The sequence below is a fragment of the Hevea brasiliensis genome, chromosome 14, assembly GCF_030052815.1.
Source record: "Hevea brasiliensis isolate MT/VB/25A 57/8 chromosome 14, ASM3005281v1, whole genome shotgun sequence".
NCBI lineage: Eukaryota > Viridiplantae > Streptophyta > Magnoliopsida > Malpighiales > Euphorbiaceae > Hevea > Hevea brasiliensis.
The window spans coordinates 33,152,231-33,224,319 of NC_079506.1; the positions used below are offsets into that span (position 1 = coordinate 33,152,231).

The 72,089-nt window shown below is 32.8% G+C and overlaps 1 protein-coding gene across 2 annotated transcripts; it reads right to left on the reverse strand.

Annotated features, from left to right (window-relative positions):
- Nucleotides 1-10,134: 10,134 nt before the first annotated feature.
- On the reverse strand, nt 10,135-44,148 carry LOC110635297 (UPF0481 protein At3g47200-like). Of its 2 annotated transcripts, none has more exons than XM_021784580.2 (2): nt 44,028-44,148; nt 10,135-11,643 (listed from the first exon to the last, which is right to left on the reverse strand). In XM_021784580.2, the coding sequence occupies exon 2, from the start codon at nt 11,621-11,623 to the stop codon at nt 10,355-10,357; it is 1,269 nt and encodes a 422-aa protein (XP_021640272.1). In that variant the 5' UTR covers nt 11,624-11,643; nt 44,028-44,148; the 3' UTR covers nt 10,135-10,354. The 2 variants fall into 2 exon arrangements, 1 of the variants encoding a protein (XP_021640272.1); XR_009143392.1 differs by lacking the exon at nt 10,135-11,643 and adding an exon at nt 43,549-43,867.
- Between the last annotated feature and the right edge of the window lie 27,941 nt (nt 44,149-72,089).

Sequence of the window (72,089 nt, forward strand, 5' to 3'; positions counted from 1 at the left end):
TAGGGTATGGTCAGCCGAATTCAAGCAGTTTTTAGGTCAATTTGGAGACAGTTTTTTGGCATAGTTTTTTCATTAAAAATGGGGCATTTTGATCCTAGTTTCACCTCCAATTGGCCTCATACCAATTGGAGCAACACAAATCTAGATATGGCTCAAAGACAACACTGGAATCAAGAGTCCCACAACCTGCATGAAAATGTACACTCCCAATTTCATTTCCTCCAATCTTCCAAACTTCATTTGACATACATGGCACTTCTAAAGGTCAACAAGTCATCTCAATAATGCTAATTTCAAGCATACACAAGGTTCTCAAAGTTAGGTCAAAACTCAAAATTTCAATATCAAACATATCACTTGCAAATCAATGTACAACTCCTCTTTACTTGTTAATCAACATCACAAATCACATTTACATTCAAGAATTCATCAAGACCTTATGGTTCCCAAGGTTGCCGAAATTTCCCTCCCTCATATACTTGTCAATTTCTTTTAGTTTCATGAAATTTCAACTCATTTTAATTTCACTTCAAGAATTAAAGGAGGAAGGAAAGAAGATTAAGCACTAACCTTGTTGGATCACTTCTTCACTTTGCTAAAACCTCACTAATCTCTTCTTTCTTGGCTGCCTATATCTTCTCCAAGATGTGGGGTGAGTTTTTAATGAAGGGAGGTATGAATTTTATGGTGAGAAAGGGAAGGAATTTGAGCTCAAGCAAGCAAAAATGGAGGGAGAGAGCTTAGAGAGAGAATTCGACCATGGGAGGATTCAAGAAGAAGAAGATAGCTTTTAAATGTTATTTTGTCATTTTATGCTTATATATATCCTATGGTAATTTACATAAAATTTTAATGATATAATATTGGCATCATGCTTAGGTTATGCTTAGATTAGCATGAGGTCACGCTTATGTAGTAATTTCTATTTTTATTTCATTTTCTTTTCTTTTCCCAATTTCCATTGCATTTTTCATGATTTTTAATTCATTTTATATATTTTAATCTCTCTCATTTTAATTGATATTTATATCAAAATTCAACACTAAGGGTATAATGACCAAAATGCCCTTCGTTATGTCTATCGGGTTATAATTATCTGTATCGATTGACAAAATTTCTTAAATTTTTTTTGACATTTTTAATGTCATTTGTTCCTCATAAAACTTTCAATTAATCCAAAATATTTATTCCACAGGGTTCTTCATGGGTCTGGGGTCGACAACTGTCTTCACAGTCGCTTTCCGGTACAGTCACCCATCGCTGGAGTCCCGGCTCCTTTAACCTAGTTACATTTCATTTATTTTATTTTCCCTTAATTTTTCTCGGTCTTTATTTCATCAATTTATGTCTCCTCACACTAGTTTAATTGTAGTTTCAGATATTCTGGCTGTCCGAACAGACGTTAGTCATTGAAATAGTAGAATGTACAGACTACCTAAAGTGAGGGCATTACACTAAGTTCAATGAAAAGTAGAAGAAAAAGATAGATTAGAAAATAAAGAAACCTAATGTCTCTCTAATTTCTAATGGATACCCTTATAACTAATAAAGATCCCATGAGTTCTTTGTACAATTCATGTTTCAACTCACGGTTGACTTTTAGTAGCATTATCTTAGCCATGGATTGTCTTTTTATATCTTGTATATATAGATCAAGTGAAAGACATGTTGTTTTCATAGCAATCCAATTTGAGAATTCCTTGATGAATCCCATCACAAGATGCCTATAACACCCAATAGTGTATTTTTATCTACCTATTTCCAAATGGAATCTAATATTCCTTTTAGGTTAGGATTAGGTAATGCTGCCCTTAGTACCCTATATCTTTCACTCTCCTATAAGAGACCTCCCGCCAAAATTATTGATTGCATCTTCAAATTCACCTTAATAATGTGATTAAGAAGATACTCCAAACCATTAGTAATATCATTAGGATCTATCTCTAAATTGATTAGCTCTCTAGTTATACCATATACTTTAGCCCTTTACAGAGCAATAAAGATCATGAGGGATTCTAACAAGATGAACCATATTTCTGTACACATATAGAAAGAATTTAAAGTTCAAATAAAATATTTATTTTCTCAAAAATAAATAATATTAATAAAAATAATGATAAAAATATTTCAGGTGAGTGAAAAATAATTTAGAACAATATCTAAATAATTTTGGACATTTTAAAATGATTTTTAGATAGTTAAAATAAAATTTAATAAATAAAAAAAATACTGTCAAAAAAAATCAAAAAAATGTCCCAAAAATTAAATTTTTCATCACCCATAGTTTTCAAATATTTTTAGGACCTTGTAGAAATTCTTTTCATTGAAAAAACACTTGGAAAACTATTTTCCCAAAAAAAAATTATTTACTATTTTTCTAATTTTTAACAACAAAAATTTCAAAATGCTTCCGATTTGTTTGAGTTGGGCATTTTTCAAAAAATAAGGGCTCTATCATAGGAATTTTGCTAGAAAATGTCTTTTTTAACCTTTCCTAATATTGAATTTTGGGTGACTTTCAAGTAAATTTGAAAAAACATAACTTTTTCTTCTTTTATCCAAACAATACAAATAATATACCTATGAAAAGCTTATCATGTCTACTTTACAATGTATAAAATTTATGGATAAAGAATAAATACACAAAGAGATATAATAGCTCAAAGTAGGGAAAAGAATCAAGCAAGATACACACAAATTCAATCAAACACTAAAACAGTCCAAGAGACAAAACGAAAGATGTGGAGAATTTTTAGCCAAACTAAACTAAAATGGCGTCAACACATGCACTAACCAAACCAAACCTAAACAAGGTACAAATAAATTAAATTAAGTTTTGTCTCTTTGAGGGTCCAATACTAAGGAGTAGCAAAAGAATCACCACTTAAATCCATAAAAATAATCACCACTAAAGATGCATTAACCAAACCAAAGATTAGCATAATTGATAGGTAGATTTAAGAAGAAAACAACTTACCCAGGAAGAAAATATATAACTCTTTGAAGAAGAAATGGTCAGAGGAATGATAAGAGGTGTGAAACACGTTCGGATTGTTTAGATAGGAGATGTGTTAGGAACTGTTGAGATAGGAGACGCATTCGGATCTGCTACATCGAAGTAAAAATGCTATACCCAAAGAAGTGAGTGTATGGGGGCTAGGACTAATGGGTCACAAGAAATAAAAGAGTAGAGGAGGCATCAGGCAAGCAGCTGTATCTTCTAATCTATCAACAAACGACCACAATGTTAAATTTTGTATTTTAATTCAAAACTACGTACTTTTGAGTTGAATTCAAAACTATGTAGTTTTAAAAATGCAACAATAGTTTCCTTTAATTATTAATTATATTAAATTCAATTTAAATATAATTACAATATTAATTTATTCATAAACATATATTATAATTTTAATTTTTTAAGAAAAAAATTTAATTAAAATAATTACTATGTGATACAAATATAAATATTATAGGATACAATTATACAATGAAACTATGAAAGCTTAGAGTTAAAGTTGAATTTTATATAGCTCATTATGTTATCACACTTTATTATTATATCACAAACAAATTCAAAATAGAGAGAGAAAGAAAGAGAGCAATTTAAAGGTTAAATAAAGACAGAGAGAGATTCCTAAAAGTTTAAAAGAGAACGAATGTGTACTGCTTAAAGAAAATGCTTAGGGAGAAGGATACTAGGTGAAGATAGTCAGATAGACTAATAACAATTAATTGCTTGGAAGATTGGGAGAGATCTGAGAGGAAGAGAGATTAATAATTATACAGTTAATATATTAATTTATTAATTACAACTCAATTACACACACACATGTACACACTTAATATCTAATTTTAGCACTATTTACTCAATAGTATTATGATCCATTGTTAAATTCATGAACAATACAATTGTTTTTATAGAATAAGTGGGAAATATTTAGGATAGCCTAGTGGAAACTCCAACCTTAACCTTTTAAAAGCTTCAATGTTATATATATATTAGGTTCCATATTAAATTAGAATTAGGAAATTAGATAAAATAGGAAGTTTAGTAGAATTTAAATTATAAAGTTTAATAATTAGAGTCCCAAAAGGACTAGATTTTTTAGTGGCCTATGTATATGAGTAGTTGGTTGACCTTTATATGTATGGTAGAGAACTCACAAAAGTGAAGAGGTGTGTCAAATTCCATGAGTTTTGTTTCAGTGACTTGTAAGGGCAAGAAAAATAATTAGTGGCTGTAATTATTTTTCCTTTGTAGTGGATTTGTTGGTGGAGTAGGCTTACGTCGAACCGCGTTAAATTTTGTATTCTTTATTTTGAGTGGGTTTGCTTTTCACAAAAAGTGGTATCAAAGTTGTGGTTCAAGATGTCAAAGATGGCGAGCACAAAATTTGAGGTGGAGCTGTTCAATGGGAAAATTAATTTTAGTATGTGGCAAGGCATCGTGAAGGATGTTCTTGCACAACAAGGGTTAATCAAATTATTAAACGAAAAGCAACCGGCGACCGTAAAAGGTGATAATTTGGAAGAGCTTCAACAAAGGGCAATAAGTGTGATTCAATTAACGTTAGCCCCTGATGTGAAGTACAATATTTTGAAGGAGACTTTGCTAGTTATTTTGTGAAAGAAATTAGAGAGTTTGGACATGTTAAAGTCACTCACAAATCACTTGTACTTGAAGAAGGAGTTGTACTAACTCAAAATGGATGAAGGTACTAATGTGAGGGATCACCTTAGTGTTTTTAATAAATTAATTACCTAACTGGCTAGTGATGGCATGAAGGTGGATAAAGAAGATAAAGCCCTCTTGCTTTTAACCTCTCTCCCACAATGTTATAAAAGCTTAATGATAACCCTAATAGTTGGGAAGGAGACTTTGAAGGTGGAGGAGGTTACCGCAGTTATATTGGATGATGAGAAGTTCAAGAAGACAGGTAATAACAATGAAGATAGAGCTTTTATTGCTAGTTCTAATCGTGGTAGAAGCAATCCACATGAAAATAATTGGAGAAAGAATAGTAGATTAAGCTCGAGACCATAAGTAAACCTTAAAGATAGAGAATGCTACTACTATCATGAGAAGGGCTACATTCAATACCATTGTATGAAGATGAAGGAAGATATTGTAGAGTTTAAAAATTATAAAAAGAGTAATGGAAAAGAAAAAAAAAAGGAACTGTTGCAATTGTAAATAATGATGGTATTGGCAGTGAATGTTTGAATGCGGATGATGATAAGGAAAAGGCAAAAGACCCATTACCAGATGAGTGGTTAATGAAATTTGCTTGCCCATTCCATATTTGCTCAAAGAGGGAGTAGTTTGATGTGATTGAAGAGAAGAAAGGATGAAAAGTAAAACTAGCCAATAGGAACAAAATAGTGGTCAAAGGTGTTAGCAGAGTAAAGATCAAGTTACATGGTGATTGTGTAGAATTATTAGATGAAGTGAGGTATGTTTCTAAATTCGAAAGAAACTTAATTTCCTTAGGTAAGTTGGATTCTTTGTGTTATGGGTTTTCAATTCAAGTGGAGTCATAAGAGTTAATCGAGATGCTCTTGTGATCATAAAGGGTGAACAGATTGGTGCAAAGAATCTTTATAAATTGTAAGGAAGCACATTGTTTGGAAGAATGCAAGTTGAGGCAAGAGAAAGCATCAACAATCAAGAGTACAAAGAAGTACCCTGGAGAAAAATTGACTTTTGCAGAAGTTGTGAAAACTAATTTTCTTTGACTTGGAGGTGGATACTAATTATTGTGCATCGTAAAAGTGTGTAAACTGTAAAGAAATAAAGCAAACATATAAAATACTAATATTTGCATGGTTTACCCTCTCAACATAGGGCTACATCCATGGCATGCTATCTTCCACTATAATCAATAATAAATCATTGTTACAAGCTTAAAACTATACTACCCATCAATCCAATTACACTCAAAAGAACCCATACTATATAATTGCTTACAGTAAATGCATTAGTTAGTCCTCTTAGTCTTATTTAGACATAACCCAATATATTTACTACTTTAACTACTACACCACAAAGAGTATTTTCAACTACATTTAGAAGAGCCCTCTCATCAATGGACAATAATTCCTTCCTCTTGAATTCTATGTCCTTTCTCCATGTTAGGCCGAAGCCTCTCTCCCTCAATGGGACGACAATGGGAAAGAGCCCCTTATCCATGGGCATAGCCACTCTCCATGGGCAAAGCCACTCTCTTCAATGGCCAAAAACATTCTTTATGGCAAAAAGCCACTCACTATGAGCAAAGACAAATTAATCTTTCCACAATACTTCTATTTATAGTGTTAGTCACTTAGTCCTAATTTAATTAAGAATCTCACTCAATTTAGGAATAACATTAAAGTATGAGTTCTACTATATATATTAAATATATTCCTCTATCCTATTGAGGAATATTTCTCCCACTCAAATTAGAAAAAAGTCTTCTAAATCAACTAGGATTGTGACTCATAAATCTAATAATATATATATATATATATATATATATATATATATATATATATATATATATATATATATATATATATATATATATATGTATATATATGTAGAGAGAGAGAGATTTCTAAAGGTTCAAGAGAAAGTGCCTGTTTAGAGATAAAGATTGAAAAGGGACAGAAAATAATAATAATGGATGAACAATTTACATAGTGTTAAATAAAAATATAATATTATTATGTACTGCGGAAGCCTGTAAACTACAAAGAATCAAAGCAAACACATAAAACAATAATATTTACGTGGTTCACCCTCTTAACATAGGTTTACATCCACGGATATGCCATCTTTTACTATCATCATATAATAATCATCATTACAAGCTCCAAGCTATGCTATCCATCAACCCAATTACACCCAAGAGAACCCATATTACATAAATGCTCATAGTAAATACATTAGTATTCCTTTTAATCTCCTCTAGACATAATACAATATATTTACTACTTTGACTACTATATCATGAAGGGTATCTTCAACTGCATGGGCAAGAGTTTTCACACCAATTTACAAGAATTCCTTCATCTTGAATTCTATGTTCTTTTTCCACCTTTGGCTGAAGCCTCTCTCCACTGCAATAGGTAAAAGCCCCTCTTCAATGGGCAAAGCCAAATCCTTAGCAATTGGCAAAGCCCCTCTTTGCAATGGGTGATAGTCTCATTCCATGATCTAAAGGCCACTCTCTTCAATAGGCGAAGCCACTCTCCATGGGCAATGCAACTCTTCAATAGACGAAGCCATTCTCCATGGGCAAAGCCACTCTCCATGGGTGAAGCCACTTTCCATGAGCTAAGCCCCTCTCAGTGGGCAAAGCCAAATAACCATTTCACTATTATCCTATTTATAGTATTAATGTCTCAATCTTAATCTGATTAGGTGTTTCACTCAATTTAGAAATAACGCTAAAATAAAAATTCTACTATATATAGGAAATATTCTTCCATCCTATTGAGAAATATTTCTTCCACTCAAATTGGAAAAGTTCTTCCAAATTAACTAGGATTTTGCTTGAATATTGAAGTCACCAACTATTGCTCATATGTGATCCATTCATGGTGTCGTCCTCATCTTTTGTATCAAATTGAGCTTCTATGAGGTGTAAGCAACCAAATCCACCACTGCATGGCTTCAAGTGTGGCACAATGGCAGTTAAGTTATGCTTGTTATTCTTGAATCTCTACAGAACAATGAGGAAAGCGAGTCATGTTCGTGAAATAAGGGAAAAACTAGGAAATTACGTAAAGTATAATTTTAAATGTGGTATGATATTATTAAATTCTCATAGGAATCATAAATTAGCAAGAAGCTGGGGTGCCCCTCCTTTCTTCATGTTAAGAAAATTCCTTTATAATTTGATTTAAATCGAATTAATCATTCAAGTTGAATTGATTTAAAAATTTTGATTCAATTTTCTATACAAGTTAGTTTATTTTGATTTAATTTTAAAAGTTTTAAAGAATAATTTCATTAATCTTTTCAAATGTTAAATATAATTTAAGAAAATGGAACTGAATCTAGGGGTGGCCACGGTCCGGTTTCGAATCAAAACCGAACCGAAACCGGTTCAGTTAAAACCAGACCGAAACTGGTGAAAACTGGAACCAGCTTCAAACCGGACCAAAACCGTTCTTCTATGGTTTGGTTCAGGTTCATAATTTTTAGAAACCGTGAACCGGCGGTTCCGAACCGGATTGAACTGACGACTCCGAACCGGACCAAACCGGTGATTTAAATACAAAAAAATTTAGTAAATACTTCACTCTACTCCTAATTCATATATATATATATATCATTAATTCTCTACACAATTATTCTCTACACTCTCTTTAATTCTTAATACTCTTTCAATTTCTTTCAAATTTTCTAAATAATTATTTTCTACACTCCTTTTAATTATCAGTACTTTCACAATTTCTCTACTTTATTATTTTTATGCTCACTGAAATTTTTAATACGATCTCAATTACTCTGTTATTATTTTATATCTTCAATAAAATTTTCAATACCCTCTATTTTGATTTTTTTTTCTTTTATATTTTTTTAATTATCAATTATCATATAATTTTTTAAAAAAGGGTAAGTAATATTCAATTCAACTCAATTCAATTAAACTTTTATCCAAAAAATTTATTGGGGTCGGTTATATGTATTCTCTTTCTCCACTCTAAACGATTTTGGGTTAAATCCTCGAAAATGTGTAATGCTTCTAGGTCATGTTGTACTATTCTCCTCCAAGTCTGTTTAGGCCTACCTATTATTTTCTTTCTATCCTCAATCCAATATGCTCTACTTGTTTAATTGGAGCTTTCCTATGTCTATGCTTCACATGACCAAACAACCTCAATCTCCTTTCTCTCAATTTATAACTGAAAATTTTGATTCCTCTAAGTCCTAAACGGATATATAGGCAAAATTAAGTTCATGCTTTTTCTAATTTTTTTTAAATTAATTTTATCTCTTGTTTTTTAATATGTTCAAGTTTTTGCTTATTAAATTTTTCTTAAAAATAAGTTATTTTTATTCTTATTTTTCTTATTTTATTTTGATTAAAAGATTTCTAAGAAAAATTAAAATATTTTTACAAATATAACTTAAATTCTAAATCAATAAAATTTTTCTCTAATTTTTTCCTTTAAGTTGCTCTTAAATCGCCCATAAACCGCTTTCAAACCGTCTTGAACTGTCATTTTTCGAACTGTCCTTTAAACCGTTTTAAACCGGGGCTCGAACCGGAACCGGCGGTTCAAAAATCGTCTTCCAAACCGTCCCATGACGGTTTGATTTAGGTTCATGATTTCATTGAACTTGAACCGATGGTTGAGGAACCATAACCGGCGGTTCCTGAACCGTGGCCACCCCTAACTGAATCAAAATATTAAAAAAGCGGTCTTAGTTTGTCAAATAGGGACTATTTATAGCCCAATGCTGGAGCCCTGCAGCCTAGGCTCACCCTTTACTTTCTTTAGTTTGTTTCCCATCATAAAAATGAGCCAAAGCAAGATTGAGAGAAGATTAAAGAGCACCTTAGCCCTCGCCATTTACTACCTCTTGTTCCTCCATCTCTCGTAGTCTTCTTGTTGAAATCGTTGTATCAAAGTAATAAATCAGAGAAAAAAGAATCTCCCAAATCCATATTATTTTTTTCATTTCCTACTTTTCCCTTTAGCCAAATACCCTCACAAAAAGGAAAAATATCCAAAATTGTTCCTTGTCTGTGGTCGACGAAGACATTACAGAGGCCCATACAGTAGAAGCAGTGCATGTCGATTCCCAGATGTCAGTGCATGCCGAGTCAAGTTAAGTCAGTGATTTTATTTGTTTTTTTTTTTTTTTTTTTAGTTTTTAATTTTTTAAGTTTGAAACTGAACTAATTATTTGCTCATCCCAAAAATCTCCACCCGCTATAAACCTAGAATCCTAATTTGAATTATAATAAAAAAAATCATACTAAATATATTTAAGTCTTGAATGCATCAATCCCAACAAGAGATCATACTGTAATTCTCCTCTAAAATGCTATATATTCTACTTAGGAATAATTTGGTTAATAAACATATAAAGTAATAAATGTGGAATGCGATTATACAAAAATTTTATCCAAATATAGGCAATAATTTTATTACAATTATAAACTCGTAAAGTGTAAATAGAGTCACTGCTTATTATAGAACCTGCCACTTCACAAAAAATCCTATATAGACACAATACCAATTTCAAATTGTAGAAGCAAAGGAAATATCAAATACAGAATAAAAAAAACAGCCGATAAAACACACCCACAGACACACCGCCAATAAAAGGAGCCAATACTACCAATGTTTGAGCTTAATATAGTGATTTGATGGAACATATGGTTTGTATCAAAGTCATAATCAGTAGCAGTGTCGCAATAACAGTTGCAGTACCTCTCCAAAGATTGCTGAAATATACGAGTTTGAGGGTTGCCTTCCTATGATTATAGGGATCCTCATAGTGTTCATTCAACTGTCTACAAATATTATTGTAATTAGACCCATAGATCTCAACTCCTTTGCAAAGATTGTTAATCAAATTGGCCATCATTTTGTTGCTACCTAGCCAGTGAATAATTACTCCTGCCTCAGTTAGCAAATCCACATCTTCTGCAGTGTTGATAAGATGATCCATCAGAAAAATGTAATTGCAGATATAACTTTCACATTGATAATGGCACTGCTCTAATGCCATGACGTTTTTAAGCACAGTTTCAAAGTTTTCATCGACTTCAAGGATTGGCATTTTCAACACACCACTTTCAAAATTTATGTCTAGCAAGGACTTACAGCCTTCTGCCACCTTAAACACTACTCCTGCTTGATGCAGTTTACTTGCACTATACTTGAGCTTGATCCGATAAGAATCCCATGTCCAGTTTTGAGGTGCACCACACAAAATGTATCTCATCAAACCAACAAAATGCAACATTTTGTCATCCTCCAAGGAATTAAAAACTTGATTTTGATTGTCTATCAGGAAGCAGTCGCATACAAGCTTAAAAAATTTTTCTTTTTCTTTCAATTCTGCATATAATATGTCAAGAACAAAATATGGTAGCTGATTTTCAAGCAGAAACAAATCCAGTAACACCATTTTTCTCAACACAGGTTGAACAATTATAAAATCATTTATATATCTAGGATTTAGGCCTCTCAACACAAACTCGATGATAAACACCGCATCAAACAAGACCATGTATAAAAATTCGTCAGAAGGAGGGTAGTAGTCTGCATAACAATTGCGTATATGCTCTTCATGGTTTATAATAATGCGAAACAAATCACTTGCTTGCAAGTTCTTTTTTGTCTTCTTACTTACCCTTTTACAGAATGCATCCATATATATGTGTTTTTGCATTTCCATCATCTCCAATTTGGGATTTCCAAAATGAATAGGGCCGATAGAAATTACTTGAGGAATGTAGGCTACCTGATTTGTTTTGGGAATTGTAGTGGAAATCCTGTATATACAAATCTTAGGCGGCAAAGGAATCTCCTGGCTATCGGGGACTAGTCTTTCACTTTCTTGTTCATCCATTTGAATTCCTTGTAGAGTGATTTCCATGTCATTTCTATCCATCTATCAAACGTTTCCGTACCCTGCACCAAAAACTGGAATCAATTAATTAAATGCATGGACTTATTTTCGGCTAGAGAAATGGTAGAGAATGAGTAATTTTTTCTTAAAAAAAAAAGGTGATGGTATTATCCGTATGTTATCAATATGAGTGAGACAAGAGCACTTAGAATTTGTATAATTAGGAATCTATTAGTTTAAAAATAAAACTGTAGCTATAAAATAATTCATAATTAAAATTAAGAGTGTCACAAAATTGTTTAAATAAATTTCAAGTGTCAATTTATATATTTAGCCAAATAAATAACTATTTACAAAAATTTATCAATTCAATTTGGTTTAATCTTAAAAAACTTAGACCAAATTTTACGTACATTTTGTTTCTAATTTTGTCTAATCCTTTTGAGTTTAATAAGTTTATCTTGATTTAGAAGAAAGAGTAGTTATTTGATTTTTCCCAGGATCTCCCACAAGATATGGAAAGAGTAGTTATTTGATTTGTCCAAGGATCTCCCACAAGATATCAGTCTTAATTCCTTCTCTAGTAACTAGGATTAGGGTTTTTTGGGTTCCCTTTGTGGGATTTTTGTAGTTTTCAACTCCCTCATTGTTGTAAAGTGTTGCGTGTATTGGATTTATGGTCTTCTTTGTCTTTTTTTTTTTTTTTTTTTCTTTATGATGGCAAGTGATCTTGACTAGTTGTGGGAGAGGTTCACTCTCACTGATGAGGAGGCAACTATGATGGCTATCAATGGTAATCTAAGGATTAGAAACAAATATAAATGCTACCTTGTAGGTAGAGTTGTTTCACAAGCAATAATGGCTTATCATAAGCGATGTATGGAGCTTGGAGATTGTCTTGATAGTTTACCATTCAAGTGCTTAGTGAAGGACATTTTGTTTATGAGTTTGAAGACAACGGAAATAGGGATCAGGTTCTAAGGGAGGGCCATGGCATTTTAATAAACAATTGATGTTGGTCAAAAGGATATATTGGTTAGAATAAACATTTAATATAGTGATGAATGTTGCTTCTTTTTAGACTTAAGTGTGCAATCTTCCTTTTAACTACAAGACTCGTGAGGTTATTCATCGTTTGGCATCTATTATGGGGGTTTTACATGAGTCTAATGAAAGGGATATGCAAACATAAGGTCAGATGGTATGGCTTTAGGTTGAGATCAATATTATAAAGCCTTTGAAATGAGGTGTTTGGTGCTAAATGGTTCTAGCTCTAGCTTAAAGTGTGGGTGTATTTTTGCTATGAAAGGTTACTTGATTTTGTTATGGGTGTGGATACTTGGATCATAATCTGGATGGATGTAAGAGTGGTTACACATATAGGGTTAAGGATAAGCTGCCATATGAGCCAAGTTTACATGCTTCCTTTGATTACACGAAACTATTTAATAGAGAGTAACCATGGCTGGATGGTTATTTTTGGTAAGGGAGTAGCTTCATCTCTAGATACATCTCATGCAGAACATAAATTGCACTTTTCATACTCCTATAGCGAGTCTGTAACACCCTAGGCAAATCCCACATCGGCAAAACATGGGAGAGATGCTGGGTTTATAAGTTGGCCGTTCGTAACCCCTAGTGACGCGTTTTAAAATCGTGAGGGCTTTGGCCCAGAGCGGACAATATCACTAGTGGGCGGGGCCGTTACATTTGTGGTATCAGAGCCGCTCCGCGTGCAACCTTGAGCGATGGTGGGGCAAACCTCAGCGAGGACGCTGAGTCCCATAAGGGGGGTGGATTGTAACAGCCTAGGCAAATCCCACATCGGCAAAACACGGGAGAGATGCTGGGTTTATAAGTTGGCAGTTCGTAACCCCTAGTGACGCATTTTAAAACCGTGAGGGCTTCGGCCCAGAGCGAACAATATCACTAGTGAGCCAGGCCGTTACAGAGTCAGCGTCTATAGGAGTTACATATGATGGTGTAGATGGCGGGGATATGTAGAAGGAGGTTTCTGAACATGATGTGAATACAACCCTCATTACACATGCAATATGCATTCATAGATTTTAATAAATAATTAGTAAAGACTGACTTTTGCTCTAAGGTAAGCCCAGGTGGAGAAAGTGTCGAACACCTTCCCTCTCTCCAATCCATTATCCCAAATCTAGGTCTTATTAGGCTTATGGTTAAAAAGATAGTAGATCTTCGCAAGGGGTAAGTTACCACCTACGTCCTTTTTATTCGATTTGTTTGGTGACACTTTTCCTCTGCCCTAATGATGTTAATATCCAAGCATTATAGTAGTGGTATGGGAAACTGATGCTTGGACCCCCTAAGATTGGTTGCACACTTATATGCTTAGTGCCATGAGTTTAGTGAAATTCTGAGGAGGTTGAATGTTTAATTTGTCTTATTGATTTGTTGTTCATCATTGTATTAACAACTACTATTATATTTGTGACTCCAAATCCTAGTGTATTTGGAAAACATATTTTCCTAATTTGAGTGAGAGAAATATTCCTCAGTATAAGAGAGAAATATTTTTACATAGAGTATAACTCCTATTTCAATGTTATTTTTAAATTGAGTGAGATATTAATTAGATTAGGATTGAAGTAATTGATAAGGAGTGGCTTTGCTTATAGAGAGTGGTTTTACACATGGAGAGGGACTTTGCTCATTGCAGAGAGTGGTTTTGTCAATTGCTAGGGAGTGGCTTTTCCCATTGAGAGGGACTTTTGCCTATTCCATAGAGTGGGTTTGCTAATTAATAAAGAGTTGCTTCACCTATTGATGAGGGGCTTCTGCCCATTATAGTCCCATGGAAGGACATTGAAGGGATTAAACTATAAATAGGAGTATGGTAAAATGTTATTTGGTTTTACCAATTACTGAGGAGTGGTTTTACCCATGAAGAATGGCATTGCCCATGTAGAGGTGCTTCGCCCAATGTAGAGAGTGGCTTTGCCCATGGAGAGGGGCATTCACCCATTACAGAGAATGGCTTGAACAATTGTTGAAAAGTGGTTTTACCCATTAATAAGAGGCCCTTACCCATTGTAGTCCTATAGAGGGAGATAGGTTTTGATAAGTATAGAAAGGGCATAGTCCAAAAGGAAAAGACTAGCGTCCATTGCAATCATGCAAAAGGAAATAGGTTGCGGGCTAAGGTGGAGAAAGGGTATAAAATTCAAGAGGGAGGAATTCTTATCCATTGGTGCATAATGTAATTAGAGTAGTAATTATATATATTGGGTTATATTTAAAAGAGACTTAGAGAGACTAAATAATATATTTAATATGAGTAGTTATGTAGTGAGGGTTCTTTTGGCTATAATTGGGATGATAGGCAATTGCCTTTAAGCTTGTAATTGATGATAATTTAAAGATAGTGGATGATGGTATTCCTAGGGATGCAGCCTTATGTTGGGATGGTGAACCATGTAAATTTTGTTATTGTGGTTGTTTGCTTTGTTTTTTTCCAATTTATACACTTTCGTGGTGCATAAAAAGTGGTATTAAGCTTGGGATAATCTTGATGACTTTGGATAAAGGTGGAGCTACATGCTGCGACATATAAAAGTCACACATGTAACAATGGTAATTCAAACTCAAGATAGTAGAGAGATGAAATTGAGGTGGAGCACATGATGCAAAAACAAGACAGTTTATGACGCAAAGATTTTTAAAGAAAGAAGCAAGTTACATTTAAGGTGAAGACCGAAGAGTTAAAGATTTGAAGGATTCAAGCGCAAGCATGAAGATTTGATGATTGAAGACGCCAAAGAATTTTGAGGTATGCATTGGTTGATGGATTTTGAATCAAGATGGAGATTGTCATATACGTGACTCAAAATCCTTATGCATTTGGAAGATATATTTTCCTAATTTGAGTAGGAGAAATATTCCTTAACAGTATGGAGGAATACTTTCTATGTAGAGCAGAACTCTTAATTTAATATTATTCCTAAATTGAGTGAGATTTCTAATTAGATTAGGATTGAAGGGATTAGGCTATAAATAGGAGTATAGTAAAAAATTATTTTGTTTTGTCAATTGCTAAGGAGTGGCATTGCCCATGAAGAATGGCTTTGCCCATGCAGATGTTCTTTACCCATTGTAGAGAGTGGCTTTACCAATTGCTAAGGAATGACTTTGCCTAAGGAGATAGGCTTTCACCAATTATAGAGGGTGTTTTTATCTATAGCTGGGCAATGGCTTTATACATTGATGAGAGGCTCCTGCCCATTACAGTTCCATAGAGGGAGAGAGGTTTCAATAAGTGAGGAAAGGGCATAGTCCAAAAGGAAGAGACTATTATCCATTGCAATCCCATAGGGGAAATGGGCTTCAGCCTAAGGAGGAGAAAGGATATAAAATTAAAGAGGATGGAATTCTTATCCATTGAGGTATAATGTAGTTAAAGTACTAAGTATATATATTATGTTATGTCTAGAGGAGACTGAGAGGGATTAACTAATATATTTACTATGAGCAGTTATATAATAAGGGTTCTCTTACGTGTAATTAGGATGATGGCTATTTAGCTTTAAGCTTATAATTGATAATAATTTGAATATAGTGGAAGCTGACATGCCCGTGGATGTAGCCATATGTTGAGATGCTGAACCATGTAAATTTTGTTGTTATGGTTGTTTACTTTATTTTTTTGCAATTTATACGCTTTTGCAACGCATAACAAGTGATATCAAGCTTGGGATGATCTTGCTAAGTTTGGATAAAGGTGGCGCTCCATGCTACGACATGTAGAAGTTGCACATGCAACAATTGTAATGCAAACTCTAGATAGTGGAGAGTTGAAATTGAGGTAAAGCTCTTGATGCAAAATCAAGATAGTTTATGACGCGAAGATTTTAGAAGAAAAAAGCAAGTTACATCCAAGATGAAGTTTGGAGAGTTAAAGATTTGAAGGGTTCAAACATAAGATGGAGATTTGATGATTGAAGACACCAAAGAATTTTGAGATATGCAATGGTTGATGGATTTTGAGTCAAGATGGAGATTGTTAGATTTGTAACATAAAATCCTTATGGATTTAGAAAACATATTTTGCTAATTTGAGTGGAAGAAGCATTCCTCAAATAGAATGGAGGAATATTTTCTAAATAGAGTAGAATTCTTATTTTTTATGCCATTTCATAAATTGAGTGTGATTTTTTAATTAGATTAGGATTGAAGGGATTAAACCATAAATAGGTGCATGGTAAAAAGTTATTTGGCTTTTGCAATTTCTAAGGAATGGCTTTGTCCATGAAGAGGGGCTTCACCTATTATAGAAAGTGGCCCATTACAGAGAGTGGCAATGTCAATTTTTGAGGGGTGGCTTTGCCAATGGAGAGGGGCTTTTGCTTATTACAAAGAGTGGCTTTACCAATTATTAAGGAGTGGCTTTACTTAATAATGAGGGGCTCTTGCCCATTGCAGTTTTGTTGGGGGAGAGAGTCTTCAGTAGGTGAGAAAAAGGCATAGTCCAAAACGGAAAATACTATTGTCCATTACAATCCCATGGAAGGAAATAAGCCTTGGCCTAAAATGAAGAAAAGGTATAGAATTCAAAAGGAAGGAATTCTTGTCAATTATTCTATAATGTTTTTATAGTAAGTATATATATATATATATATATATATATATATATATATATATATATATATATATATATATATATATATATATATATTAAGTTATGTCTATAAGAGAATGAGAGGAACTAACTAATATATTTATTATGAGCAGTTATGTAGTAAGGGTTCTTTTGGGTATAATTGGGATAATGGATAGTTAGCTTTAAGCTTGTAATTGATGATTATTTAAAGATATTGGAAGATGGCATGCTCATGGATGTAGTCCTATGTTGAGATGATGAACCACGTAAATTTTGTTGTCATGGTTGTTTGCTTTGTTTCTTTATAGTTTACATGTTTTCGTGGTGCACATCAAGTGCTATCAAGTTAGGGATGATCTTGGTGAGTTTGGATAAAGGTGGAGTTGCATGTTGCAACATGTAGAAGTCGCACATGCAACAATGGTAATGCAAACTCAAGATAGTGGAGAGTTGAAATTGAGGTTTAGCTTAATGCAAAATCAAGATAGTTCATGATGTAAATATTTTTAAAGAAAGAAGCAAGTTACATTCAAGATAAAGATCGGAGAATTAAATATTTGAAGGGTTCAAGCTCAAGCATGGAGATTTGATTATTAAAAACACTAAAGAATTTTGAGGTATGCAATGGTTAATGGATTTTGAGTCAAGGTGGAGATTGTTAAATTTGTGACTCAAAATCCTTATGGATTGGTAAGACATATTTTCTTAATTTGAGTGGGAGAAATGTTCCTTAATAGGATGGATGAATATTTTTCATATAGAGTAGAACTCTTTTTTTAGTATTATTACTAAATTGAGTGAGATTCCTAATTAAATTAGGATTAAAGGGATTAAGCTATAAATAGGAGTATGGTAAAAAGTTATTTGGCTTTACCAATTGCTAAGGAGTGGCTTTGTCCATGAAGAGTGGTTTTGCCCATGGAGAAGGGCTTCGCCCATTATAGAGTGGCTTCGCCAATTGCTAAGGTACTTTCACCCATTGCAAAAAGTGGCTTTACCAATTACTGAGGAGGGGCTTTACCCATTAATGAGGGGCTCCTGCCCATTATAGTCCCATGGAGGGAGAGAGGCTTCAACAAGTGAAGAAAGGGCATAGTCCAAAAGGAAGAGACTATTGTCCATTGCACTCCCATGGAGGGAAATATGATTCGATGTAAGGTGGAGAAAGGGTATAGATTTCAAGAGGAGGGAATTTTTGTCCATTGGTGTATAATGTAGTTAAAGTAATAAGTATATATATTGAGTTATGTCTAAAGGAGACTGAGAGGGACTAATATATTTACTATGAGCACTTATGTAGTGAGGGTTATCTTGGGTGCAATTGGGTGATGGATATTTAGCTTTATGCTTGTAATTGATGATTATTTGAAAATTATGGAAGATGGTATGCCGTAGATGTGGCCCTATGATGAGAGGGTGAACCACATAAATTTTGTTGTTATAGTTTGTTTTATTTCTTTGCAATTTACATGCTTCTATGGTGCACAACAAGTACAATCAAGCTTGGGATGAGCTTGGTAAGTTTGGATGAAAATGAAGTTGCATGCTATGACATGTAGAAGTTGCCCATGCAATAATGGTAATGCAAACTTAAGACAATGGAGAGTTGAAATTGAGGTGGGGCTCTTGATGCAAAATCAAGATAGTTTATGATGCAAAGATTTTTGAAGAAAGAAATAAGTTACATTCATCATGAAGATGGGACAGTTAAAGATTTGAAGGGTTCAAGCTTAAGCATAGAGATTGGATAATTGAAGACCAAAGAATTTTGAGGTATGCAATAGTTGATGGATTTTAAGTCAAGGCAGAGATTATGAGATTTGTAACTCAAAATCCTTGTGGATTTGAAAGACATATTTTCCTAATTTGAGTTGGGGAAATTTTTCTCAATAAGATAAATGAATATTTCCTATATAGAGTAGATATCCTATTTTGTTGTTATTCTTAAATTGAGTGAGATTCCTAACTAGATTAGGATTGAAGGGATTAAAACTATAAATAGGAGTATGATAAAAAGCTATTTGGCTTTTGCCAATTATTGAGTAGTGGCTTTGCCCATGAAAAGTGGCTTTGCCCATGAAAAGTGGCTCTGTCCATAGATAAGGGCTTTGCCTACTACAGAGAGTGGCTTAGCCAATTGCTAAGGAGTAGCTTTCGCCGATTACAGATAGTGGCTTTACCAATTACTGAGAAGTGGCTTTACCCATTAATGAGGGTCTCTTACACATGGATTATGGGACCTTGCCCATTGCAGTCCCTTGGAGGAAGAGATGCTTGGACAAGTGAAGAAAGGGCGTAATCGAAGAGGGAAAGATGGTTGTCCATTGCAATCCCATGGAGGACAATGGGCTTTGGCCTAAGGTGAAGAAAGGATATAGAATTCAAGAGGAAGAAATTCTTATTCATTGGTAAAAGGGCTTTTTCCCAAGTTATCAAAGAGACCCTTTGTGGTGTATAATGTAGTTAAAGTAGTAAGTATATTGTATTATGTATAGAATAGACTGAAAGGGACTAACTAATATATTTATTATGAGTAGTTATTCAGTGAGGGTTCTCTTGGGTATAATTGGAATGATTGGTAGTTAACTTTAAGCTTGTAATTGATGATTATGTGAAGATAGCGAAAGATGATATGCCCATGGATGTAGCTATATGGTAATAGTGTAAAACACGTAAATTTTATTATTGTGGTTGCTTGATTTGTTTCTTTGTATAATTTACATGCTTTTATGATACACGACAACTACCTTATGATTGAGATTTTCAATTTGGACTGCCACTTGAATTTTTCAGTATGTTTCCTTAATATTTCCCCCTCCTCTCTTATGACCTCCTACAAATCAATTGATATCCTTTTGGCTGGCATACTCATAACAAAGCATGCATAGAACAAGCTAGCTAACTTTGAAAATGAAGTTATGGAACCATCACTTAGCCTTGAGTACCATTATGCCACACCCTACCAAAAAGTTGAAAAAACTTACAAAGTGTTAAATTGTCATTAGACTAAGACCCTGTTTGGTTTAATTCTATGATAAAATTCATTTCATTTTAAATAAATTCTATTATAGAATTCATTTACAAATGAATTCCTTTGTTTGGCATTTTCTATTAAATATGGAATTTATTTCAAATAAAATGAATGTTGTGTTTAGTATGAGTGAAGAATTCAATTCATTTTTTTTTTTTTGAAAATACCCTTCTATATTTATTATTGCATACATCATTTTTTTTGCTTTTTCTATAATCTAATGTATATCAATATATGAAGGGGAGAACGTTAGCAATGCCCAAAATACCCTTTATGATTTATATTATTTATGAAAATACCAATAAAAATGTATCTATAGTGACAATGTATGTAGTTGTCGCTAATGACATAAATAGCAATGGAAAACCGTCGCTAATTACCTTTGGTGTAAATCCCTATTGGCATAGCCTGGTACATTTTTCTGTTCCGGTGATCGGTATCGGTCTAGACAATTAATAGAATTAGAATCACATCTAAGACACCTAGATAAGTCCTAAATACAAATAATTAGTAATTTCTAAATAGTTAAGTATAAAGAAGAAAAATAAAGTATAAGAAGTTAAATGAGCCGGGAGTCACAGCGAAGGGTGACCTTCTCGGAAATGACTGCGAGGTCAGTCTAAACTCAATTTTCAAACTAAAAAATGTGACTCTGCGGTCCTTAGGACTATTCCGAACACAGTGGAAAAGAAAAAATCACGAAAAAGAATTTTTAAGTAGGTCAAATAATTAAGTCAGGGATCTAGAAGAAATATCGAATAACTTGCAAACCGGATTGAACCAGCGAAGGGCAATTTGGTCAATTCACCCCTAGAGCTGACTCCTGACCTAACTGTCCAATAAAATTAGAGAAAAAAAAATTTCAGGATCAAGAATTAAATTAAAGAAGTAAATGGAAAAGAAATGAAAAAGAAATGAAAAATCAAAAATTAAAAAGTTTTATGACAACACCATGACACAATAAATGTTAATTTCTAAAATTTGAAAATTGGGAGATAATTTAACATAAAAAGGAGCCAATTAAAATTTGAAGAAAAGAAATTCATTTTTCTTCTTTCCTTCTTCTTGCCGACTTCATCTCTTCCTCTCATCTCTCTCATTTTCTTCTTCCACCATGAAAGCTTATGTTAAGCTCTCAAAACCCTAAAAACCCCCATTAATTTCACAACTCCCTTAAGAAAAAATTTCCCTTGAGCTTTGATTTTAAGATTGAAGTAAAAAAAAAAAAAAAAAAAAAAAAAAAAAAAAAGGAAATTTGAAGGATTGGAGGAAGTGGAAATTCACAAATTTAGGTAAGTCCATTTTCTCTTTTAAATTAAGTATTATGAATGGATATGAGGCTGAATAAGTGTGAATTGCATGGAAAATATGAAAAATCATGCTTGTTAGGAGTCATAAAAAAATTCGGTAGCCATGAGATTGAGTGGAGATGATATGTTTTAGTGTAATAAATTATGTATATAAGTTCAATGGAAGTAGTTGTTATGCTTAGAATGTTTCAATTTCATGAATTGTGCAAATTAAAAAAATTAGGGTTCTTGGAATTGAAATTGGGAGAAAAATTGTAGAAAATGGTCAATGGATGTTGTAATGGCCCGGCCCACTAGTGATATTGTCCGCTCTGGGCCGAAGCCCTCACGGTTTTTAAAACGCGTCAATAGGGATTACAAACCATCAACTTATAAACCCAGCATTTCTCCCGTGTTTTGTCGATGTGGGATTTGCCTAGGGTGTTACAATCCACCCCCCTTATGGGACTCAGTGTGCTCGCTGAGGTTTGCCCCACCATCGTTCAAGGTTGCACGCGGAGCGGCTCTGATACCACAAATGTAATAGCCCGGCCCACTAGTGATATTGTCCGCTCTGGGCCGAAGCCCTCATGGTTTTAAAATGCGTCAATAGGGGTTACGTGTAATAGCCCGGTCCACTAGTGATATTATCCGCTCTGGGCCGAAGCCCTCACGATTTTAAAACGCGTGACTAGGGGTTACGAACCACCAACTTATAAACCTAGCATCTCTCCCGTGTTTTGTCGATGTGGGATTTGCCTAGGGTGTTACAATCCACCCCCCTTATGGGACTCAGCGTCCTCGCTGAGGTTTGCCCCACCATTGCTCAAGGTTGCACGCGGAGCGGCTCTGATACCACAAATGTAATGGTCCGGTCCACTAGTGATATTATCCGCTCTGGGCCGAAGCCCTCACGGTTTTAAAACGCGTCACTAGGGGTTACGAACCACCAACTTATAAACCCAGCATCTCTCTCGTGTTTTGTCGATGTGGGATTTGCCTAGGGTGTTACAATTATACCACAAATGTAATGGCTCGGCCCACTAGTGTTATTGTCCGCTCTAGGCCGAAGCCCTCACGGTTTTAAAACGCGTCACTAGGAGTTAGGAACCACCAACTTATAAACCCAGCATCTCTCCCGTGTTTTGCCAATGTGGGATTTTCCTAAGGTGTTATAATCCACCCCCCTTATGGGACTCAGCGTCCTCGCTGAGGTTTGCCCCACCATCGTTCAAGGTTGCACGCGGAGCGGCTCTGATACCACAAATGTAATGGCCCGGCCCACTAGTGATATTGTCCGCTCTGGGCTGAAGCCCTCACGGTTTTAAAACGCGTCAATAGGGGTTACGAACCACCAACTTATAAACCCAGCATCTCTCCCGTGTTTTGTCGATGTGGGATTTGCCTAGGGTGTTACAATCCACCCCCCCTTATGGGACTCAGCGTCCTCGCTGAGGTTTGCCCCACCATCGTTCAAGGTTGCACGCGAAGCAGCTCTGATACCATAAATTTAATGGCCCGGCCCACTAGTGATATTGTCCGCTCTAGGCCGAAGCCCTCACGGTTTTAAAACGCGTCACTAGGAGTTAAGAACCACCAACTTATAAACCCAGCATCTCTCCCATGTTTTGCCGATGTGGGATTTGCCTAGGGTGTTACATTACGAACCATCAACTTATAAACCCAGCATCTCTCCCGTGTTTTATCGATGTGGGATTTGCCTAGGGTGTTACAATCCACCCCCCTTAAGGGACTCAGCGTCCTAGCTGATGTTTGCCCCACCATCGTTCAAGGTTGCACGCGGAGTGGCTCTGATACCACAAATGTAACGGCCCAGCCCACTAGTGATATTGTCCGCTCTGGGCTGAAGCCCTCACGGTTTTAAAACGCGTCACTAGGAGTTAGGAACCACCAACTTATAAACCCAACATTTCTCCCGTGTTTTGTCGATGTGGCCATAAGCCTCACGGTTTTGTCCCATAGGTGGAATGGAGAACTTCCCAGGAGGTCACCCATCCTAGGATTTCTCTCAAGCGAGCACGCTTAACCCTGGAGTTCTTCCAACTCTTCAGGCCATTCCACCAAAAGGCGCCTCTAGTGATTAGTTCCCCCACTTTATATATCATTACTTTTTGAACCCAAGACCAACTTCGTGCTTTGCCGATGTGGGATTTGCCTAAGGGACCTTTCTCCCCCCCTTTCGGGACTCAGCGTCCTCGCTGAGGTTTGCCCCACCATCGCTCAAGAGGACACGTGAGCGGCTCTTATACCACAAATGTAATGGCCCAGCCCACTAGTGATATTGTCCGCTCTGGGCCGAAGCCCTCACAGTTTTTAAAACGCGTCAATAGGGATTACAAACCATCAACTTATAAACCCAGCATTTCTCCCATGTTTTGTTGATGTGGGATTTGCCTAGGGTGTTACAGATGTAAATGACCTTATTTGAGTTGAGAAATGGTCAATTGTGACCATTTGTGGTGTGTGTGAATTGTTAGAAATAAGTTTCAATTTGGATTGGTTAGGGTCAATATGCATGCAGCTTGACCTAGGTCCCTTTCAGGGATCAAAACTAAAAATTTACTAACCCAATTGATGTGAAGCCAATTGGGAATGAAACTAGACACAAAATGGACCATTTTGCATTTAGTAATCATGCCTAGAAAGTGACCATAACTTAGTGAACAATTAGGCCAAATCCAGAATTGGGCACATTGACCTGTACAAAAATAACCAAATGAACAATAGTCACGTAAATGACCATAACTTGGTCTACGAAGGTCCAAATGACCTAAATTTTATACCGATAGAGACCTGAGATATAGCCCTACAACTTTCATGAAGGAAACAAATCCAAATTTTGGCCATAACCTGTCCAAAAACTCACCTGCAGTCAGTATACAAAAATTGCCAAAATCCAGAAAATGCCCAGAATTCTGGTTAACACCAAATCTGGCTAGCTATATTTAAATGGCCATAACTAGGGCTACAAAACTCCAAATGGAGTGATTCAAAAAGGAAAATAAAGTTAAGACAATAAAGAACAACTTTTATGAAGAAAACTTAGTCAAATTACCACAGCAATATGACCAATAGAATAGTGAAAAACAGGATACCAAATCTGAAATTTTGGAAATTTTACCTAAGAGACTTAAAATTTGAGGAACCAACCAAAACCAACGAATTAGGTAACCAAAATGTGGTATATTGGTGAAATTAAAATTCTCATACCTATTAAGCACTAGAAAGTCAACAAATTGGCTTGAATAGTATCGTGAATAGTAATCCTGAAGTGCAAATTTTAAAGAATGTCAAGTTAAGCATATTAAAGCTAGATATAAATAGATTTGAATTTATTTTTGGACTTATAATAAATTATGATACTGAAACACCGTGAAATTGTGTGTTTCAGTCGAAAAGAATACCGGAAAAGAACCCGAGGCATCGAGTCAAGGTCAAGAGGCGACTCACATAAGGTTTGTGCACAATATAAATATCCTTTAAAATTCCTTTGCAAAGTGCATGAAATGATTTGTGGTTTACTTATATTGCAAAATAATGATTGAAATATACACTATACTTTTGATCTAAATTATTGGAAATTTGATGATATGTGATTTAATTGTCAGTAAATGTTTGATAAATTGTTAAGATAGTTTTGAAACCACAGTGTCATGACCATATATTTGAATGCCTCACTAGCATGACTAGTGGGAGGAATTAGTTTTGGATTTTGATTCCCTCTCTGGCTGAAGTATTGAGGTGTGTGCCAGTAGAGGAAGAAATTGAATGGGTACCCATAGTTTGAGCTAGCTAGCCTTGTGATTTCTCATAAGCCTCCGGCTATTGAGATGAGTATTGTTCTGACTGGCATGATATAACTGTGTGTTTTTATGAAATTTGTTTTGAAATTTCCTAAATGAAATTGTTTGGACTAAAAATTTATAAATCATGTTTTGTATCTGTTTTTCATGTTCAGTACCATATTTAAATAAATGTGATTTGAATTATGCATAAATGTTATTTTAGTATGTTGTGCACCACTGAGTCATAGTACTCAGCGATAGTTGTTATTGCTGTCACAGATAGAGATACTAGAGGAGCAGCAGAGTGAGCTGCTGAGGATCTTGGAGCCACATCCTTGAAATTTTGTTGGGTATATTTTATACTCTGATTGTAATATTTATTTCGCTGTATGTAAATATATGTACATGTATAAACTGCTCATGAGCAGTTACATAGATTTTGTAATAATATTAGTTTGGATTTTCTAATGTAAATTTTGGGTTGATGAATGTAAATTGTTTTTACTTTAATGAAAAATGAATGGAATTATTGATTATTATTTTGATGACAATTGAATTGAGAATTGTTTTGAATTTTGGAGTTTGAGAAAAATTGTGTTGATTGTGTTATAGTAGTGATGGATTTTGATGAAAAGAATTATAGGAAGTGTTTTTACAGGTTTTGAAGAACTGTTTTTTTAAAATACAGACGGCACTCCACCGAAATTTTTCTAAAATTTACGGACAAATAAAAATGGACAAAAACTTTAACTAGCTTTTAAACTTCTATTAAATGTAAGAAAATGCTCACCACTTCCAAAAAGTAAGAAAATGGTTTTTAAAATCCCTTGCAGGGTACTTAATGAGTTATCGATAGGTAAAATTCGGTAGTTCATTAGGTATTCTACGGGATAATGTTATGCCTTACAAAGGGGTAAGGTGTGACATTTGGCAACAATATATCCTTTGCTAATACTTTCAGCAGCATGAAACTATTTTATATAAATTCATCGCCAATAAGATTGGCGATGACATATTTATTGTTAATACTTTGAACAAGGCTATCATATGCAAATTCATTGCTAAGACTTTCAATAAGGCTATTCTATACAAATTCATTGCTAATAATTTTAGTGACAATATATTCATGGTTAATACTTTCAGCACGACTATTCTATATAAATTTGTTGTCATAAATTTTAGCGACAACTTATCTATTGCTAAATCTATAAATAATTTCAATTGCTAATATTATTATAGTTAATATAAATTAAAATTTTAAAATTATTTTAATAGTAATTCTACTTATAGTAAAAATCATATTATAATTATATATATTCTTAATTTATAAATATTATTGATTCATTGAAATTATTTAGTTTATTCTAATAAAATTGATAAACAACCTCAAAAACTGAATCTTACTTTCACTAATTTATTTTTGTAATTATTCTAAATATTTACAAACTTATAATATTTAATTATAAAATTACTATTAAAAAATAATATATTTAATTAACATAATTATAAAATTATTATTAAAAATTGATTATTTAATTAAATACAAAATTTTTATACCCATAAATTATTTATTATAAATTTGTAGCTATTTTTTTATTAAAAAATTGTAGTAATGGATAAGTTTTTGCAATTAAACATTCTATTTTTGTGCAATAGGACCTAAAATCTTTTTTTCCACTGCATTTTTGTGTCTTTTTTCCTCCAATTAGTAAAATCTATTTTTAAGTCTTTAATTTTTTAAAATTTTTGTATGTCACGGGTATTATTTTTATAAAGGTAGTTATACGTGAATATGATCATTAAGATTTTGTTATTATTGTCAATATCAAATGATATCCTTGCAAATTCAATGATATTTATATATGTTAAAATAGATTGATTTCCCTATTTATTTCATGTTTAATATTGATGCATCCAATAATATTTAGAACGATTAATATAATTTTTACATAAAAAGGTGTGTTTTACATGTGATGGCATGATATTTTAATTTTCTCGAGTCTACTTAGTTAGATTAATTATAATTTTTTTATTTTCTAATTTATTAGTCAATCTTAACTAGGTTATTGATTTTGACTATAAAGGTTATAAGAAACGTAATTATATTTTTATATATTTTTATGTGAAAATTTATATTCCTCTCAATATTAATTTTAAGTTATTATGTATTAAATTTTATGATAATAAAAATAAGAGAAAGATATAAAAGGGAAAAGGAGAAAAACAAATTCCACTACTTGAGAGTATTAATTATATAGTTATTATGAAATAACTAAAAAATGCATGATTACATATATATTTATATTTTAACATGTAATGTATATATAACATATATAACAAAATCTATAATTAAAAAAATAATTATTAAATATATTAAATAGGTTTTAAATTATTTGTATTAAACAATATAACAATATAAAATTTCAAGATGTCAATATAATGAAAATGAAAATTTTATAACGATAATACACTAAATTACAAAATAAATTTTAAAAATGATTATTTTTTAATTTTAAAAATAATTTTCGTTCATATTAATCTAACTTTGAAACCTTATTATGCAAGTTACCATTATTTTAAATCATAAGAAAATATATATATATATATATATATAGGCAACTCAAACTTATTTGTTTTTCAAGAAAAAAAAAGTAAAATAATAGAGTTTGAATAATTTTAATTCAATGAGCTAACTTGCAATTGTTATTAATTTATTTTAATTTTTAAATATTTTCACCCATTTATATTCTTAAAACTTAGTATTATATCTTTTTTTTATTATTATATTACATATAAGTTTATATATAATTAAGTTAATATTACATGTTAATAAAATAACACATAACTTTCATAAAAATATAATCCAATAAAAAATAATAACTCTTAAATTAATAAATACTTTATTTATAGAATTAATTAAAATAACATTAAAATTAATATTTTAATTTAAATAATTAAAAATAATATTATAATACTATAATAATAATATCATATAAAAAATTAACAAAAAAATATATACAAAAAATAAAATCACGAGCCTTTATAACAAGTACAATAATGTGTGATGTATATTATAAAAAAAAACTAGTTTAATTAAAGGTATGAACATTCAAAAGAGTAATAATACTGTCTGTTTGTGTATGTGCTTGTTTGCCTGTTTATGCCTATGTTTATGTTCGTTTGTTTCTGTTTGTCTACCTATGTGTCTATGTTTGTGTTTATATTTATGTTTGTGTCAGCCCATCTACATCTATATATGTCTGTCTATCTATATTTGTGTTTGCCTTTCTGTTTACATCTATATATGTATATGTCTATGTCTGTGCTTGCATTTGTGTCTATGTCTATTTGTATACATCTATATATGTCCATTTATATTTGTGTCTATGTCTGTCTGTCTATATTTGTATGTGTTTGTATTTATATTTGTTTGTGTTTGTCTATCTACGTCTACCTATATATGTGTTAATCTATGTCTGCGTTTGTATTTATCCATCTACGTCTATACATGTTTGTATCTATACATGTCTGTATCTGTATTTGTATTGTATTTGTCTGTCTAAATCTATATATGTCTATGTCTATATATGTCTTTTATCTATATTTGGGTTTGTTTGTCTGTCTACACCTATATATATCTGTGTCTATATATGTCTCCATCTATTTGTGTTGTGTTTATCTGTTTACATCTGAATATATCAATGTTTATATTTGTGTCTCTATTTGTGCTTGTGTTTGTTTGTCTACATTTATATATGTGCATTTTTGTTTGAGTATATGTCTGTGTGTGTATTTATACATGTCCCTGTGTCTATCAGTGTTTGTGTCTAAATCTATGTTTATTTGTGTTTGTGCCTATGTTTGCATGTGTTTGTGTAACAGCCCAATCCTTCTCCAGTTAGTATTGTCTACTTTGGCCCATGGGCCTCACGGATTTGCCCCTTGGGAGGTTTCATTCCCAAAAGGGCGCTGACCAGGTGAGGAAGGCTCCCACATATATGGCCAAAATCTTTTCTTCCCGTTTCCGATGTGGGACACGAAGTTTCCACCCCAGTGCGTAGCTGGTTGAAGAAGCACGTCCCAACCCCATCCCTGGGTCGTGACAAGCCCACCAGCTTCCACCTGGTGCGTCCTCGCACCACACACCGTACTAGAGGGAGTCCAGCTCTGATACCACAAATGTAACGGCCCGGCCCACTAGTGATATTGTCCGCTCTGGGCCGAAGCCCTCACGGTTTTAAAACGCGTGACTAGGGGTTATGAACCACCAATTTATAAACCTAGCATCTCTCCCATGTTTTGTCGACGTGGGATTTGCCTAGGGTGTTACAATCCACCCCCCTTATGGGACTCAGCGTCCTCGCTGAGGTTTGCCCCTCCATCGTTCAAGGTTGCACGCGGAGCGGCTCTGATACCACAAATGTAACAGCCCAGTCCACTAGTGATATTGTCCGCTCTAGGCCAAAGCCCTCACGGTTTTAAAACGCGTCACTAGGGGTTACGAATCACCAACTTATAAACCCAGCATCTCTCCCATGTTTTGTTGATGTGGGATTTGCCTAGGGTGTTGCAGTTTGTGTCTATTTTAATGTATGGTTGTGCCTATGTCTGTGTCTATGTCTATTTGTATGTCTATGTATGTTTGTCATATAAATAAAATGAAAGAGTATAAACAAGAAGAGAAAATAAAATAGAATGATATATAATAAGAAAGGGTAATTTTGTCACTTAGAATATATATGATTTTAAGTTTGGAATTCATTTGCAAATTCTATCAATTTTGATGGAATTTGGTTTAGTTATAATAAATTCTATTAAATTGATTATTAAGAAATCCTAATGAATTTTCATTTAAACCAAACATTCAAATTTTAGATTTATAAATGAATTTCACAAAATTTGTGGAATTCATTTATACCAAGCAGGACCTAAAGGTTTATACCGATTTAGATTTGGCAAGATGACTTCTAGGACGTTTTATCAATTATATGATTATAAGGTTGGTAGTTTGAATTTGGGTGGGAAACGAGCTAATGAAAAATGTTGTGCAAAGGTTGACTCATCACTTAAGCCTAAATCAATGTAATTTATTCAAGCCTCCTTATACCACATTAGACCCTTATCTACTCTCTTTTCATTGTCTCTTCTTCTAAGGAATAGCTACTCAACTTGGATTTGAGCTCTAATTTGGCTTAATTTCTTAAAGTGCTATACCGCTAAATTAATATGGTGTGCGTATGTGTTTTTGGTTGATATTAAGGAGCTAAGGGATGCTAATACTATTGAATGTTTAGGTTTTGTAATGTTTTATGCCATCAGGTCGGTGATCAATATAATCTACTATTGTTGTTATGACTCTAGTTGTATCATGGGGATCAATTATGACTAATGGGCCTACGGTGGTTAAATATTTAAATGTTGGACAACAAAAGTTATTGTGGGACTGTATTTGTGGCTATTGGAGCTAAGTATTGCATTTTGATCCAAAGAAAGATTTTATTGCAGGAGCACTAAAAGGGCTTATTAAGGGAACATCTCAATGGGTATTGTTGATGTGCTCCATCATGGAACACACATAGGTCACTTTCTAACACACAATGACCTAAGTCAAAATTGGACAATGGGACCTACTAAGCACATTAAAGAAGATGATTTGGGCTGGATTTGTGAAGAGGAAATAAGCTTATTTGAAGTTAGGGGAGTAAGGCCTAAAAAGGGCCTAAGTGGGAGACATATGTCAGGTTGGCTTTGTAGGCCTAAAAGGAAGACAAATACGCCCAAAGAAACATCTTAGCATAGTTATTAAACTTGAACCAAACTAGCCGGTTGAAATAGTAAACTGGTAAATCAACCCTCAAAGCAGTCCAAGTTTGTAATTGAGCAACCCAGCATGACCCAGTTGACTCGGTGGTTGAACAGTGAACCGATGTGACTCAGTTGACTTGGCCAAGTCAATTATTCAATGAAATCTTTTTTCTTAAAGTGTTAGTATAGAGAATTGAACTCAAAACCTCATAAAAATTATTTAAAATTTAAATCAATTGAGCTAGCTTTGTAGTTTTTTTTTTTATTTCAATATATTTATTTTTTAACATATTGTTAATATTTCATAAATATTGAAAAGATAATTATATATTTATAGAAATTTTTATACATTATATTATTTAATATTTTTATATAAATTTTAAAAATATTATTAAAATTTATTAAATATAACTTAATAAATGTTAAAGTTTTATTTTAAATAATTAAAATTTAATTAGTTAATTTTATTTATTTATTTATTTATTTATATTAATAGGTGTTATATTTAATTAATTTTTAACTAATTTATATATTTAATTAATTTTTAATGATCTATTGGTTGAGCCATTGACTCATTGGTTGAATCACAAACCCATTCACTACTTCCAGGCCAGGTTTAATAACACTACATCTTGGATCTTTTTTAGGGTCCTTAGATGGGATTGGAGTTGTTTTTATCTTTTCCTAAAAGCTAGGCTTAATTTAAGGAAATTCCTACAATCTAGGCTTAGTTGGTGGAGGGCTCATCTCTATCCTTACAAGTCCTTTCCAAACAAGGAGAAGACATCCAAGAAGTCCTACATAATCCCTAAAAAACATGTAGCATGTTTGGGAGAATCTAGTTAGTTGTTTTGGAAAGATTTCCTACTATTTATGCTTGAAATATGTAGATATCTATCTTATCCATATAAGATCTATCCAAGCACACCTAAATCCTCCCCAAACATGGAAAAGAAGTCCAAGAAATTCCCTCCCAATAAAAGTGACATTTTTTAATGTTACAAGGAGTTGATTGGTTGTTTTTGTTACTTTTCCTATTTTTAAGGCATAAATCAAGAAGAGCTGCTCAACTCTTCTACAAATCTTTTTCAGGGTGGGAGATGAAGTCCGGAGGCCTATCTTCATCATAAAAGCATGCATAATGATCCTATGGCTATCATTGTTGTGTTCTTTGATCCTATGGTGAAGATTGCAAGATACTTTCTTCCTTAGTTCATCTATGTTTCCTGTTCTACTTATGTTTTTACATTTCCTAGTCTTATCTAGTTTACGTAATTAGTATTCCTTGCAGGATTATATTTATTTGTAAGTGCTTGTATAAAGGCATAAACTCTTTCATTATTTCAGTTTTGTGAATTATTATTCTAAGTTTAATAAACCATTTAACTTTGTTCAGTTTACACTTATCTCTTCCTAAAAGTGGCATGTGCATAGTCTTATCACCATTGTTGGTGTGGTGATAACCTTTGTGTATTCTTCTTTATGGTGCTTTGCTTATCAAAGATTAGCATACAAGATCCTTGTTGATTCCTTTGTGGCGTGTAACTTATTCAAGAGATCTACAATTTATTTTTCTCTTCTTCATTCTACCTTTCTTTAAACATCAATTGAAACCTTTAACTTGGAATTTTGATTTGCTAGAGTTTCAATCAAGTTTATTCAAGTTGTTCAAGTTTTAAATTGGTGTACAAATTGAGAGAGAATTAAAATTTGGAGTTTTGCATCTTGGCATACCAAAGTTTTTCAAATTGGCATGTGTTGGTCTTTCATTGTTTTAAGTTTTTTGGGTTTATTTTGGATTGTTGGGGTATTGTTTGGTGCATTTAGATCTTGGGGTATATATGTTTAGGGTTACAATTGTGCAAATTTGGCTATTCTAACTTGTTGGCTAAATAGCTTCTTGTTACTTTCACTATAATTTCTCTTAGTTTATTTTATTTTAATGTTAAGGCACATTAGTTTGGTATTAGAGCATTGGATTTGATAGCAATTTTTGCCTAAACTGATTGAACATTAGTTTGGTATTAGAGCAAAATGGTGTGCAACAATTATTTTTTGTGTCTGAATGTTCAACCTTACCAAAGCCTATAAGCTGTGCAAAAAGAGGAATAATGAGAAAACATCTTCCATACAAGATGTACCATTTAGAATAAGGTATGCTTGATGATTATTGATTGAGGAAGCTATACCAATGTTGCATCCATTACCTTGGTGAAGAAACTAAATCGCTTTACTTTCCCACATCTTAATCCTTGCAAGTTGCAATGGTTGAACAATGATGGACAGGTTGAAGTTCTGGTATCACTCTCCATTAGCAAAAGATATAAAGAGGAGATCCTTTGTGATGTTATTCCTATGAGTGCAATCCATTTGTTATTGGGGAAACCTTGGCAATGTGATAGGCGAGCCATTCATAGTTACAAAAACACATATTCATTTGTTAAGGATGGACAGAAGATTATGTTAGTGCCTATGAGTCCATAATAAGTACAATAAGATCGGGTTGTAATAGATAAGAAGCAAAAGGTGAGTCTAATGGAAGAATGTTGTGTACAATTTGACAAGGGCGAGATGCCTATTTTGAGTCCTAGCATAAACATGGAAAAAACACCCATTAAAGAGAAAGCCATTCATCCTACCATGAGTATAAATGTAGAAGATGATGAGAAGCAATATAAATATTCCATGCCTCTATCACTAACCATTCACAATGATGTTACATTATCTTTGTCAAATTGTAGGTCCAACAAAGAAGAAGAGTTGCACAACATAGTGCCTTTGTGTATATGTAACAGCCCGATCCTTCTCCAGTTAGTATTGTCCGCTTTGGCCCATGGGCCTCACGGATTTGTCCCTTGGGAGGTTTCATTCCCAAAAGCGCGCTGACCAGGTGAGGAAGACTCCCACATATATAGCCCAAATCTTTTCTTCCCGTTTCCGATGTGGGACACGAAGTTTCCACCCCAGTGCGCAGCTGGTTGAACAAGCATATCCCAACCCCATCCCTGGGTCATGACAAGCCCACCAGCTTCCGCCTGGTGCGTCCTCGCACCACACACCGTACTAGAGGGAGTCCAGCTCTGATACCACTAAATGTGACGCCCTTTACCCGTTTATTGTATAGTCAAGCAAGAAGTACCACATTCGGTGCCGGAGCACCCTATCTTGTCTTGTCATGTCTATTGTAAATTTTAATGTCATTTAAATCAGGTAATTTATGTGTAAATTTTTTTTTCTTATATACCTTATTTCTGTGGATACCCGGACAGATCCTCCTCTGTTTTATTAGCATCTGGCGGGTTCCACTATCACGTGTTAACATATTCATATTCATTTCACACATTTTCATATCATATTCTCTTGTATCATATCATTTACAATTATTTATGAGATCTAAAAATAAAGTATCATCTATTGCATTCATATAGAAATTCATAGATAATAAATTACAAGTTTTCATTTCAATCTCAAAGTTTAATTACAGGTCCAAAATGAAATACATCATGACTAAACATAATGAACCAAAATACTAGTCTATACATGGGCCCTACCCAAATACAAAAGACTGGTGAGGTGACTCTGATCGGTGGCAGATCTGGTCGGAACTCTGTCCGCTCTGGGCCGAAGCCCTCACGGTTTTAAAACGCGTCAATAGGGGTTACAAACCATCAACTTATATACCCAGCATCTCTCCCGTGTTTTATCGATGTGGGATTTGCCTAGGGTGTTACAATCCACCCCCTTTATGAGACTCAGCGTCCTCGCTGAGGTTTGCCCCACCATCGTTCAAGGTTGCACGCGGAGTAGCTCTGATACCACAAATGTAATGGCCCGGCCCACTAGTGATATTGTCCGCTCTGGGCCGAAGCCCTCACGGTTTTAAAACGCGTCAATAGGGGTTACAAACCATCAACTTATATACCTAGCATCTCTCCCGTGTTTTGTCGATGTGGGATTTGCCTAGGGTGTTACAGTATAAGTCAACTATTCAAGAGTTATGCATGGCAATCCATTTTTATGCATGATGCCTTCATTCTACTTGATTCTTTCAGTCTACCACAACTGCATAAGGATCAACTTGAATTCAGGATGATGAGAAAAGAAAACTTAAAGGTGCACAAGCAATTAAGGGGGGATTCTTTGACTTCCATTATCCTTTACAAAGAACTGGATTTGAGGACAAATCCTTTTTAAGAAAATGAGTATGATGTGTTAAGACATGTACCATAAATAGCTAGGATATGTGTATCTGTAGTGATTGTGTGAATATATTTAGGTACTAAAATCGTGGCTATAATTACGTATTTAATTAGGATTGTATTTCCTATTTAGTTGTCCTGTACAGATTATAAATTAACACCATTGGCTTGAGGGAATAATCAAGCTCTTCAATCATCCTCAATATTCTTCTTCTGTTATATTTTCTCACATGGTATCAGAGCCCTCGGTGGGTCTGATTTTAAATCAGAAACAAAGTTCTCATAGGGAGGAACTTTCCCTCTTTTTCTGATCACTTTCTGGGAGTCCGTGGCTATCACAGCCTAGCCCAGTGGATTATCCAGCTCAGGATCAGCCTTAACTACGCTGGTCCCATCACCTGTTTCTCATTTTTTTTTGTCACTACCTCTTCATACAATAGGTTTTTTTTATGTATTTTTTAGCAACATTTTAGTGTGCTTCTCTTGCCAACATGTCTGAGATTGAGGAGTCCTCCAATACAGCCTCCAACACAGGTTCTGAGATTCTCACACCCATATCCAAAATAGGTTCTGAGATTCTCAAATTCATAATTTCTTCCATTGGTAATTCACCAGCTATTACTACTGTTAAATTAGTAGGAAGTCAAAATTATATGTCTTGGGCTGCATCAGTGAAATTATGGTTTATGGGGCAGTGGTATGATGACCACTTGGTTAAAAATGCTATAGATATAGCTTTAACAAATAGAGCTAATTGGACTAAGATTGATGCTCAATTATGCAGTCTCTTGTGGCATTCTCTAAACCCAAAATTACTTAATATTTTTCAGTCTTGTAAAACCTATTGTAGAGTCTGGACTAAGGTGAAAACCTTATATACAAATGATGTGCAGCGTATTTATAAGGTAGTATCAGATATGGTTCATCTGTAGCAAAATCAACAAGATATGTCTAGTTATTTGGGACAAGCAGAATCACTGAAAGATGAATTTAATTCTATCATGCCATGTACTGATAATATTTCTAAGCAACAATGGGACAGGTTCTTAATGGTTTTGGTATTAATTGGGCTAAGACCTGACCATGATTCTGTTAAAGACCAGATATTAACTAGTCGGATTATTCCCACTCTAGAGGATGTGTCTGCCAAGCTTTTATGCATCTCACTCAATAAGAATAATTTCTCCAGAATTAAATCTTCAGTTTTAGCTGTGCAAAGTGGAAACCAACCGAGACAAGGTACTTATCAGAGAGGCAAGGGTAAAAGGCTCCATTGCACTTATTATGATAATAGTAATCACACTCGAGACACTTGTTGGGCCCTTCATGATCGACCACCACGCCCTATTCAGTCAAATAATTTGGGGCAATCAACTGCTCATATGGCTTAATCCGGTGAAAATGGTATTCTTCCATTACCTGATGGAAAGGATTAGGTGTCAGATTCTATCCTATTAATTGAAGCTATTTACAATGAGTATTTGCAATATCAAACAGCCAAACAACAATCTTCTAGCAGTGCTCATTCTAGTAATTCCTTTGCTTGTCTAACACAGTCTTCGCTCACTGGTCCATGGATCCTAGACTCTGGTGCTTCTGATCATATATCTGGTAACAAAAGTCTTTTCTCATCTCTAGTCTCTCCTCCAGTTTTGTCTAAAGTTACTTTGGCTAATGGTTCACAAACTTTAGTTAATGGCATAGGAGAAGTAAAAATCTTTCCATCTATTCCTTTAACTACAGTTTTGTTTACTCCATAAAGCCCATATAATTTAATCTCCACTAGTAAATTGACTAAAAATCTCAATTGTTCTGTCACCTTTACAGCTGACTCTGTTGTTGTGCAGGATCGAAATATGGGGAAGATGATTAAAGTAGCATGTGAGTCACACAAGGGTTGTGCCATCTTTCTACTTCAAATTCTCCAGTTGCTCTTGCCTCTACCACTTCCGCTGATCTTCTTCACAATCATTTGGGTCATCCGAGTCTTGCCAAATTACAAAAATTAGTTCATAGTCTTTCTAGTTTATCTTCTTTTGAATGTGAGTCCTGTCAACTTGGGAAATGAAGTCGTGTTTCCTTTCCCAAGCGAGTCAATAATAGGGCTAAGTCCATGTTTAAAATTATCCATTCAGACATTTGGGGTCGAAGTCGTGTCAGTACAACTTTGGGATTTCATTATTTTGTTACTTTTGTTAATGATTATTCTCGTTGCACTTGGTTATTTTTAATGAAGACTCGTTCTGAATTATTCTCTATATTTCAAAAATTCACTACTGAAATACATAATCAATTTGGTGTTTTTATTAAAATACTTCATAGTGACAATGCAAAAGAATATTTATCCACTCCCTTTACTCATTTTTTATCTTTTCAGGGTATTACTCACTAAACTTCATGTGCTTATACCCCTCAATAAAATGGGGTTGCCAAACGAAATAATCGTCATCTAGTTGAGACTGCCGGCACTTTACTCATTTACCATAATGTCCTCTTCATTTTTGGGGAGATACTATTCTTACTGCTTGTTACTTAATTAACCGAATGCCTTCTTCTGTTTTGCAGAATCAGAGTCCTTATTCCATTTTGTTTCCCGACCAAGATGCCCATCAGTTGTCCCTGCGTGTATTTGGTTGTATTTGTTTTTTTCATGATCACACTCCTGGCAAAGACAAACTTCAGCCCAAATCAATAAAATATGTCTTTTTGGGATATTCTAGACTTTAAAAAGGTTACAAATTCTACAATCCACTTACAAATAAATACTTTGTGTCAGCTGATATAACCTTCTTTGAAATATCTCCCTATTTTTCCTCCAACACCGCATCCAAGGTTTTTATTCCCACCACCTTACTAGTTCCTACTCTTCCTCCACCACTAATAAGTCCAACACCTCTACACGTTTACTCACATCGTCCTCATCCTCCCACTAACACCATTGATGCTCCTATGTTTAATACAGGTACAACATTGGCTTTTGGTGACTCTTACCCTCTTTCATCTTCACCTATTCCGGTCTCGCCTTCAACAGACGATTCTACTCCTACCATTGCCATCTGAAAAGGTATTCGTTCGTCTTGAAATCCTCATCCTATTTATAATTTTGTGAGTTATCATCGTTTGTCTTGTTCCTACTATGCTTTTGTCACCACTTTGTCTAATGTATCTGTACCTAAGGCTGTTAGAGAAGCTTTGGAACATCCATGATGATGTAATGTAATGGTTAAAGAGATTACTACTCTCCATAACAATGGCACTTAAGATTTGGTGCCACTGCCAAAGGGCAAATCTAGTGTTGGCTGTCGATGGGTTTATACAGTCAAGGTGGGGCCTGATGGCCAGATTGATAGACTTAAAGCTCGCCTTGTTGCAAAGGGCTATACTCAAATCTTTGGCCTCGATTATAGTGATACTTCTCTCCTGTGGCTAAGATTGCCTCGGTTCGCCTTCTTATTTCCTTAGCTACCATCCATCATTGGCCACTTCATCAACTGGATATCAAAAATGCCTTCTTACATGGCAAGCTAGCTGAGGAAGTTTATATGGAGCAACCACCAGGGTTTATTACTTAGGGGAAGTCTGGTTTGGTGTGTCACCTACAACATTCTTTATATGGCTTGAAACAATCTTCGAGAGCATGGTTTGGATGATTCAGTACTGTAGTCCAACAATTTGAAATGTCTCGGAGTAAAGCTGACCATTCAGTATTTTTCCACCATAATGGCCATGATAAGTGCATTTATCTCGTTGTTTATGTTGATGACATTGTTATTATAGGAAATGATCACGTTGGAATCTCAAAACTCAAATAACCTTATCCAGTCATTTTCAGACTAAGGATCTTGCGAAGCTAAAGTATTTCTTGAGGATTGAAGTGGCACAATCCAAGACAGTTATCGCCATTTCTCAAAGGAAATATGCTTTGGATATACTGATAGAGATGGGCATGTTAGACTGTAGACACGCAGATACTCCTATGGATCAAAATGTCAAACTTGTTCCTGGACAAGGGGAGCCATTGGAGGATCCTGGTAGATATCGAAGATTGGTTGGAAAACTCAATTATCTTACAATCACACACCCAAACATCTCATTTGCTGTAAGTGTGGTCAGTCAGTTCCTTCAAGCACCATGTAGTGGTCATTGGAATGTAGTTATTCGAATACTCAGATATATTAAAGGAGCTCCAAGACAAAGCCTATTATATGAAGACATGGATCATTCACAGATTATTGGTTACTCAGATGCAGATTAGGCAGGTTCTCCTTCAGACAGACGGTCTACTGCTCAGGATATTACATTATGATTGGAGGTAATTTGATTTCTTGAAAATGTAAGAAGCAGGATGTGGTTGTTAGGTCAAGTGCAGAAGCAGAATGTTGAGCTATGGCTTTGGCAACTTGTAAACTTATATGGTTGAAACAACTTCTCCAAGAGTTGAAGTATGGGGAACTTAAACAAATGCAACTAATATGTGACAATCAAGCTGCACTTCTGTAATGGCCCGGCCCACTAGTGATATTGTCCACTCTGGACCGAAGCCCTCACGGTTTTAAAACTCGTCAATAGGGGTTAGGAACCTCCATCTTATGAACCCAGCATCTCTCCCGTGTTTTGTCGATGTGGGATTTGCCTAGGGTGTTACAACTTCACATTGCCTCTAATCCAGTGTTTCGTGAGAAACGAAACATATAGAGGTGGATTATCATTTCATCAGACAAAAGATTGAATCTGGGTGTATTGCCACTAGCTTTGTTAGCTTAAATGACCAATTAGTATATATTCTGACAAAATCTCTTAGAGGCTCTTGGATTGAATATATTTGTAACAAGCTTGGAGCATATGATTTGTACGCTCCAGCTTGAAGGGGAGTGTTAAGATATGTACCATAAATAGCTAGGATATGTGTATCTGTAGTGATTGTGTGTATATATTTAGGTACTAAAATCGTGGCTATAATTACGTATTTAATTAGGATTGTATTTCCTATTTAGTTGTCCTGTACAGATTATAAATTGACACCATTAGCTTAAGGGAATAATCAAGCTCTTCAATCATTCTCAATATTCTTCTTCTAATCTATTTTCTCACATGATGTGCTCCATCATGGAACACGCATAGGTCACTTTCTTATGCCCCATGGCCTAAGTCAAATTTGGACAATGGGACATGCTCTACGTGTGCAAAAGAAGATGATTTAAGCTGAATTTGTGAAGAGGAAATAAGCTTACTTGAAGTTAGGAGAGTAAGGCCTAAAAATTTTATTATTTATAGAAATAAATAAATTTGAATAATGAGTACTTTAGTGTCAAACTCGTATCCAGGGATTAACAAGTACGTTTGGGCCGAAATTAGTCTGATCAAAATCAAAATTAGGACTCATCATTATTTTATAAGCTTGAATCAACCCAAAACTGAGAGGAGAGTTAGTTATGGTTACTTTTTCCATTGAACCTTAATCGGCAATTTTACCCAATGGTCCAATATAGTCTAATTTGTTCATTTAAAAAAAAATAAAATTAAATGTTTCAATTTTTGGATTGTCTTGAACACTTAATAAATTGAAACTACGACAACCCTAAACCAACCCGAAATAAATAAATAAGGGGAATCGACACCCTGATCAGATTTAAGTTCTCCTAAATCACAAATCAAAATTACTGATTTCAACTTAAAATAATAATAATAGTAATCATCATTATCATCATCTTCATTTTGGTTCATGTTGGCTAAAAGTTTGACGTTGAATTCATTTACTTTAATAAACATGGCACTTGCTAACTCTTACTTGCAGAAATGTGAGGGTTTACAGCGTAGGAAGTTCATGGGTATAGGTTTAAAAGGGTTAAGGAAGTTCATTCTAGAATTGTTTAATGATAATGTATGCTAATCAATACAAGGCGTTTGTCAAAATTCCCAACCAAATATAGTTTTTGCCTTCATAATTTAATCTTCATGGGATCTATTTTCTCATTTTAAGTTTATTTAAAAATATTTCATAAGTCTTTAATGAGTACTGTTCTATTTTTGGTTTCTTTATTAGGGAGTTTTGTTTTTCATTTCAACATAGGTTTTTTTTTTTTTTTTTTAATGATAATTTCATTTGCGTGAATACTCTATAGAATTTTAATATAGGAGGAGACTTAATTTTTATGTTCATAAATTGGATAATAATTATTTTTAATTATATATATAATTTGATAATTTTGAAAAAAAAAATCAAGTCATTCTTTATAAACAATAAATATATTTTATCTTTATATATTTTTTTAATATAATTAATTTTAATTAAAATTTGACCTCGAATTTGGGATTTTATCATTTTGGAGATAACTTTAGCATCACTATTAAAGCTTATCGATGCATTTTATCATATTAGGAAGAATTTCCCAATTTAAAAACCCTTCGCAATAGAGTTATCATCTTAAAATTTCTACATGTAGACAAAGTAATGGTAATATTAAAAAAGCAAATATAAGTAAATATCCGATCTTACTTATATTTAATATATTAATGGGTTTAATTAATAAAAACATTTATCTTAATAATACATCTAATTTTGTTTTATAATATAATATAAAATATTATACTTACAATATATAAATAAAATTATTATTTATCAATAATTATTAAAATTATGAAATAAAATTTTAATCATTCACTATGTTATATATTAATTATGTGAATATAGTTTAGTTTAGGTAAAATAATCTTAATAATATAGTTTTATTATTTACTTATTATGTTATATTGAATAAAATATAATTAAATAATAAAAAAATATTTAATTGTACTTAATTTGTAAAAGAAAATAATAATACTGGCAATAAGTTTATTTTATAAAAGTAATGTATATGTACATTGTTTTGAAAAATTTTTAATTATTAAAAATTAATTAAATATATCATAAATTACATTAGAATTAAAGTAAATTTAATTATTTATTATTGATAAAACAAATTTGTACATATAGTAGACAAACAACTCTAAAAAAATATTATAAAAAAGTGTATAGAGATTTTCTTTAATATTTTTGGATAATAATAATAATAATAATAATAATAATAATAATAATAATAATAATAATAATAATAATAATAATATCGTCATTAAAAATTTTTTTTTATCAAAATCTTACTATTTTAAAGTATTATTCATAAAAAAAATGCATAAAAATATTGTTAAAAAAATGATTAATTTGTTGTTATATTTTTCTTGTAATTAGATGAAATTTTGATATTTCATTAATAAAATGTTGACGTATAAAGTAAAGTTTATTTTATTACAAAATAAATTTATCTTAAAATTAATTTAATAATTAATTCAACTTTAATAATTAAATAGTTAAATAATTCAAAATTAATTATAATGAGAATAATAAAAAAAAAATAGTAAAACAATAATTTGCAATCATTATGTATGAATATTTAAGTGGTTTAAAAAATAAAATAAAAAAAAATTAAAATTCAGTTAATAAAATAAAACATAAAATAAAGATTTAAAGGAGATTCAAGCGTTCTTTCTATTTTAGAAACTTCAACTAATTGAAAAAAAAATAATAAAAATGAGGTAACATATTAAAAGATTCTAAAATATGTCATGTTAAATAAAAAAAAGGTATTTATTTTTATTAAGAAAATAAAATATTTATAAAAAAAATACTAAAAATAAAGAATCACAACATGGTTGTTAGATTCATGGATCACACTTTATTACAATAAAATAGTTCCAAAATTATTTCAATGAAAATAATAACAATCAAATAATTTAATAGAAATTGAATTAAAATGAGAAAAATAATTTATATTCATATAAGTACTTTAAAAAAATAAAAAAAAAAATAGCATGTCAAGATTTCAAGATATATTTTATTACAATTGAAAACAAATTTTATTAGTAATAAAGAAAAAAAATTTTAATAAAGACATTAAAAATAAGAAATCGCAATTTAGTATAAATATTCACAATACTGTTGTTAGAACAGTAAAAATTACACTTTATTACATATAACATGATGCAAAATTATTTTAATAATAATAATAATAATAAAGTTTAAAGCAATTGATTTGGCATAATTAGATTTTGCGATATATATTACATATTATATTATATTTTCAAATAAATTTTAGTTATGTTTTGTGTTTAAATTATTATATATTATATTTTGATTCTTGAAATTTTTATTTTTATATATGATAAAAATGACAAATTTTTCAAGAGAAAGAAAGGAAATCAAACAAATGGGTAGGAGTGCGTTAAAGGCAAAGCTAAGGGACTAGTCCTTGTTCGTAGTGGGAGGAACAAATTCCCTCAGGTACCTTTGAAAGCAAGCAAATTAAATCGTTGGCGGGCGGATTCAAACTAGGACTTCCCAAATCAATAGACGAGTTTTGGTAACAAAACCGGGAATTCGCTTGTTCCAGAGGTGAGATCTGTTCAACCTGCCTTTGCACATGACCAAGTACTAGTAATTTCCTAATATTGCAACTCTAGAATGAAGAATTAGTACTAGCCCGAGAAGCTTTCCTTTCTACAAGTAGCATAATTGGTAAAAACAAAATGATTAGATGAACTTTCAACATTCTATTTTTGAGTCTTTAAGTCCAGCAACGCAAGATCTGATAAGTTAGATATAGAATGAAAGGACATGAGCAAAATAAAAGGAAAGATGAAGTATAGTCTTAACCTACCTGAAAATCTGGCTTCTATGTATGTCGGGTAGCAGAGGAGTTCCTTCTTCCAAATGCCGCAATGATTAAATTTGGTTGTGTTTTTTATTTTATTTGATTTGATTTCTCTTCTCATTCTATTAATAAGAGTTTGTTCCCTCCAAAAAGTGGAAAATAGCAAGCTCAATGGTTAGGAAATATTTTAAATGTTATTAACGAAAAATATTTTAAATATTATTCTCTTGATAAAATTACATAAATATCCAATATTATTTTTTACGTATGAAATAAATTTACGAAACGTTAGTATTTTTGGTGTATTTCACTTCATTTTCCTTTTAAATGAGTATGTTCAAAATAAAATTTGCTTTCTAAAATTTGCTTTTCTCTCATTTTATACCTTTCAAGACAATATTGATATAAATAATTAATTTTTTTTTTTTAGAAAATAGCATAATATATTAATCGTCATTGAAGTACAATAATGAACTCCAAAGTCTTCACTTTATTAATTACTTTATAATATGATATAAAAAATATTAGTTTTCTTAAAAAGTAAGTCTACACAGATAAAAAGGTTGCAATCATACCTCGTCAATTGGTCGATACGATGATGTCGTCAAAGTACAATATTTTTATTATCTTTATATCATTATTTTCAGCCATATTAATATTAATATTCATTGTACTTACAAATGTAATTCAGAGAAGAAAAGAAATGTTGAAAATTTATTAACAAAATGTTAAAGGTAGCAAGTGAAGAAAGAAACGTTTTTTGCAAAGAAGAATTGATTTAGTTTCAACAAGTAGAAATCCATGTAGAAAACTATAAACATATTAGTATTTTTTTTTAGGACAGTAAACTATCCTGAAATTGATCTCATGGTTTTAAAACAATTACAAAATTAATCAATAATTTAAGTAAAACTAATAATGGCCTTATAATTAGGAATAGAAAACTTATTTTAAAATAAAAATTAAGCTATAAAACATAAGCATTTAAAAAAAAAGTATTTAGATTAGGAATATATTAGAATTGACTAAATATATAAACTGGCACTGAATTTAAGTCAAAATTTCAGGGTTTTATTTTAATTTCTTAAATATTTTTCATTTTTATTTTGAAAATTGACAGATTTTTTTTATATAATTAGAATAAATTATTTTTTCATCTCTATCTTATGTATAATTAACACTTAAATCTCTCTATTTTAAAAAATAAATAAAAATATTTCCAAGTTTTGATTCTATACTACAGATTTTTTTTTTTGTTCTCAAATTTTGTTGTTAATTAATACTCCCAAAAAATAAATATTGTCTTGTAATTCATTGACTAAAAGTCAAATTGATAAAAATAGATGGAGAAATAAAAATATTTGACAAAATCAAAACTTAAAAGTATTTTTATTTTTTTATAATATAAAAATTTAAATAGTAATTATATCATAAAATAAAAACCAAAAGTGATTTAACTTATTTTTTATAAGCCGTTTTATGCTGTCTATTAAGATGAACTAAAATGATGACTTGCTCTGATACTTTATTTATTAAAAACAATTTAGATAGGCGTAGCACTTTATTCCTATTTATTTAAGGTAGTGGATTTTATTTTGACTAAACACTTATCTCTATATGTAATTAGTCAAAGTCAACATATGTCCGTATACTCATATTTTATATAAGTATATAGGAGGTATCAAACTCAAACTACTTATATATAAGATAACTATCATATCTCAAGTTAAGGAATTATATACACTATTATAATATGAATGACTACATATTGATAAGAGTAAACTTCACGTATAAGTTATCTATAAATTACTGGTTCGGCCTACTTATCTTATAAGTACTCATTATATTTTTCATAACATCAGAATGTCAAATAATAAGACACTCACCATTTCACTTCATTAGTATCTCATACTAATTTATGAAAACAAATGAAAGTGACAGTTTGTCCATTAAATCATGTCCAATGAGATATGCTCGACTGTGAACCATAATTTAAAGTACTTATTTCAGATTATTCCGTCACTCATATTTTTAACATTTTAATAATGAAATATCTAACAAGTTATTAATGGATATTTATTAACTTGGCAATCATTAATAACTCAACACTTCTTTTTTTATTACTTAAATAAATTAAATAAATTCATTTTTATTATTTAAATAACTTAAATAAATTAATTCTCAAACAAAATCAAAATAAATAAAATAAAAAAAAAATTGAAAGTGGTGAAAATCATTTTCATTCTCTTTATTTGGATTGAAGGAGAATGAAACGAAAAATATTTTAAATATTGTTCTTTACATAAATATCCAATATTATTTTTTATGTATGAAATAAATTATGAAACATTAGCCTCATTCTAAAATTTTCTTTTCTCTTATTTTATACCTTTCCAAGACAATATTGATATAAATAATTGAAATTTCTTTCAGAGAATAAAAGATTATATTACTCAACATTGACGTACAATAATGAACTCTAATGTCTTGGAGATTTGATGTTGTATATGCTTCTTTGTTTCTCTGGGTAGCCTTTAGCTGCTCAAATACTTAATCGGAACTTTGATTAGGATTGAAGAAATGTTTCTCTTTCCAATTTCCAAATTGGCGATTAAGTTTGTTGTGGTAGATGGACGACTGTCTTGGTCCTATTCCCTTTTCTATTTGCTTAGGGTTCTTAAATTGAGGGTGGACTACCCTGATTTGAGCTTATTTTGTTGCAGGGTTTGATTTGTGAGTTTCTAATTTCTCTTCTACTGTGTTGTATCTGAATCAATTTATAAGTTTGACTCATTGGATTTGAAATGCAATAGTCAATATTTACAGTTAAAAAGAAAAACAAAAAACCTCTAATGTCTTATTATTATGTTTTTAATCTTTTCTTTTGATAAAGAGTCCAATGTCCTTTAGTAAAATGATAGTTCTTTTTGTAAAAAGATGAGTCTTTCCATAAAAGGAAGACATTACAAGACATGCGGATAAACATGAAAATAAAATGAAGAAAAAAAATTATAAATACCCATCTTTAGAACTTTATCGAACTTGGAAAAATCATCTCCAGAACTTTTAAATGTTCAATCTAACAATTTAAATATGTGAAACATAATATATAAGCTAGGAAACAAATGTTAGAGGCTCTTAATAATATTAGAAAGTAGACATAAACTTCTTTTCAATGGTGTGTGTATATATATATAACAAGTCCATGTGGATGTCACAGTGTGCTACAATTAGTGTAGTTTCTTGAAACTTGTCACGGGATGGGAGTTCTAGCCCCGTACAGTGCCTAGGTCCCCCTTGGTTAGCCTTTTCCATATCTGGCAAGCTCACTTAAGCTCAAATATTAAGCATCTTTGAGGTTTCTTGCACGTACCTGTACAGATTCATAATTGTTAACTCCATAGGGTAAGAGTTAGCTTTTAATGACCTTGCCAACTACCAAGAATAGGAGTGGAGAACTGCCAAACTGTTATATTCTCCCCCATCTAATTCGGCAAATGCCCTCATTTGCATTCATTCACGTCGCTTCCCCATGTAACTTGTCACACTCCCTCGCACATAGGATCCTATACACCATTTGCTGTGCTCACCCAATGTAAACACTTAAGCAGCATGTTGGCCACTAGTTTGCCAAAACACTCGCCCACTTTCACACGTAGACATTCTTTAAATGCCCTGTCAAGATTCCTCATATTGCTCACTAGACACATATAAGCTACATGATAGACCGCACATGTCCCTTAGATCGACCCCTTTCTTATCCGACGTGGGATTGAGAAACCTTTGTCTACCTCTATCCCATTGAAGCTTGACACTCTCCTCCACCCGATTCCAGCAACACCCTTGTCATTATCGGCACCCTGCCTATCCCGGTCTCATTGGGGCGCTTGGCGTGATTCAGATCATCTGAGGCCTGCTCTAATAACACTTTGTCACGGGATGGGAGTTCTAGTCCCGTGCAGTGCCTAGGTACCCCTTGGCCAGACCCTTAGCCAGCCTTTCCCTATCTGGCAAGCTCGCTTAGGCTCAAATATTAAACATCTTCGAGGTTTCTCTCATGTACTTGTGTAGATTCACAATTATTAGCTGCACAGGGTAAGGGTTAGCTTGTGATGACTTTGCCAACTACCAAGAATAGGAGTGAGGAATTGCCGAACCATTACAAACTACATAGGCACTCTTGTTTATTATGATTAAAAATGCAAGGATTGGCTTGGTGCGCTTGGATTTCTACGGTGATTGCTGGCTTTTCGAAGGAGAAAGAAAGACTAGGTCCTCTGCCCCTTATTTTCCCCATAATTTACAAGTATGCCACCAACTGTTTTGCCTTTTTTTTCTCAAAATTACAATCATGCCACCAAAAATTTTGCCTTAAGTTTTCAGTCAAATTACATATATGCCATCTTTTTTACTTTTCCTTATTTTGACCTTGATTTAAATTACAGATTTGCTAATAAAATTAATTCTATGAATTTGAATTGAAATAGTTTAATTCAAATTAAATTTGTAATTTTAATTCTAGTCAAATTGGAACATAAATTAAATTGTTTAATTTAAATTAATTCTAAAAAAATATTTTTCATAATTAATAAAAAGTGGTATGTAAATTATTTGGCATTAGAATTAAATTGTTTATTTTTATATTAATTTTAGAAATTGGTTTTTAAAATTAATTAAAAGGGCAATTAAATTTTTAGCATTGAATTAAATTGTTTGATTCAATATATTTTTAGAGAATTGGTTTTTCTAAGATTAATAATGACAAGCAATGGGACAATTTACACTACAAGAAATTTTAAAAATAACTACAAAAATTATCAACCATCTAATTTTGTCGATAATTTATCATTGCTTTACTAACAAAAAAAGAAATAAAATTTAAATTAATTTATACCAATGAAATTACTGATTGATTACCGACGAATAATTTACTGGCAACGCAATTTCACAAGTAAAAGTAGCACCTAATATTGATAATAAACTTAGCGACCAAATAAATAAAATACCGACAAAAAGATTCGTTGATAATTATCGACTAACTTGTATTTGGTCGGTAGTATTAAAAAAAATTTTAAAAGTAAAAAACTTGAAAATTTTTAATCACGAAAATGTTTTGTTAGTAATTACCAATGAACTCGTTTTTTGTAGGTAATACTAAGAAGAAAATAAAAAATAAAATTTTAAAATAAATTACTTGTGAAAATTTTATGTCGGTAATTACAAACGAACCACATTTAGTTGATAATATTAAGAAAAAAATAGAAAAAAAATTTAAAAAGCTTAAAAACTTTTACCTATGAAAATTTTTTATTGGTAATTACCAACCAAACATATTTAGTCGGTAATATTAAAATAAATATAGAAAAAAATTAAAATAAATTACCTATGAAAATGTTTTATCGATAATTACTAACGAACTCGTTTTTCTAAGTAATATTAAGAAGAAAATAAAAAAATAAAATTTTAAAATAAATTACCTATGAAAAGTTTATGTTAGCAATTACCAATGAACCATATTTAGTTGGTAATATTAAGAAAAAAATAGATAAAAAATTAAAAAGCTTAAAAACTTTTGCGTATAAAAATTTCTCATCGGTAATTACCAACAAGCTATATTTAGTCAACAATATTGAAAAAAATTAGAAAAAAATTAAAATAAATTATCTAAGAAAATTTTTCATTATTAATTGCCAACGAACTTTTATTTTGTAGGTAATATTAAAAAGAAAATAAAAAAATAAAATTTTAAAATAAATTACCTATAAAAATTTTTCATTGGTAATTACCAACGAATCGTATTTAATCCATAATTTTAAGAAAAAAATAAAAAAAATTTAAAAAAGCTTAAAAACTTTTACTTATCAAAATTTTTCGTCGGTTTTTACCAACTAACTGTATTTAGTGAGTAATATTAAAAATAGAAAAAAATTAAAATAAATTACCTATAAAAATTTTTCATTGGTAATTACCAACAACTCATCTTTTGTAGGTAATATTAAGAAGAAAATAAAAATAAAATTTTAAAATAAATTACCTACTAAAATTTATTATCGGTAATTACTAACGAACCGTATATAGTCGGTAATATTAAGAAGAAAATAAAAAAAATTATAAAAGCTTAAAAAATTTTACCTACGAAAATATTTTATGGATAATTACCAACAAATATCGATTTCGTCGTTAATCTATCGATAAATCATAAAAAAATGTAAAATTACTACATTGTTTGTGAATAGATAAGAGAAAACTTAGTTTTTCTATAAGAGGAAAGTAACTCCCCAACATATGGCAATTGTGGCGTAAACAATATGTGAGGCCTACTTTGAGCCCACTAGTTATTTTTCTATAAAGTCGTTTAAATCTTAAAAAATTAAAAAGTAATTTTACATTTAAATTAAAATAATTAATATTTAATTTAAAAAACAATAAAAAATTTTAAAAAGTAAATTAAAAATTAAATTAAATTTAAAATTTAAATTAAATTAAAAATTAAATAAATTAAATTAAAAATAAAAAATTAAATTAAAAATATGGAATAAAAATTAGTTACGATATCGTTAGTAAATACCTACAATAATTTATTATCGTCAATAATTATCTATGATAGTTTGTTGTCATTGATAATTACCAACAAAAAATGTTTTTGGCAAATAATTGATAATTTATCAATATATGATCCCCCACAAAATTACCTACAAAAAAAAATCCTAATTTATCTACGAAGTAGTTTGTTGGTAAATTTAGTGACAATATTTTTTTTTGTTGGTAAAAATTAATTACGCTAGAATTTGTGGACAAAAAAATTTCATCGGTAATTTGTCAGTAATCCTAATTACCCACAGAATATAGGCTTATTTAGTTAGTAATTTTTGTAGCTATTTTTTTTAATTCCTTGTAATGTTAAATTAAGTTAATGACTTCAATTAAACTGAGTTTTAATTGATCTCATTAAAATTAATTGTAGTAATTCTAAAATTGTTTTGGAATAAATATTTTCTATTTGGATTGGGAAATAGAGTTAAATTGTTTAATTCGTTTAATTCATTTAATTATTTTTTTTAGAAAAGGCATTTTCTAAGAAATCTAAAAGAAAAGGATTTTTCTAAAATTATATGGGGTGAACTAAAATTAATATTTTGATGAATTCAATTAAAATTAATGTTAGTTGACTTCATGGAAAATTATTTTTAGCTTTTAAATTTGTTTTAGAATTTTATATCTCTAATTGGATTAGATATTGGATTAATATATATATAATATGAAATTTTTTGTTGTTTCCACTTCATTTGTGGTATTATATATATTTTTTGTGGTTGTCTCTAAAAAGTTATTTATATGTAAATAACGATGCATATAAGATATATATATATATATGCATGTGTGTTTTATTAAATATTTCAATATTAGATATTAAATATATTATCATTTAATCTTTAATTTTAGTAATTTAAGATTACAGTTCCTTATAATATATAATTAAGTTAACTTTATTGCACATTCGAATATTAGATGATGATTGGGAACATAGTGAACTTTTGATTCTAGGTCTAATGTGAAATAAATATTTGCATAATTAATTATTTTATAGGATATTTATGTATATGAATTTAGGAATTATTGCATATTGTCTCATATTAGTTTATATTTATATATCAATATGAAAATCTCATGTCATGAATGAGTAATAGATCTTATTTTGTCTATTACCTATTGAGGTGATATATTACTTATTGTCGCATTTTTCCTTAATCAAGTACCTTCAATATCAATTACTATAATACTAAAAAAGACATGGCTTTATAAGTAAACATAATAGTGACACAGTGACTGTATTTCAATCACAAGATGCCACATTCTTAAAGAATGACTTTCCTCATCAGGGCAAGATAGGTCAAGATATTTCTCTATGAAATTGTAAATCAGATCGCTTTCACTATTCAAAATGGATTTTTTTTTCTCGAGTGGGAGTATTTTCATCTATCAAGGAATTGGTTCTTATTGACATTGAAATACCACTTGTAGTAAATCCATCTGATATTGCCAGTCCCAATGGGAGTAAGATAAACATTGACAAGTTAATTTGTCAATCTCAGTCACAATAATTGAGTCATATGCATGTTTCCCATCTTCATTTTGAGATTGAAGGGGAATCATTTATAGTTACTCCACAAGTTATAGAGAGAGGTGATTATAAAATAAGTACATTCCTTAAGTGCCCTACTAAGTATGAGTGGCAAATTAGGACAATGGAAGAAAAGAAATGAGAAAAGGGGGTAAAGGGAAAAGTCATTTATGCTAATACAATTGCTAGTCTGGTGTACTCTATAACCTAATATCCGCTATGCTATTGGGCTGGTTATTAGAAATATAACCAATTCAGAACATTAACATTGGAAAATAGTTAAGAGGACATTAAGGTATCTAAAAGTTTATTGATATTAAGTATAATTATTATAGACATGGTCCAAGATAAGAGATGAACATGAATTAAACTTCTATGCCTGATATGGTAACCTACTGTTAAAGATGTTTACAATATGTATGTTAAATCTTTGGGTTTGCATAGCTATTGTTAATGTACTTATATTATGTTTTTCCCAAACATGTTTATATGCCTAAATTATTTCTGTTGATTCATATGGGTAAATTTTAACAACTGTTATTGAACTTATATAGTTATAATACTACAATCCTTCAATTTAAAAATATAACATAAAACCCCCTTAACTTTCAAATTTTGCACAGTAAAATCTCTCTAACCTCCAATCACCAGTTTTTCAGTTAGACGTCGACCTAGACGGTTCAAGCATAATGCATATTTATCATTTCTCTTTCCTCTCTCAAGTCATGCGTAAATTGAATCCTTTTACTCTCTATAAAGAAAATAAATTTTCATGTGTAGAGAGAACAATTTTACACTTTGCATAAGAAAGGACAGAAAAATGCCAATTAAGCGCCACGTTGGATATGTTCACGTCAGCATCTAACTAAAAAATCAGTAATTGAAAGTCAGAGATATTTTACTGTTTAAAATTTAAAAGTTGAGGAGATTTTATGTCACATTTTAAAGTTGAATGACTATAATATTAGAACCATATAAGTTCAGGGATAATTATTAAAATTTATCCTGATTCATATACATATGTGATTATGTATGTTTGGAATATATATTAGAACTTGAAAAGTATGTCGGACAAATAAAAAGATTGGATTTCTTACATAGGCAATCACATCCATAGCTTTAGTGGTGGATGAGAATGAGACAATTGCAAGCTCATTATTATTTATGTGATAATAATAAAGAGCTCAATGCTTATAACATGAAATGTTACTTTGAAAAAAGATAAGAAATTAGGGTCATTATAGAATATGTAATTGCATTGACCATATGTAATTTAAGTCACATTTATCTGTCTTAATACTAGATGTGAGTTCTAATGTGAAAAGAGTAGACAAGTGAACTAAAAGTTAGACATTGGGATGTCTTAGCTATCATATATATGGTATTTAATAAAGACATACCTCCATAGGAAATGAGTAAATACCATAGTAAGTGATTCATAACACATGTACAATTTCTGTCCATCAAGGGGAAGACAAATGCGATCATTACCTAGTACCTTCACAACTTTAATCAGTTACTTGAGACTTACTTTAATGTTTGCTATCTTAGGGTGTTACAAAAGGACTATGAAAGATTCGGTTTAGAGGTACATTCCTAGAAAAGCAAGCTAAATTAAGATTCAGAGTATCATGAAAAGAGAAAGATTATTAGAATTATCACATTAGTATGTATTCATAAGCTAGCCAATTATATTTATATTTACGATAAAGACACAATTATGAGCTCAGGATATGTGAATGAGATCAGAAGAGATTTGAATGTGATAAATGATCTAGGGTGCTGCATACTACATTTACTCTAAGCTCCTTCAGTTGAGAAGCTATATCATCCTAACAAGTATATAGCAAACAAGCTCTCAAAGTATGCAGTGGTCACACGATTTATTTGTGAAGTAATTTGCAAAATTTGAAATGAGAGTTAACCCATCATGTGTGAGTGAGAGATGTTGGAAATATGATTTGGGTCACCCATGTAGATCTGTATTCATTAGACTTAAAATTAGAACTAAGAACAATCGCATGAAAAGTGATATACATTGCCAAGAGGTATCAAAATCCAAAGGTCATATACATTGGTTTCAACATGTAACTGCATAAAGAGATGTAACTCTTCTTAATAGTTACATGCATGAAGAAATGCATCTTTTGGCCAAAAGGTTAGCACACTTTGTGTGACGCCCCTTACCCGTCTACTGTATAGCCGAGCAAGAAATGCCACATTCGTTGCTGGAGCACCCCATCTTGTTTTATCATATTTATTGTAAACTTTTAATGTCATTTAAAACATGTATTCAATGTGTAAATTTTTTTTTTATCTTATTTCTGTGGAGACCCGGACAGAGCCTCCCTTGTTTTATTAGCATCTATCGGGTTCCACTATCACCTGTTAACATATTCATAGTCATCTCACATATTTTCATATCATATTCTCTTTTATCATATCACTCACAACTATTTATGAGATCTCAAAATGAAGTGTCATCTATTGCATTCATATAGAAATTCATAGATAATAAATTATAAGTTTTCATTTCAAGTCCAAAATGGAATACATCATAAACTAGTAATTACATCATGACTAAACATAATGAACCAAAATACTAGTCTATACATGGGCCCTACCAAAATACAAAAGACCAGTGAGGTGACTCTGGACAATGGCAGATCTGATCAGAGCTCTATCAGTGCACTACTGGTAGTGCTGCTGCGGCTTCTGGGACTGATGTAACACCCCTATGTTCGGTAGTGCGTTCTACTGTTCCAGTGACCAGTGTTGTCCGGACAGCTAGAATGCCTAGAACTACACTTCAATATGAGTGAGGAGACATAAAATAATGAAATACAAGAAAAGAAAATACAAGAAAAACAAAGGAAAAATAATAGCAAAGAAATGTAACCAAGTTAAGCGAGCCGAGAACCCTAGCGATGGGTGACCGCATCGAGAAGTCACGGCGTAAACTGTTGACTAGCCCTCGACCGCGGGGAACCCTGGAAAATATTTTTAGGACTTAAATAGACCCCTATTGAAGTATAAATATCATTAGAAATATTAAATAAAAATTAAATAATTAGTACAAAGAAAAGTGGGAAATCGAAAAACGGACAAAACCCGGTGTTACCGAAAAATCGGGAATACAACCCGAACAGGGGCATTGTGGTCATTTGAGATCTCAAATTGTCTTTTGACCTAAATGTCCATTAAAAATACATGATATTACACTTGGAAAATATAATGAAAAATTAAATTAGGGGTACCTAATGTAAATAGCCAAAAGTGGAGTGAAATTTGGGTAATTAGCACTTAAATAATATTAACTCAATTTCTTATGTGAGTGGACCACTAAGGGATTATAATATGCATTAAGTGGGCAGACTACTCCACTAAAACTTCATCTTCAACCTTTGAAGACCACCATTGCCGTAAAGAAAGCCTTAGAAACCACCATTGTTGTCCCATTTGTGAGCTTCATGCATCCATGATCCAAGTTTCAAGTGGTTAGGGTTTCTTCACTAAAAGTAACCACCACACCTTAGGCAGCATTTAGGGAGTGAGAAAGGTAAGTTTTGATGAGTTTTTAAGAAGCTTCAAAATAGGTAAGTTTGTGTTTTTGAATGTTGCTTTGTTAAAGTTTGTAAGCATGTTATGGGTGTTTGATTTATGAAGAAATTTTTGAGTTTTGATGTTGAATGGGAATGTGTACTTTTGACAGCCATGAAAGCACCTTGAAGGCAGTTTATTTGTGCTTGTAAATGGTGAATTAAATGATTGATTAAATGTATATTGTGTAGGAAATTGTTTTGGTGATGTATACTTAGTACATGTAAAGGTAAAATGAAATTTAAAACTTGGAAAGTAATGGAATGTAAGTGTACCATTGTGGCAGTTTGCTAACTCTTGAAGAATGCTGGAATTCATGCTTGGTTTATGGAATAATGATGTTAATTTGTGATAGTGGTTATGGCAGTTTGAGTGCATGTATGATGGTGTGAAGTTGGACATGTAAATGAGCATGAATTGGTGATTGAATTGTTGTAAATTGAATTGGACAAATTCTGCACTTGTTGGTGCACATTGAATGTAATTGTAAGCTGCCAAAATGACCTATAATATGTTGTAAATTATGTTTAGGTTGTGGTATAACCAGAATTGGTTTGAATGTTAAGTTTGGTGAGTGTTAAAAGTGATGCTTGATGTGTATGCAAGAATTGCAATAAGGCAGTTTGAGTTTTAGGCCTAGAACTTTAATTAAGTGGCTCCAATTGGTATGAGACCAATTGGAGGTGAAATTAGGCACAAAATGTGCCAACTTTCATGAAGGAAGCTTGCCAAAATTCTTCTTGCAAGGTAGCTTGAAAAATGACCAAATTCGGATTAAGTGCAATTGAGGCCTGAAAATTGACCATTTGGGTAGCAGTTAGTGTTTAAGCCATAACTCACTCAAAACAGGTCCAATTGACCTGCAATTTTAACCATGAATAGTTAAGACCCATATCTACAAGTCTTATGAAGACACAAAAGCCCATAAATGACCATAAGCAAGTCAAACAGCTTGCACAAGTTCGGGTCCAAAAACTGGCCGAACCTAAAATGACCTAAAGTGACATAAAATGACCAATTTTGGTGCAATTTGACCAGCAATAGTAAAATGACCATAACTTGGTCTACATAACTCAGAACGACTTGAAATTTTGCCTCGCGTTCTATAAGACATAGATCTACAAGTTTGTAGTTTTGACCGAAACCCAAAAACTGAGGGAACTAGGTCGTCCGGCTAGGTCAAACTAGTATCCCGGAATCCAGCAAATTGCAAGAAAATGCAGTATACACGGAAATGAATTTGGTAACATGTACCAACCTTAAAAGACTATCGAATGTGACATATTAATAACATTAAAACCTAATTTACCTAGAATGCATCGAGGGTCGATATACTAGGTTGATTAAGCAAATAATAGCATTCAGTGAATTATTTATCAAACATTATCGTTAGAGACAGTTTAATTTAGTACTGAAACACTTCAAATTGTGTTTCTCAGTTAGCAAAGACTTAGGAAAAGGGAAGGAAACACTGAGTCAAGACCAGGAGACAGTTATCAAAGGTTTGTGCACAACAGCTATTTCTTTTGAATTATTTTCAAATGGAATAAATTATGACTATTTATATATTATTGTTTTAAATTGTGAAACTGTGAAAAATTGTTTGAATGATATTTGATGGACATTTATTGCTTGAAAAGCATTATAAATGGTTTGAAACTGTGAAAAATTGTTTGAATGATATTGATGGATACTTATTGATTGAAAAGCATTGGAAATGGTTTGAAACCACAACTATCATGTATATTGATTGTATTCCTCACTAGCTTGTCTAGTGGGACGAATTGAATTCCCTCTCTGGCTGAAGTGTTGAGGTGTGTGCCTATTGAGGACGAATCGAATGAGTACTCATATTTTTGCTAGCTAGCTATGTTATTCCTCATCAGTCATCGACTTTTGGGACGAATTGGATACCTCATTAGCCATCGGCTTTTGGGACGAATTGAACTTTGGAACATGATTAAGTTGTGTGTGATTTATTGATATGTATTGTGAGATTGTGAAATGAATTTAAACTCTTATTGACATACACTGTCTTTTAAATTTAACCATGATCTGACTTATTGAAATTTATTGTGATATTGAGAAATGGAGTTTAAATTCTTGTTGACAATTACTGTCTTGAAATTAACTATGGTTTTAAGTATCCACTATTTATATGATTTATGAATTGTGATTTAAAGTTGTATTTGGTTAATGTTGTGCACCACTGAGACATTGTCTCAGCGATAGCTTTCTTTTTATTGCTGTCGCAGGTAGACAGACAGACAGGGCAGCAGATTAGGCTGCTAGTACATCCAGCGAGAGATTATCGGGTATAACGAGTATACTAAATTTTGCATTTTGTACTGTAATGTATAACCACTGTATGTATATATTGTTTTTGGTTTTGAGCAGTTGTAAATTAAAATTGTATGTTGAAGTTGTAAAGTAAATTATGAGTTATTTTGACTTGTAAAAATTGTATTATATTTCTTTTATCTCAGTCTTTGAAAAATCACTGTGGATTTGAGTTGAGAAATATGTTGTGTTGAGAAATATGTTGGAGTTGAGATTTGGAAATATATTAAAGTGCTTTTTACAGGTTTTCTGAAGAACTGTTTTATCCAAAATACAGATGGCACTCTGCCAAAATTTTTACAAAAATTCCAAATAATTCAAATGTGTTAGTTCTATCACTTCAGTTCAAAAAGGATTTTAATGCCTGTAAATAGTGCTTACCACTGTAAAAGAAGTAAGAAAAGTTTTTAAAATCCCTTGTAGTGTATTTAATGGGTTATCAGTAGACGGAGTTGGTAATTCATTACGTATACTACGGGATCATGTCATGCCTTACAGAGGGGTAGGGTGTGACATATTTTAGTGGTATCAGAGCTAGTTTCTAAATTCTATTTTCACATGTTATTTCAATATTCTTTCTTCATAATACAACTGCTCAACATCATTGTTTGATGCATACAGTACATTACATTATAAATATGCACTAACGGGAGGAAATCTCCTTGTGTTATTTGTTCAGGAGATCTAAAATCCTCGCATTGACTATGGAAGAGGGTGATCGTTCAGTCGATCAATCTATTGAGGCTGAGGTGCAAGGGGATGCTGACCCTACACAATGTCGATGGTTCAAAGAAGACCAAATTTCAGCAGCACTGCAGCTTTCTCGCTTCGCCAAAGAGATGGCTGCAATGTTCCAACAAATGGCTGGTAATGTGCCTACTCAAGTCCCAATACAGACACCAGTGGTACAACCGCAGTCTCCTACTAGGCAGTATGACAAATTGATGAAGTATGGGGCTATAGAGTTCAAGGGGATAGTAGATCCTCTAGAAGCTGAACAGTGGTTAGAGAGGATAGATAGGGTATTCAAGAAACTGCATTGCATGGAGGAGCTCAGATTTGAATACTCAGTATCTTTGCTACAGGGGGATGCTTATGACTGGTGGAAAACCATTCCCCACAGTCTGGTAGAACCTGCAGTGCTAACATGGAATGACTTTCTCAGGGAATTCAAACAAAAATATGTCCCTGATGCTTATGTAGAACAGAAGCTACAAGAATTCCTAAGTCTGAAACAGGGGAGCAGATCAGTGGCTGAGTATGAAAGAGAATTTTCCCTCCTGAGCCATTATGCAGTGAGTTTACTTTCTACCAGCAGGGAGAGATGCAAGAGGTTTGAAAACGGCTTGAAGCCCAGTATCAGATTACAAGTGGTCGGATTCAAACACACTAACTTCTCTGAACTTGTTTCTCAAGCCCTAGAGTTGGAAAGAATTGAGTCCAAGTCGCTTCCCGAGAAAAAGAAATCAGAGAAGATAGAGAAAGAGGGAAAATCAGTAGAACAGAGTTCCAGTGGTCCTACTGGAAAGAGGAAGAATCATGGGGGACATGGCAGAGGTGGCAAGAAGTTGGGTAGGGGAAGATATTTAGGACAGAAAACTCCTCTATCTGGTCAGTAAAGTACCAGAGGTTCCTACCCTTCCCGCCAATGTAAAACTTGTGGAAGATATCATGGTGGGATATGCTATAAGGCTATTGGAGCCTGTTATAACTGTGGAGGCACAGGACACTTTGCCAAGGACTGCACCAGTAGTCACAGAGTTGGACCACCTCCTACTACTGCAGAAGGGTCAGTTCAGAGCCCTATCACCAGAAGTTCACAACCACCCAGCAGAGGTAGAGGCAGGGGTAGAGGTAGCCCAGCAGGCAGCCAAGGCACAGTGAAACATTCAGAGCAAGACAGTGCTCCAGTCAGAGTCTATGCAATGAGACAGAGAGAAGAGGCCGAGACATCTGATGTTGTGGCTGGTACCTTCTCAACTTTTAACTAAGATGTGTTTGTGTTATTTGATCCGGGTTCTACCCATTCTTATGTGAGTGCTAGCATCATTGATTGCATTGCTATTCCATGTACACAAATGGACTTTGAGGTGCTAGTAACAAGTCCGCTAGGACAGGAGGTCAGGGTTAATAGAATGTATAGAGATTGTCCTTTGGTGATCCAAGGACACACTTTTCTGTCTGATTTCACTGAAATGCCCTTTAGAGATTATGATATCATCTTGGGCATGGATTGGTTAGCTAGGCATCATGCCATGATTGACTGTAGGCTGAAGACAGTCACTTTTGGTCTCCCTCAGTATAGTGATGTGGTAATACATGGGGAGAGGCAATTATTGCCATCAAACATCATTTCGGCTGCACTAGCCAGAAAAATGATCAGAAAGGGGTGTGAAGCCTACTTGGCACATGTGGTAGACACCCAAGTGGGGAGTCCAGCATTGAAGGACATCCCTACAGTACATGACTTTCCAGATGTGTTTCCTGATGAATTGCTAGGATTACCTTCAGAAAGAGAAGTGCAGTTTGAAATTAATGTTATGCCTGGTGTGGATCCAATCTCCATAACACCATACAGAATGGCACCAGCAGAGTTGAAGGAGTTGAAGATACAATTGCAAGAATTACTTGAAAAGGGCTTCATCCGTCCTAGTGTGTCACCTTGGGGAGTACCAGTGTTATTTGTTAAGAAGAAGGATGGTACTCTCCGCTTATGTATAGACTACCGGCAGTTGAATAAGGTGACGATAAAGAACAGATATCCATTGCCTCGCATTGATGATCTGTTTGATCAGTTGAAGGGTGCAGCTGTATTCTCCAAAATTGATTTGCGATCTGGTTATTATCAGTTGAAGGTGCAAGAGCAGAGTATTCCAAAAACTGCTTTCAGAACTCGGTATGGCCACTATGAGTTTCTAGTAATGCCATTCGGGTTAACAAATGCTCCAGCTGCTTTTATGGATCTGATGAACACTATCTTCGGACCATGTCTCGATCAATTTGTGGTGGTGTTTATTGATGACATTTTGATATACTCAAGGAATGCAGAAGAGTATGACAGACATCTGCAGATTGTACTGCAGACTTTAAGGGAGAAATAGCTATACGCCAAATTGTCGAAATGTGAATTTTGGCTGAAAGAAATCTCCTTTTTGGGACATGTTGTGTCAGCTGAAGGGATCAAGGTAGATTCCAGCAATGTAGAAGCTATCCTTAATTGGAAGCCACCCAGGAACATCACAGAAGTTCACAGTTTTCTGGGTTTAGCTGGATATTACCGTCGGTTTGTGAAAGGGTTTTCTATGTTATCTTCTCCACTGACCAAACTTCTTTGGAAAGATGTAAAATTCCAGTGGATATATAAATGCCAGCAAAGTTTTGATGAGTTGAAGAGGTGTTTAACTGAATCTCCAGTTCTCACTTTACCTACTCCGGGTAAAGAATACACAGTTTATAGTGATGCTTCTCACAATGGGTTAGGCTGTGTACTGATGCAAGATCGAAATGTCATTGCTTATGCATCACGCCAGCTGAAACCGCATGAGAGGAACTACCCTACACATGATCTGGAGCTAGCAGCTATTGTTTTTGCTCTGAAGATCTGGAGACACTATTTGTATGGGGAGAAATGCTATATTTACACAGATCACAAGAGCTTAAAGTATTTAGGCACCCAGAAAGAATTGAATTTGAGGCAGAGGAGATGGTTAGAACTGATTAAAGATTATGATTGCTTAATAGACTATCAGCCAGGGAAAGCAAATGTGGTAGCTGACGCCTTAAGTTGCAAGACTATGGCAAGTCTCAGAGTTTCTCCTTTGTCCATGGTATATGAATTGAAAGCACAGCATGCCAGTTTAGAGATTGATGATGAGGGACAGACAGTAGTTGCATGGCATGTACAACCAGTGTTGATTGATCAGATCAGAATGGCTGCTCAAAGTGATGAAAAATATCAGAAGCTACTGAAAGAAGTCCAGCAGGGCAAGAAACCTGAATTTTCTGTGAGAGATGATGGTTTATTGCTACATCAAGGCAGATTGTGCGTTCCTAGTGATGTGGAATTGAGACAGATCATTATGAAGGAAGCACATGAGTCTCCATTTGCTATGCACCCTGGTGGAACTAAAATGTACAGAGGGCTGAAAGAGCATTACTGGTGGAAGGGTATGAAGGGAGATATAGCTGAATTTGTTTCCAAATGCCTAACTTGTCAGCAAGTAAAGGCAGAACATCAAGTTCCAGTTGGTTTGTTACATCCTTTGTCAGTACCAGAGTGGAAATGGGAACGAATAACTATGGATTTTGTTACAGGACTTCCAAGGACACAGAGTAGTCATGATGTAGTATGGGTTATAATTGACAGATTGACCAAGTCTGCTCACTTTTTGCCAGTGCGGATGGACTATAGCCTGGAAAGATTGGCCAAATTGTACATATATGAGATTGTAAAACTGCATGGAGTACCAGTATCAATTGTGTCTGACAGAGATCCTAGGTTCACTTCTAGATTTTGGGGTAGTCTTCAGAGAGCCCTAGAAACTAGATTGAACTTCAGCACAGCATTCCACCCACAGACAGATGGCCAGTCTGAGAGGGTTATTCAGATATTGGAGGATATGCTACGGGCTTGTGTGATTGAATTTGAAGGTAGTTGGGATACACACTTGCCTTTGATTGAGTTTGCTTATAACAACAGCTACCAATCAAGCATTGGAATGCCTCCATATGAAGCTTTGTATGGCAGAAAGTGCAGAACTCCCTTATGTTGGGATGAAGTAGGTGAAAGGAAGATGATTGGGCCAGAAATTATTCAGCAGACAGAGGAAAAGATTAGATTGATCAGATATAGACTCAAGGCTGCATCAGACCGTCAGAAGTCCTATGTTGATCTGAAGAGAAGAGATATTGAATATGCAGTGGGTGATAAAGTATTCCTCAAAGTTTCTCCTTGGAAGAGAATTGTGAGATTTGGCAGAAAGGGGAAACTGAGTCCTCGTTTCATCGGACCATATGAGGTTCTAGAAAGAGTGGGTCCTTTGGCATATAGGTTGGCATTACTTCCAGAGTTAGCAAGGATACACAATGTCTTTCATGTATCCATGTTAAGGAGGTACAGATCTGACCCATCTCATGTACTATCAGTTGAAGAGATTGAAGTAAATCCAGACCTCTCATATGAGGAAGAACCCATAAAAATTCTGGCTTATGAGGTGAAGCAGCTGAGGAATAAACAGATACACCTGGTTAAAGTGCTGTGGAACCATCATTCAGGCTAGGAAGCTACTTGGGAACGTGAAAAGGATATGACGAGACAACACCCACAGCTATTCAGAGACTAATGCCAGGTAAAATTTCGAGACGAAATTTATTTAAGGGGGGGGGGGGGGGAGAATTGTAACACCCCTATGTTTGGTAGTGCGTTCTACTGTTCTAGTGACCAGTATTGTCCGGACAGCTAGAATGCCTAGAACTACACTTCAATATGAGTGAAGAGACATAAAATAATGAAATACAAGAAAAGAAAATACAAGAAAAACAAAGCAAAAATAATAGCTAAGAAATGTAACCAAGTTAAGCGAGCCGAGAACCCTAACGATGGGTGACCGCATCGGGAAGTCACGACATGGACTGTTGACTAGCCCTGGACCGCGGGGAACCCTAGAAAATATTTTTAGGACTTAAATAGACCCCTATTGAAGTATAAATATTATTAGAAATATTAAATAAAAATTAAATAATTAGTACAAAGAAAAGTGAGAAATCGAAAAACGGACAAAACTCGGTGTTACCGAAAAATCGGGAATACAACCCGAACAGGGGCATGTGGTCATTTGACATCCCGAATTGTCTTTTGACCTAAATGTCCATTAAAAATACATGATATTACACTTGGAAAATATAATGAAAAATTAAATTAGGGGTACCTAATGTAAATAGCCAAAAGTGGAGTGAAATTTGGGTAATTAGCACTTAAATAATATTAAATCAATTTCTTATGTGAGTGGACCACTAAGGGATTATAATATGCATTAAGTGGGCAGATTACTCCACTAAAACTTCATCTTCAACCTTTGAAGACCACCATTGCCGTAAAGAAAGCCTTAGAAACCACCATTGTTGTCCCATTTGTGAGCTTCATGCATCCATGATCCAAGCTTCAAGTGGTTAGGGTTTCTTCACTAAAAGTAACCACCACACCTTGGGCAGCATTTAGGGAGTGAGAAAGGTAAGTTTTGATGAGTTTTTAAGAAGCTTCAAAATAGGTAAGTTTGTGTTTTTGAATGTTGCTTTGTTAAAGTTTGTAAGCATGTTATGGGTGTTTGATTTATGAAGAAATTTTTGAGTTTTGATGCTGAATGGGAATGTGTACTTTTGGCAGCCATGGAAGCACCTTGAAGGAAGTTTATTTGTGCTTGTAAATGGTGAATTAAATGATTAATTAAATGTATATTGTGTAGGAAATTGTTTGGGTGATGTATACTTAGTACATGTAAAGGTAAAATAAAATTTAAAGCTTGGAAAGTAATGGAATGTAAGTGTACCATTGTGGCAGTTTGCTAACTCTTAAAGAATGCTGGAATTCATGCTTGGTTTATGGAATAATGATGTTAATTTGTGATAGGGGTTATGGCAGTTTGAGTGCATGTATGATGGTGTGAAGTTGGACATGTAAATGAGCATGAATTGGTGATTGAATTGTTGTAAATTGAATTGGACAAATTCTGCACTTGTTGGTGCACATTGAATGTAATTGTAAGCTGCCAAAATGACCTATAATATGCTGTAAATTATGTTTAGGTTGTGGTACAACCAGAATTAGTTTGAATGTTAAGTTTGGTGAGTGTTAAAAGTGATGCTTGATGTGTATGCAAGAATTGCAATAAGGCAGTTTGAGTTTTAGGCCTAGAACTTTAATTGTGTGGCTCCAATTGGTATGAGACCAATTGGTATGAGACCAATTGGAGGTGAAACTAGGCACAAAATGTGCCAACTTTCATGAGGGAAGCTTGCCAAAATTCTGCTTGCAAGGTAGCTTGAAAAATGACCAAATCCGGATTAAGTGCAATTGAGGCCTGAAAATTGACCATTTGGGTAGCAGTTAGTGTTTAGGCCATAACTCACACAAAACAGGTCCAATTGACCTGAAATTTTAACCATGTATAGTTAAGACCCATATCTACAAGTCTTATGAGACACTAAAGCCCAAAAATGACCATAAAAAAGTCAAATAGCTTGCACAAGTTCAGGTCCAAAAACTGGCCAAACCTAAAATGACCTAAAGTGACCTAAAATGACCAATTTTGGTGCAATTTGATCAGCAATAATAAAATGACCATAACTTGGTGTACATAACTCAGAATGACCTGAAATTTTGTCCCGCATTCCATAAGACATAGATCTACAAGTTTGTAGTTTTGATCGAAACCCGAAAACCGAAGGAACTAGATCGTCCAGCTAGGTCAAACTAGTATCCCGGAATCCAGCAAATTGCAAGAAAATGCAGTATACACGGAAATGAATTTGGTAACATGTACCAACCCTAAAAGACTATCGAATGTGACATATTAATAACATTAAAACCTAATTTACCTAGAATGCATCGAGGGTAGATATATTAGGTTGATTAAGAAAATAATAACATTCAGTGAATTATTTATCAAACATTATCGTTAGAGACAATTTAATTTAGTACTGAAGCACTTCAAATTGTGTTTCTCAGTTAGCAAAGGCTCAGGAAAAGGGAAGGAAACACTGAGTCAAAACCAGGAGACAGTTATCAGAGGTTTGTGCACAACAGCTATTTCTTTTGAATTATTTTCAAATGCAATAAATTATGACTATTTGTACATTATTGTTTTAAATTGTGAAACTGTGAAAAATTGTTTGAATGATATTTGATGGATATTTATTGCTTGGAAAGCATTGTAAATGTTTTGAAACTATGAAAAATTGTTTGAATGATATTGATGGATACTTATTGATTGAAAAGCATTGGAAATGGTTTGAAACCACAACTATCATGTATATTAATTGTATTCCTCACTAGCTTGTCTAGTGGGACGAATTGAATTCCCTCTCTGGTTGAAGTGTTGAGGTGTGTGCCTGTTGAGGACGAATCGAATGAGTACTCATATATTTGCTAGCTAGCTATGTTATTCCTCATTAGTCATCGACTTTTGGGACGAATTGGATACCTCATTAGCCATCGGCTTTTGGGACGAATTGAACTTTGGAACATGATTAAGCTGTGTGTGATTTATTGATATGTATTGTGAGATTGTGAAATGAATTTAAACTCTTATTGACATACACTGTCTTTTGAATTTAATCATGATCTGACTTATTGAAATTTATTGTGATATTGAGAAATGGAGTTTAAATTCTTGTTGACAATTACTGTCTTGAAATTAACTATGGTTTTAAGTATCCACTATTTATATGATTTATGAATTGTGATTTAAAGTTGTATTTGGTTAATGTTGTGCACTACTGAGACATTGTCTCAGCGATAGCTTTCTTTTTATTGCTGTCGCAGGTAGACAGACAGACAGGGCAGCAGATTAGGCTACTAGTACATCCATCGAGAGATTATCGGGTATAACGAGTATACCATATTTTGCATTTTGTACTGTAATGTATAACCACTGTATGTATATATTGTTTTTGGTTTTGAGCAGTTGTAAATTAAAATTGTACATTGAAGTTATAAAGTAAATTATGAGTTATTTTGACTTGTAAAAATTGTATTATATTTCTTTTATCTCAGTCTTTGAAAAATCACTGTGGATTTGAGTTGAGAAATATGTTGTGTTGAGAAATATGTTGGAGTTGAGATTTGGAAATATATTGAAGTGCTTTTTACAGGTTTTCTGAAGAAACTGTTTTATCCAAAATACATATGGCACTCTGCCAAAATTTTTACAAAAATTCCAAATAATTCAAATGTGTTCGTTCTATCACTTCAGTTCAAAAAGGTTTTTAACGCCTGTAAATAGTGCTCACCACTGTAAAAGAAGTAAGAAAAGTTTTTAAAATCCCTTGTAGTGTATTTAATGGGTTATCAGTAGACGGAGTTGGTAATTCATTAGGTATACTACGGGATCATGTCATGCCTTACAGAGGGGTAGGGTGTGACAACTGATCTCCAGTACCTACGCGATGGAAAACCAACGCGCTAAGTATAAAGCTTAGTGGTGCATAATTTATAATAACAATAATTTAATAATTTGAAATAATATATGCAACTCATAATTTTTGATCTTTTATATTTTTATTGCTCTTTAGAAACAATTAACATTATCGGGATCTTTTATGATTACTTATTGTATTTTACGTCTTAATTAATTTTTATCAGTGCCCAAGAAACCTATAACAAATTTATAAAGGCTGGATGCACGGGTGTATACTGGTTAGACAGACATATGTCTATCCAGAATACGTCTGTCAGGCATGAGGCCAGCTGTCGGGAACGAGACCCGCTGTCAGGCTTGTAAAGCCAGAAATAAAGTAGGCACAATGGCCAGTAAGTAGGCATATGGCCTGTAGAACAATCATACCAGACATATATTGTCAGTTCATGATTTTCTCGGTAGGCAGTCCTACTATCTGTAGTCCCTAATTGGTATACCAATTTATCCAAACTAAATAAATAAGTTTAGGCATACCATGGGCAATTAAACATTTTTAATTAATTTAATACTATTCACTGTTACTATTTTCTAGTACTATTCATTGGTACCATTAATTTCATATTAATAGGACATTAGTCCCAATTTACATATTCATATCATTTTTAATAATTAATTATCCTTATGAGTATTTTAATTATCATATATAGCATTTTTCCTATGAACCTTTCTTTAAGTTCATGTTGATGTGTTATCTTTATCTAGGAATTTGACTAGGTTAGGATGTCTATTTAGTCACACTTCCTTCATAACAATTGCTCCTCTATGTTTAAACTTGAATTTCAGCTTTTGAATCACTGAATTTGGGGTTATAGAACTCAAGTTATGGTCAAAATACCAAAGGAATCATATTTTGGGACAATTTCTGGGTTGGCTGTTTTAGTGACTAAACTTGTGCTAACAATTTGATTTAGTTAAAGGAAAAACTGGGTTAAGTAGTCTTCATGAAAAGTGTAGCCCTATGTCTAAACTTTCCATGGGTGAAAGTTTAGGTCATTTGGACCAGTATAGAGAGAGTTATGACCAAATGAACACGTACTGTTCATTTGGTCATTTTCTGGGTTGGCAATTTCAGTGACCCAACTTGTACTACCAATTTGAATTGGTTAAAGGCAAAACTGGGTTAAGTGGTCTTCATGAAAAGTGTAGCCCTATTTCTAAACTTTCCATGGGTAAAAGTTTAGGTTATTTGGACCAGTATAGAGAGAGTTATGACCAAATGAACACGTATTGTTCATTTGGTCATTTTCTGGGTTTGGTGCAGGGAAATCCGAATTTGGGCAGTATTTAGGTCAAGTTTTGGACAGAATTTGGGCATGGTTTCTCCATGGAAAATGGGTTATTTTGGGTCTAGTTTCACCTCCAATTGGCCTCATACCAATTGGAGTCACACAATTTCATTTATGGCCTAAAATGTACACTGCCCTCAACAAACACAACCTGCAGAAAATAGCACTTCCAATAATTCATTTCTCCTCCAACTTCCTTGCTTCAATTTGACATTCAAGGAACTTTTAAATATCATCAACACATCTCAATAATCCCAATTGCATGGTATAATACAAAAATACCAAAGTTAGGCAAAACCCTAACTCACAATTTCTACCTCATAAAATCTTAATGTAAATCAACTTCTAATACTTATAATGCATCAACCAACATCATTAAATCACTTTATATACATCATAGTCATCAAAAACCATCACTCACCATGGGTACCAAAAATTCACTCCCCCCATAACTCACCTATTTCTTTTAGTTTCTTACAAATTTCACTTCATTTTAACCTTAACTCAAGGATTAATAAAGGAAGAAAGGAAGATTAGGCACTAACCTCCTAGGAAGTTCTCCATTCCACCTATGGGACAAAACCGTGAGGCTTATAGCCAAAGCGGACAATTCCTCTAGTGGTTAAAGCTCGATCATTACAATTGGTATCAGAGCCGCTCCGCGTGCAACCTTGAGTGATGGTGGGGTAAACCTCAGCGAGGACGCTGAGTCCCATAAGGGGGGTAGATTGTAACACCCTAGGCAAATCCCACATCGGCAAAACACGGGAGAGATGCTAGGTTTATAAGTTGGTGGTTCGTAACTCCTAGTGATGCGTTTTAAAACCGTGAGGGCTTCGGTCCAAAGCGAACAATATCACTAGTGGGCCAGGCCATTACACTTTGAGTAGTATATATAAGAGCCTTACAAGTCATTTTTAAGGTGTAACAAAAGGATAAAATGTGGTTGATTTGAATAGTAACAAAAGTGTTACTATTTGGCATTGGTTCTTGGACTTCTTTTAAAGATATTTTCAATCTCAATAATTTGGAGCATTATATTTTTTCTGCAATAATAAAGTACACATCGAGACTATAAATTAATTTATATGGTTCATATTATTCATCTAATTATATAGTAGACTAGTGAAATAAATATGGTGAGGATCTTAGGTTTGTATGAACATTGGTTAGGATTAATGTATTTGGATCTATCCTTTGGGTCTTTATAATTTTTTCTTTATAAAAAAATATTTATAATTTATAATTTATTTTTTAGTTTTAGTAAAAAGTGAATTATTTAAATATAAAATAAATAATTACTTAAATATAAAATTTAATTTTATAATTTATTTTTTATTTTTAATATATATATTCTATTAATAAAATAATTATTTTATCAAAATTTACTGTTGATGGAATAAAAGTTGTAATAATTTAGTTTATTATATTCACTTTTTATAATAATTTATTTTATATAATTTTAATATTTATAATAATTTAATTATTTAGACTTAGTTTGAGTCTATATTAACAAAAACATACCCCAAAAAATTAATTTATTTTTTTATGAAAAATAAAAAATAAAAATATAATTTTATTACATCTCAAAGGCTAAATTATAAAATATTCAAAAAATAATTATTACTACACAATTTGTTATCAATATAAAATCTTTGTGTGTTTCTCTCAATATAAGTCTCTAAATTCTTTTCTCTCTCTTCTGAAAATCCAAGAACGTATACTATTTCTTGTTAAACAGTTGTACGTATGCTCTTTAGAGTGTATTTTTATATCAGAATAATCGTTTTATTAAAATTTATTATTAATTAATCATAAATTAAAATAGTCAATCTAAATTTAAATATTAAATTATTATAAATATTAATATATAATAATTAAACTATTATAAAATGTAAAATGTGATGAATTCTAACATTGAATTTTTATCAAGAAATATTATTCTACTAATAAAAATATACCTCAAAATTAATTTATTTCTTTTAAAAATATAAAATTAAAGTACAATTTAATCATATCTTAAAAATTAAATTCTCATTTTTATAATTGTTCAATGAATTTTTTTTTTAACACAATTGCACTCTAAACTAAACTGTCTGTGATAATGTAATTGTACCCTACCGTTAGCCATAAAATTAAACATTAACAAAATTACCACTGTTGAATCATAAATAAAGTGCCTCAATTTGTTAAAAATTTACTAAAATGCCACTGTTCGATCCTAGACATGTGGCAGTTCTATAAATTTCTAATAATCTGGTTAATGGCACTATATAATTACACTGCTATCAATAGTTTAAGGTGAAATTATTTAAAAAGAAAAAATTGTTTTGGGTACAATCATAAAAATGAGTAAACTTTGGTTTTTTTATTTTTGCTATTATCCCTTATATTTATGTTTTTTTATTAACTGAAATGAAGATTTTATTAATTTTAGGAGGGAATCAAAAGGTGGGTTAAAGGACCCAAGTCCAATTAATAAAATATAAAGCTCGAAGTCGAAAGGCCCATATCAAGGACAGCTTCAAAACCCTAATTGAAGAAGCTTTTATTGCCATTGACAAGAACCACCACCACTCGCATCTAGCCAACAAAAGGAAAATGTCATACAAGTACAGTCTCCTAAACCACCAATACCACAATAATAATAGAACCAAAGTCGAGCCACTCAAGCCTTAACCAAACTAATTACAAGCTCAAAGACTCAAAAATGCCAAAGATATGCACTCCAGTACCCAAGTCTTTCATTTCCTCTATCACTTGAGGGGATGAGGAGCCTGACTCCAAAAACCAAGCAACACATACGAAGTTCTCCCAGAAGCTAACAACGATGAGGAAACCAAACCTGATCTCCTAAAGGGGGCATTGGAATGGCACTTTACACTAGTTAAGGCCTCCTTACTATACACACCATATGTAATGACCCAACCAAGAGTCATTACGGGCACTACAGAATAGGTAAAGTTAAGGTTATTGGAACCTATAGTAAGCCTAAAACCTGTGAGACATAACTCATTCCATATGAACCAAAACCTACGCAACTTAGACAATCACAATTTAGCATTTACTTTACGGCATGCATCATTTTTTTTCTTTTAAATTGGTTTAGAATTTGAACCCTTAGCTTTCATTCATACATGCTAAAGTGTAATTCTCTCATACATCCATAATTATCCAATGAGGATTCTTTAGAGGTTAAGGTAAACATTCTTACATATCTTAAACTTAAACAATACATAATACAATTCTTTATAACCAAGCATAATATCTAACCATAATAATTTACATATCCATTCTATAAACTCATCAAACCCACAACCTACTAAAACTTCTCTTGTTGCTAGCTCTCTTAGAAGACACCTTTATTCTTGCAACTCTACATTTAGGGCTAAGGGAAAGGGGTAAGCTTCAAAGAGTTTAGTGAGTAAACTAACCAAACATAAATTATTCATTCCATATGTATGCAATGCATTAATCACATGAGTTTTTCACATCACAAATATTTTATATAAAATGGACTTGTCAC

Excerpts from the sequence above, each read along its gene's own strand:
- LOC110635297 (XM_021784580.2), bottom strand. The coding sequence starts at position 11,623 with ATGGATAGAAATGACATGGAAATCACTCTACAAGGAATTCAAATGGAT.